This window comes from Pelobates fuscus, chromosome 3 (genome assembly GCF_036172605.1).
Source record: "Pelobates fuscus isolate aPelFus1 chromosome 3, aPelFus1.pri, whole genome shotgun sequence".
Classification (NCBI taxonomy): Eukaryota; Metazoa; Chordata; class Amphibia; order Anura; family Pelobatidae; genus Pelobates; species Pelobates fuscus.
Window position 1 is genome coordinate 402,679,852 of NC_086319.1, and position 72,089 is coordinate 402,751,940.

Consider the following 72,089-nt stretch of genomic DNA (forward strand, 5'->3'; position numbering starts at 1 on the left):
CATATTCTAAACTCGCTACTGGGATTGTATCTAAAACAAGTAGTTGAAGAGCCAACTCGTCAAGAGGCCATACTAGATTTAGTGTTAACAAATGGAGATTTGGTATCCAATATTACTGTAGGTGAAAGTTTAGGATCCAGTGATCATCAGTCAGTGTGGTTTAATATAAGAACAGTGACTGAATCACACCACACAAAAACAAAAGTTTTAGACTTTAGAAAACCAGACTTTTCTAAAATTAGAATATGTGTAAAGGAGTCATTATCAGACTGGAGCAATTTAAATGGAGTCCAAGAGAAATTGGATTATTTAAAAGTTGCACTACTGAAGGCAATAGAAAATTGCATTAGGCTTGTCAGTAAATGCAAAAAATTCAAGAATCCACTGTGGTACTCTGCAGATGTGGCCAAAATAATAAAAAACAAAAAGTTAGCATTTAGTAATTATAAAAAAAACCAGAGTGAGGAAGACAGAATGATCTATAAGATTAGGCAGAAAGAGGCTAAGCAAGTTATAAGAGCTTCCAAATCACACACAGAAGAGAAAATAGCACAGTCAGTAAAAAAAGGGGGACAAAACTTTTTTTAGATACATAAATGAGAAAAGAAAAGTAAAACAAGGATTAGTTAGATTAAAAACAAAAGAAGGAAGGTATGTAGAAGAGGATAAAGGTCTAGCTGACTGCCTCAATGAATATTTTTGTTCGGTATTTACAGATCAAAATGAAGGAAAGGGACCTCAGTTAAGAAAAAGGATAAATGAGTCATTTATTACACGTCAGTTTACAGAGGAAGAGGTTCTATTTCAATTGTCAAAAGTAAAGACAAATAAGTCAATGGGACCTGATGGAGTACACCCAAAGCTATTAAAAGAGCTTAGTGGTGTACTAGCAAAACCATTAACAGATTTATTTAACCAATCATTGATAACAGGAGTAGTCCCAGAAGATTGGAAGTTGGCGAATGTTGTGCCCATTCACAAGAAAGGTAATAGGGAGGAGTCGGGCAACTATAGGCCAGTACGCCTTACTTCAGTAGTGGGGAAAGTGATGGAAACCATGTTAAAGGATAGGATTGTTGAACATCTAAAAACACATGGATTTCAAGATCAGAGACAACATGGGTTTACTTCAGGGAGATCATGCCAAACTAATCTTATTGATTTTTTTGATTGGGTAACTAAAATTATAGATCAGGGTTGTGCAGTAGACATTGCTTACCTAGATTTCAGTAAGGCTTTTGACACTGTTGCACATAGAAGGCTTATCAATAAACTGCAATCTTTAAGTTTGGATTCCAATATTGTTGAATGGGTAAGGCCGTGGCTGAGTGACAGGCAACAGAGGGTTGTAGTCAATGGAGTATATCTGAAGCTTGGGCTTGTCACCAGTGGGGTACCTCAGGGATCTGTACTTGGACCCATTCTCTTTAATATTTTTATTAGTGATATTGCACAAGGTCTTGATGGTAAGGTATGTCTTTTTGCTGATGATACTAAGATATGTAACAGGGTTGATGTTCCAGGAGGGATAAGCCAAATGGCTAATGATTTAGGTAAACTAGAAAAATGGTCAGAGTTGTGGCAACTGACATTTAATGTGGATAAGTGCAAGATAATGCATCTTGGATGTAAAAACCCAAGGGCAGAGTACAGAATATTTGATAGAGTCCTAACCTCAACATCTGAGGAAAGGGATTTATGATAGAAACATCTAAATACATAAAGGGAATCAACACAGTAAAGGAGGAGACTATATTTAAAAGAAGAAAAACTACCACTACAAGAGGACATAGTCTTAAATTAGAGGGACAAAGGTTTAAAAATAATATCTGGAAGTATTACTTTACTGCATGGAATAGCCTTCCAGTTGAAGTGGTAGAGGTTATAAGGCTATCCTAACTATAAGTTAAGGCCAGGGACTAATGAAAGTATTTAGAAAATTGGGCAGACTAGATGGGCCGAATGGTTCTTATCTGCCGTCACATTCTATGTTTCTATGTTTCTATGTTTCTATGAGACAATGGGCAACCTTGCCTAGTACCATTTGAGATGATAAACCTTTCAGACCGAAAGTTTTGACCCGTTACACATGCAGATGGAGATATATATAGAGCAGCTATCGCCTTAGAGGCAAAGTCACCTAAGCCATATTTTGACAGGGTGTGGAACATAAAGTCCCACCCTGTCAAATGCTTTCTCAGTATCCAGTCCCACGAATACTGCGGTTGTTTTTTTATTTTTAACCAGTGAGATTAAATTCAAAAGTTTCCTAATGTTATCTGAGCCCTGTCTCCCCTGGATAAAACCTGTTTGATCAGAATTTTTCAAATTGTGGATATGTTTATTCAGTCTGTCCGCTAAGATTTTGGCATAAATCTTAATATCCATGTTTAGTAGAGAAATAGGTCTAAAGTTCCTACACTCAGGGGATGGGTTGTTTGTTTTAGGGATTGTTATTATTTGAGCTTCTAACATTTCTGTGAGTGCTCGACCAGCCTTCTTAATTTCGTTTAGAGTTTGACACAGATAGCTGGAAATCTCCTCTTGGCAAAGCGACCGCACGAATAAAGAGGGAGTTTACCTATGCGCATCAATGCTGTCAATCATTTGACGCAAGAGGTATGTAACTCCACCCATAGTATCTGTCAGGATCAAGACAGGGATCCAACACGCAGAGTACTAAAACCTATAAAGACGTGTACCGGACCTTAGAGTGGCCGGACTAACGTCAAGTAAACAGAGAATGGTCAGGGGCGAGCCAAGGTCGGGGGAACGAGAAGACAGGTAAGCGAAAGCCAAGCCAAGATCAAGGATAGGAGAGGTAAGCAAAGTCAGGATACAAGCCAAGTCAATAACCGAAGGAACAATCAATAAAACGAGGGAACAGACAAGCTGAAACCACGACAGGGCAATGACTCACTGTAAGTGAGTACCTTTTATACCCTGCTTCTTTAATTAATGACCATGCCCCCAAAACGTCGTACTTTGAGATTTTCGGCGGGTCGTGACGTAATTGACGTCACGACGTCGGCGGCATAGTGCCGCGTCATAAAAGGGGGCGGGGCTATCGCGTCCGGCATCCGAAGTGCCAAAATTGCTGGAGGAGAATGAGGTCTGAGTAACAGATACCATGACAGTACCCCCCCCCCTCTTAGGAACGCTCCTAGCGCGAAAAGAGCCAGGACGAGAGGGAAAGCGGGCATGAAATGCCCGAAGAAGGCGAGGAGCGTGAACATCCGCGTGAGACACCCAGGATCTTTCCTCAGGACCGTATCCCTTCCAGTCAACAAGATACTGTAATTTCCCACGAGAGATGTGGGAATCAAGAATGAACCTAACCTCATATTCCTCCTGACCCTCAACCTGAACAGATGAGGGAGGAGCCGAAGCTGAGGTGTACCTGTTACAAACAAGAGGTTTCAGGAGCGAAACATGAAAACAATCAGGAATGCGCAGACCAGGGGGAAGCGCAAGCTGATAAGCAACTGGGTTGATTTTCCACAAGACTTTGTAAGGTCCAATGTAACGAGGTGCGAATTTCATGGAAGGAACCTTCAAACGAATGTGTCTGGTACTGTAGCGTTACTTACCTTATCCGGGGGCCGGCCGCGGTCCTCTCTTCAAGCCGCGCGCGGTCCTGCGGCTGCACGAGCCGCGCGCGGCTCATCCGACAGGAAGACGGGCAGTGACCGCGAGATGCGGTCACGTGTCCCGCCTGCAGCTAAGAGCGCGCCGCGAGTCTCGGGCGCGCTCTTAAAGAGACAGTGGGAGCCTAAATTGCAAAAAGGCTCCCATTGGCTCCTGTCATGCCAATCACCCCATACACTTACCTTTTGGGGGTGTGGAAGTGACAGGAGCCAATCACATTAGTTTGAAGGCTACTTATACTTACCCTTTTCCCTTAGTTCCTTGCCCTATCGTGGTTTCTGCTACAGTTCCCTTTAGTGCTTGTTGTGTTCAGTTGTGTTTCTCCGTATTTGACCTTGGCTTTGTATTCTGACTTCGTTTCCGCTTTATCCTTGTCTGTTCTGTTTGCCGGCTTGCTGATTCCTGTGTACCAGACCCCGGCTAGTTCTCGTTTACGCTGTCTCTTTGTGCCCTTGACCTCGGATCGTTCCTGACTCTGTACTTCTCCTATTACGTCGAGTCCGGCCACTCTAAGGTCCGGTAGACGTATCTCTCCTCTTGCTGTCTTCTGTTTGGCTGGATCCTGCGTGTAGGGGTATATTCTCATTACAGGTACTTAGCCACACCTTATCCCCCAGGTGAAAAATAAGAGCAGGCCTTCTGCGTTTATCCGCATGCTGTTTAAATAAAGTCGAAGTGTGAACAAGAACCTGGTGAATCTGATCCCACAACTTCCTCAGACTGGCGACATGATCATCAACCATCGGTATACCCTGAGAGGAGGACACCGATGGCAGAATGGTAGGATGAAAGCCACAATTCATGAAGAAGGGGCTATTATGAGTAGACTCGCAAACCAAATTGTTGTGCGCAAACTCCGCCCAAGGAATCAAATTGACCCAATTATCTTAATGTTCAGATACAAAACGGCGCAGATATTGTTCGATCTTTTGGTTGGTACGTTCAGCAGCCCCATTAGACTGGGGATGGTAGGCCGAGGAGAAATTAAATTTGATACCCAACTGGGAACAGAAGGATCTCCAGAAACGAGAGACAAACTGGGGACCTCTATCCGAGACAATATACATAGGAATTCCATGCAAGCGAAAGACTTCCCTTGCAAAAATCTCAGCCAATTCGGGTGCAGAAGGTAGCTTAGGTAAAGGGATAAAATGAGACATTTTAGTAAATCTGTCAACCACCGTGAGAATCACAGTTTCGTTGTTAGAAACCGGTAAATCAACAATAAAATCCATAGCTAGACTGGACCATGGTGTCTTAGGAATTACTAAAGGTTGAAGTAAACCACATGGAAGGGTGTGAAGCTGTTTATTCTTAGGACAAACGACACATGCCATGACATATTCTTTAACATCCTTACGTAAGGTAGGCCACCAAAAATGTTGGGAAATCAGAGTGCGAGTCTTATGAACGCCAGGATGTCCGGCAATTTTACTGTCGTGGAAGCATGAGAGTATTGCATCCTGAAGGTTGGGAGGTACGAAATACTTTCCTTCGGGAGTAAGTACAGGCGCCCTGCTTTGAACCTTTTCAATATCAAGCAGTAGAGGGGAGTGTACTTTAAGACTAGTATTGGCTACAATATACTGTTTGGGGACTATAGACGACATAGGGACCTCCGCGAAAGTGGCAAGTTCATATTGGCGTAAGAGAGCGTCTGCCTTAGTATTCTTGGAGCCCGGTCTGTAGGTAAGTATGTAATTAAAATGGGCAAGGAACAGGGACCAGCGAGCTTGCCTAGCGGACAATCTTTTAACCTCTCCAATGAAAGATAAATTCTTAAGGTCCGTCAAAATAGTAACTGGTTGTAAAGTCCCTTCTAACAGATGCCGCCATTCCTTTAAAGCCAATATCACAGCCAACAGTTCTCTGTCTCCAATGTCATACCTACTCTCTGTGTCAGTCAATTTTTTAGAGAAGAAACCACACGGATGTAGCGGTTTATCCAACCCCTGTCTTTGAGAAAGAACAGCCCCTATACCAGTCTCAGAAGCATCAACTTCCAGTAGGAAAGGTAAAGAAGTGTCAGGGTGAACCAAAATCGGGGCAGAGGCAAAAGTCTCCTTGAGAGTCTCGAAGGCAGCCAAAGCCTCCTTAGTCCAAACCTTGGTATTAGCACCCTTCTTAGTCATGTTAGTAATGGGTGCTATTATAGATGAGAATCCGTTAATGAAGCGCCTATAATAATTGGAGAATCCGACAAACCTCTGTATGGCCTTGAGTCCAGCGGGTAAAGGCCAGTCTAAGATAGACTGAAGTTTAATAGGGTCCATCTTGAAACCTTCATCGGAAATGACATAACCCAGGAAATCTATCTGGGTTTGATCAAAACTACATTTCTCCAATTTGCAGTACAAACCGTGTTGTAAAAGCCTACGCAACACCCTTCTTACTTGTCTGTGGTGAATTTCCTTGTTTCTGGAATGTGTTAGTATATCGTCCAGGTATACTATTATGCATTCCTCTTGAAATTCTCTCAACACCTCATTGATTAGTTCCTGAAAGACAGCTGGAGCATGACCGTAATGGGTATTGAATGCGGTTTTCCACTCATCACCCTGTCGGATTCTAACCAAGTTATAAGCTCCTCGTAAGTCCAACTTGGTAAAAATTTTGGAACCCTTGAGTCTATCTAACAACTCGGTGATCAGAGGGATAGGATACAGGTTTTTAATGGTTATTCTATTCAAACCCCGGTAATCTATGCATGGCCTCAGAGTGCCATCCTTCTTAGTGACAAAGAAAAATCCAGCCCCTGCTGGGGACGTAGACCTTCTGATAAAGCCCTTATCCAAATTTTCCTTTATATATGCTTCTAGTACCAGATTCTCCTTAGTAGATAATGGGTACCAAGTACCCCTGGGAGGCATTGTGCCAGGCAGAAGCTTAATGGTACAGTCAAACGACCTATGAGGAGGTAAGGTGTCGGCTCTCCCTTTATCAAAGACTGTCTTAAGATCTTGGTATTGTGGAGGTATCGGTAAGTCAGAAACCTGGGAATAGTTGGTAGGTATGTCTGCTAAAGGAGCTGGTGTGATCCGTTGCAAGCATCTGCCAGTACAGCCCAAACCCCATGACACTATTTCTCCTAATTCCCAGTCTATGACAGGATTATGTTTTCTTAACCATGGATACCCCAGAACTACAGGAAATGAAGGAGAAGAAATTAACAATAGAGAAATAATTTCCTCGTGTAACACGCCAATAGTAGCTTTGATTGGTATGGTCTCATGAGAAATAATGGGCTCAGATAATGGTCTGCCATCTATGGCCTCAACGGCCAAGGGTGTCTCTCTTGGTTGAGAAGGAAGGAGTTGTTTTTTAGCAAAAGTTAGATCCATAAAGCTTTCTGCTGCTCCAGAAACTATTAAGGCAAAGGTATTAACAGAACTCTTCTCCCAGATCAAAGAGATAGGAATTAGAAGCCTATGGTCTTTTTGTTTATTTATAGAGGACGAGATAGCATCACCCAAGGTTTGTCCTCTGGAGGTACTTAGGTGCGAGCGTTTCCCGGCCTAGTGGGGCAGGTAAGGCGTGACCCCTTTGTCCACAATATAAACAAAGACCCTCCCTTCTCCTGTATTGTCTCTCCTGCTCAGTTAGACGAGTAGTCCCTAATTGCATTGGCTCAGGTAGTGCTAGAGCCATAGAATCGGGATTCTGAAATGAGGGAGCCAATCTGATAGACGGTCTACGGATTCTATCTCTAGTGTTTTGTCTTTTGTCTTATACGTTTGTCTATGCGTGAAATAAACGAGATTAGATCTTCCAAACTTTCAGGAAGTTCTCTAGTGGCTACCTCATCTAGAATTTCCTCGGATAAACCATTTAGAAAAACATCTATGAAGGCTTGTTCATTCCATTTTACCTCTGAAGCCAGAGATCTGAATTCTAAAGCATAATTTACCAGAATGCTATTTCCTTGCTGAGACGTAATAATGCCTTAGCGGCGTTGGCTTTTCTTCCTGGAGGATCGAATGTTCTCCTAAATGCTTCCACAAAAGCATTATAATTATACACTAGCGGGTTATCATTTTCCCATAATGGATTAGCCCATCTAAGTGCCTTGTCTATCAGTAAGGTGATGATAAATCCGACCTTGGCTCTATCAGTAGGATAGGCCCGGGGTTGTAGTTCAAAGTGAATACTAATCTGGTTCAGAAAACCTCGACAAGTATCTGGTGAACCTCCATAGCGTAGTGGTGAAGTAACTCGGGAGGAGGCCCCTACCGTAGCTACCTCTAGTCCTGTGTTTACAGGCACAATAAAGGGAGTACGAACCTCCTCAGACTGCAGATTCGGCCGAGATAATAGTGACTGTAAGGCCATAGCCATTTGGTCCATTCTATGATCCATGGCTTCAAATCTAGAGTCCTGAGAGGGGACCTGGGGACTAGTACCTGCAGGATCCATTGGCCCTGTCGTAATGTCAGGATCAAGACAGGGATCCAACACGCAGAGTACTAAAACCTATAAAGACGTGTACCGGACCTTAGAGTGGCCGGACTAACGTCAAGTAAACAGAGAATGGTCAGGGACGAGCCGAGGTCGGGGGAACGAGAAGACAGGTAAGCGAACAATTTTGAGGGACAGGGTAGCATTATGAGGGACTGCGGCTATTGTGGGGTAAAGGACAGTATTGTGGGGAACAGGGGCTATTGTGGGAGGAGGGGTAGGGGGCAGCATTGTGGGGTACTGGGGGATAGGAACAGTATGGGGGCAGGGGTGGTATTGTGGGGGTAGGCAGGGCCAGACTGGGAATGAAAAGCAGCCGTGGAAAAAAATTCCATACCAGCCCCGTAATGCATCGTGCCAACATAGTGCGCAGATATGGAAGCGGGAAAAAAATGAAAACTGAAAACTATCACTCAAACATGAAAGAAAGCACTCATAGGGCTTCAAAATAAAGCAGAGCAGATTTATTGTAAGCAGACGCAGACGTGCATTTGCATATAATCCATGTGTCATGCCTTAACTATGGTATCCTCTTACTTCCTGGTTCCACGGAGCTTAGCCACACCCCTTTATGACACGGTCTCCTTATTAAATCCGACCGCACCAGCTGAGCGACGCTGGATTATTGAACTACGTTCCGTACTCACGAACCGGTTACAACATCGTTGTGAAAACCCTCTGTTACCGGACCGGACTGGAAGACTTCAAGTTCCCTTCACCTCTCCTCATCCACGACTAAAGCTGAACTCTCTCCTTCCAGGATAACCGCCTCTGAGGAGATCTCGGGAACCAGTGTTCTATGTGCCGGAAGCTAAGTAAAACCTCTGTGATAAGCGTTGCATCTCAAAGCTGTTATTTCCTGTCTTCAAAATCCTTCGATAAAACAAAACCGTTACAGCTAACTTCAACTCATACTTTGTCTCAGTTAGCTGCATCTATATTGCTTCAGTTAAAGTCTATGGAACAGCTATTGTAACTTCTTATCACCTAATTCATTAATACTACTAAGAGACTCTTTCTGATTCAGTGTTTGCTAATTACTACCGTTTACTACTTAAAGCTACAGTGCCTATAATTGTGGACTTCAGTTATCGTTTACTACTCAAAGCTACAGTGCCTATAATTGTGGACTTCAGTTATCGTTTACTACTTAAAGCTACAGTGCCTGTAATTGTGGACTTCAGTTATCGTTTACTACTTAAAGCTACAGTGCCTGTAATTGTGGACTTCAGTTATCGTTTACTACTTAAAGCTACAGTGCCTATAATTGTGGACTTCAGTTATCGTTTACTACTTAAAGCTACAGTGCCTGTAATTGTGGACTTCAGTTATCGTTTACTACTTAAAGCTACAGTGCCTGTAATTGTGGACTTCAGTTATCGTTTACTACTTAAAGCTACAGTGCCTGTAATTGTGGACTTCAGTTATCGTTTACTACTTAAAGCTACAGTGCCTGTAATTGTGGACTTCAGTTATCGTTTACTACTTAAAGCTACAGTGCCTGTAATTGTGGACTTCAGTTATCGTTTACTACTTAAAGCTACAGTGCCTGTAATTGTGGACTTCAGTTATCGTTTATTAATTAAAGCTACAGTACCTGTAATTGGACTTAAAGTCAATACCTTTTACTTTTGATAATAAATATTCAAACTATAAGAAATCTGCAGTTGTGTTCCTTCATAACAAATGCTTAGACGTGACACCATGTTTCAGTCCAACTACCTTGATATATTAAGAAATGTTTGGTCATTTGGATTGAAATTGTGAATGTATTGCACAGCAGTAAAAAAATTATGTTATCTTGCTCATTTTGAAGTAAGGAGTGTGCTCTTCACTTTGGCCGACAACTGGATGATCTCCCATAGGAAAGCATTGGGAGGCTATTGCGTATGTGTGGAAAAACGCTGTGCTTCACCGCACCAATCAGCATCTCCTCATAGAGATACATTGCATCTCTATGGGGAGTGTTCAGGACCTCCATGCAGATGTTATGGATAAAATACTAAAATGTCTTTTTTACTATTATACATTTGTGTCTTATTTGTCACACATTACCTAATATCCTGGTAAGAGGGTCATAATGTCTTACACATGTGTGCTCAGTAACTATTTCCTCTGTAAAATCCTCCTACCTTCCCCCCCCCTTCCCATCGAGCAAGCCTCGTGTAACAAATTCCTCCCCCACTTCCTTTGTGCCAGTTAACAGCTATATGCCACGTGTAACCAAGATGGAGCTGGAATATGGGTGGGAGAACTCTGTAATGATGACATCACATCCTGTAGGGTGGGTTTAGACAAGACCCCTTAGACTGTTAACCAATTGTTGAATGTATACTGTATGTTTAACTGTGACTCTGTACAATGACGTATTTCTGCTTTAAAAAGGAGCTCTCACTCCAGGGAATAAAGCATTCCTCAGATTTTTCACTGATCAGAACCTTTGTCTCCGGTGTGAATTACTTCTAGGGAAAGCGTGCACGCATTAATCAATCAATTTGGAAGGAGTAGATAGACAAATAATCAAAGTTTTCTTTGATCTAAATCACAGAGAGTGTAGATGCTCAACATAGGTGTAGATGCTCAACTAGAACGCATCTCTAGTGGCCGTCTGAGTGACTGTCACTAGAGATGTGCCTAGGCAGCAATGTAAACACTGCCTTTTCTATGAAAAGGTAGCATTTACAGTGCTCAGCCTACGGGGACAGGCTATAGACACCATAACCAATACATTAAACTGTAGTAGTTCTGGTGACTATAGTGTCACTTTAATATCACGTCTTTCTCTCACCAGCCGACTTTGAGTTACAGGGAGAGCAGGAGACACAAGTGAAGTTTGTTTGTCTTTCTCCCCCAATCCCCTTTCACGTGTCTCTCAGTCCCAGCCCCTTTGTCTCTTTCCCAGGCCCCAGCACCTCTATTTGTATCTTTCCCCACAGCTCCTCTGTGTGTCTCATTCTCTCCTTCCCCACTCCCTCTGTGTGTCTCTTGTTCGTCTTCCTCAGCTCCTCTGTGTGTCTCCTGTTCCCCTTTCCCAATCCGTCTGTCTCTATAAAAATATAAATTATCAATAAAATGAGGCTTATATTTATTGGTACCTCCAACAAATACAATACTTACACACACAGACAGACTGCTGAATACACACAAACCGCAAACACACACACAGACTGCTGAATACACACATATAGAGACTGCTGAATATATACACAGGCTGCTGAATACACACATATAGAGACTGCGGAATATACACACAGACTGGTGATTACACACACACAGACTGGTGAACGCGCACAGACTGGTGAATGCACACAGACTGGTGCGCAGACTGGTGAACGCGCACAGACTGGTGAATACACGCACACACACAGTGTGACTGCAGTGAGGGGTGCAGTATGTGTGTTCAGTGTGTGTAGGGGTTCAGTGTGTGGGGAGTGCAGTGTGTTTAGGGGTTCTGTGTGTGGGGGGTGCGGTGTTTATTTGGAGGGGGTGCAGTGTGTGTAGCGGTTTAGTGTGTGTGGGGGGCTACAGTGTGTGTGTGCTGTGATGTGTGTGGAGGGGTGCTGTGTGCATGAAGGGTTTCTGTCAGACCGGGTAGGGGAACAGAAGCTCCCCTACCGCGGTCTGCCTGCTCAGCCACGTTACATTCTGTGACCATCAGGAGGGGAGCGCATCCCCTCCTGCCGGTCACCCTTTAATTGCGGCCCGGGCTGGTGCACACTAGGCGGCCGCGCACTGGCCCCTAGTGTGCCGGCCTACCGGGAAATTTCCCGGTATCCCGGTGGGCCAGTTCAGCCCTGGGGGTAGGGCAGGATTATGGGGGACTGCGGCTATTGTGGAGGTTGGGGAGCAGGGGCAGTATTGTAAGGGGTGAACACACACACTCTTTCTCGCTCTCACTCTTTTCAATCCACCCAGTCTCCTTACCATCTGGAGAGGATCCACAGCCTGGTGTCCAGTAGGCTGCTGCAGTGCTCCTCCGAGGGAGCTCCGATCCAGATATACAGAAAATGTGGATCTGGGTCAGAGCTCCCTCGCACGCCCTCTCCTCCTGCGCCTGGCCACGCTACAGTAAATGACCAACAGGAGAGGAGTGCTGTGCACTTCTCCCCTGCCGGTCAACTGGATATTTGCACCCCCAGGGCCGGAACGCCATAATGTACCGCCTTATGGTAGCCCCGGCCCTGAATATGGTATAAACATATAGCTTTATATAAACTTTGTAATGATTTCTTAAGCCTTATGCTAAATCGCAAACCAAAAATGATTTTCAAGTCTGACTTGTATTACAGTTTTACTTATAATAATTAATAAATACTCACAAACACCGGCATGATTTAATTTTTATTTTCATGCTGAATTGTTTTAGATTTTTCCCCACATTGGAGCTCGAGCCACCATCAGTGGTCAGAGAAATGTGTTGGAGCAGCCATTACTTTGATAACATCTGGTGACGCTTAAACTTTAATATTCAGCACATTCAAACTGGACATCATTGAGAGCGGTGTCATCATCATTTCCTTGTGATGGCTCCACTTTGGTCACCATACCCGAAATGCCTCTTGTGCAGGTACTGCTAGGTGTTCCATAATCTCCCCAATCTAGTCCTTGTCCTTCAAGTGCACTACCATCGGTGCACCAAAATTTTATATTGTTGGCCGCTGTGTCATCATCCTTGCCCTGAGGTATTTCCACTCTTAATTGAAATCTATAAAGAAAGCCATTCCGGCACCATATTGGTACAGTCCATTTTCCCCATCTGTGAAAGAAGACATTGTTTATCCAGAGAACCAAACTTATTTGTTTGTTTGTTTACTTGTTTTTGAGATTTGAAACAGGAGATCAATGCAGAATAATTGTTTTAGCATTTTTAAATGACAAAACTTTATCCTTAGAACTTATAGATCCATTAAGAGATGTACTGTGCTGTCTTTTTTTCTAATTGCAGTTGTGGGAAGTATCATTGAGTATGATCGCTTTGGAACATAATATAACTGTTTATCTTTGTATGTGGAGAGGAACACACTGCTTGTTTGAGTAAATATATATTTTGAGCTGCATCCTCAAGAACCACGAGTAAGCATTATCAGAGAGAGAGAGACCTATCCTGCAACACTGCCTTGCAGGTCCATTCCTAGTGTCCGGTGACAGCTGCCACTCTCTGCCACCCTTCACTACGTCAGTTTGAACTATTACCATGCAATGGTGTCTGGGCCAGTGCTGTATCTATCACAATACTTAAAAGGCATTTGCCTTTCCAGTAAAAATAATGCTTGCTCTTGAGCTCGCCCGTGACATGAGCAAAGGCCTCAACTTGGGCCTGCTGATTCTCTGCCACCAGCTCTCCTATACCGGAGGAATATAGCAAACATTCCTCTGTTTATCCCAGGATTTCATCAGCAAAGCTCCCAACTCATCCTTCCTGAGAAGGCTTCACACTATCTCTGTTTCACAAAAATAGACTGTCTCCAAAACCTAAACGAATCGCTTCTATTGAGTGACTGTTTATTGCTTTTTCTTTTTGAATGATATATATATATTTCTGTTCAAATTAGTTTTATGAACAGGTTTTTATAGAATACAATATTGGGAAAAAATAGACACACAGTCACACGCAGATACAGACACACACTGACACACATGCAGCTACTCAGACACAAATACAGACACACATACAGATACACAGGCTGATACACAATCTTTTTTAATTTGATAATATACATTTTGTGCTGTGTGTATCAAATTTACACATGCTAAGATATTTTCTCCAGGGTTTTGCACCAAGCAACCTATTTGTACTGTTCAAGCAGAGATAATTTTATTTATAGCCAGCGGTGGAACTCTCACTGGTGTGGCAGGTGCAGCTGCATTGGGCTCGCATGATGATGGGGCCCATCAGGTGGCCCATGCACTTAGTGCCACCTCATGAACATGTGTCTTCAGTGGCCTGGTCGTGCGCTGGACCCCTCTAATAATGTATTGCAGTGCTGGAAGGAAGTGTAAGCCACATATTGGGAAAACCAATGCCTAACTCCTACATACTCAGCCAGCAGAGGAGAGCCACTTGCACCCAAAAGGTAGGAAACAGGAGAGTGGCTGCAAAAATGTATACATTTTGACCTGCATGTTTGTTATTGTGTATCAGCCTGTGTATTTGTATGTGCGTCTGTGTATCTGTGTATGTGTCCTTCTATCTGCATGTGTATATCTGTATTTGTGTCAGTGTTTGTATCTGTGTATCTGTATGTGTGTTTGTATCTTTGTATCTGTAAGTGTGTCAGTGTTTGTGTCAGTGTGTCTGTATTTGTGTTTTACTGTTTGTCTTTGTATCTGCATGAGTGTACCTGTGTGTCTGTATATGTGTAAGTGTGTGCATCTGTTTGTCTATGTATCTGCATGTTTGTCAGCGTGTGTAGCTGTGTATTTGTGTTTGGCTATGTGCCTATGTATCTGCAAGTGTGTGTCTGTATATGTGTATCTGTATGTGTGTCAGTATGTGTGTCTGTGTACCAGTGTATCTGTATGTGTGTTTGTATCTGTGCATCTGTATGTATCTCAGTCTTTGTATCTGTGTAGCTGAATGTGTGTCAGTGTGTGTCTATATCTGTATGTGACTGTATGTCTATGTATTTGCATATATGTATATGTGTGTCTGTGTATCTCTATGCATGTCAGTGTGTCTATATGTGTGTCAGTGTGTGCAGCTGTGTGTCTGTGTATCTGCTCATGTGTCAGTGTGTGTATATGTGTATATGACACACATATCGACATCACACCAACACTACACACAAATACACCCCTGCATTCAAACATTTACACTACATACAAACACACCTCTGTATTAAACACTGCTTGAGCTCCCTGTATACCGGCTGGGTACCTCCGCCAAAGGACTGCTTCCTAACTGGAACCGGAAAACGGATAGGGGAACTAGCTCTTAGTCCTTACAAGGACTTTCTCCGCTGGATCCACTGCAAGCTGGAACAGCAGACACAGGGCTTAAATCTCCCTTCCCTCCAGTAACTGGACGCCACACAGTTCTGGAGGTACAAAGTCTCACCATCTTTATTGAAAACAGGCTTCTTTTATGCACAGACCTCCGCAGGGGGTCTCCATTCAGTACAATACAATCCCAGGCAGGAGGGGTCTGGGTTACAGATAGCCATTGCCCATTCTGGGAGATACCAACAGCATTTTAAAACACATTATATATATGGGGTGCACTTAGGGGCTCTGCGCCCTGGGGTTACACATATAAAACAAACACCATTAGATAGCCCCGGATCCCATCTAGGATCCCTGTAACTAGCGGGGCTATCGGATGTACAGAGCCTAAGATATCAGTGTATAAAATCTGGGGCTTGATTTAGTTGCTTGGTTTAGTCCGGTTGATTCAAACTTCGCACCTAAACCATGCAATGCCCAATCAGAAGAAAGGGCACGAAACAGCGTTTGCACTGGCGCTCCTTCTATGATCGGTCACCTGTGCCCCGCAGTGACCAATCAGCGCTGACTAGTGCTGACCAATCAAGAGAATGGCGCAAACCCAGTTTAAATGGGCACTCCTCCCATTGGTCGGCACAGCCTTCCAGGCAGCCAACGGGACCCCTGTGGCTGTGTAGCCGACCCACAGCTCCAGGGAATCCGCTAGAGCTTTACAATTTTATCATGGGGAGATAAACGTTGTGTGGACTGTTCCTTTAGTCCATGACATATGTGTGTCATGGATTGTCCCTTTAACTCATTAAACATGTCTTTATGTTACTTTTGATGGAGCAGAACTAAATTGGGAGAGCAGACCCAAATATAAGGGCTCTTCTGTCAAATGAAGGATAGTTGGGAGCTCTGTATTGGTATTTAATTCCTACTAAGTATTAAATAGATAGAGACACGTAAAACTTAAACAGACAAATGTACAAACTCACGGGCCAACTGTAGATGTGATTGAATGATTCCTGTCTGTGGTTGGACCACTTGTACAATATAGCTCTATTCCATTCAAAGCTGTATCATCTCCCCTTCCTTGGCTTTCCTCCACCTAGCAGAAAACACATCAATCAGATTAAATACATTTACAAATTAAAGCAAGTGTGAAAAATAATGTAAGATACAATGGACTAATCTCCACCAACCATGAACTAAAAGCAGATCTTTCACTTGGGAGGATTGTCAGTGTTATGTTTATTTATCCCCTCTATTTAATAATAAAGTGTTATGTTTCAAAAAGAGGTCTACGGTACTAAAAGTGGAGCAATCACCATGGGAACCAGTGTAGCCAGGTAGCACAGACTCCTCCCATTTTATAGTTTGGCACCACTTTTAGAACAGAGAATTTTGATAAATCTGACCCTATAAGTCATTGTTATAAGATCAGTCCTTTTATGCAAGTTTTCCAACAAGGGTGGCACCCAGGTGGACCTTGTTGGGCACAGGAACACAAAGGGAATAAACCAATAAGAACAGAAATTAACTGTACGACACTCTCATAACACACATACAATCGCTCCCCTCTGCCTGTGAGATAATTGAATGAAGTACTGTATGAAACTCAATTATCTCCAGGCAGAAAAACACACATTTTTATAAAGTCTAATAAGTACCCCAAAACACAACATATCCCCATAAAAGTTACATCCCTGATAACCCTGATCTGGGTGAACAACAGATCCAAAAATCATAAAAAATACAATCTATAATGAAGTAAAACACCTTTTATTTTAAATTGCACACACAGCACGGATTCTTTATGCTTGTATATGATGATATGTGTATCCAGACCCAGTGTATGGTGCTATGAGTCCTCTGCAGTCGGTAACCAGAGAGTAGCTTGCAATCCACACAAATAAAATCAAATCAAATATAAACAAAATGAATACAAAATACAAATAAATAAAAATGACAGTCACTATAATCTTCTCCCAGCCCTACGCGTTTCGTCCTTCAAACGGACCTCCTCAGGGGCATCTAGTAGTGATGTTGCTGGTCTCCGTCGGGATTCTTTTTAAATATCCTATGCGCGCCTTTTCTAGTTGTTTTCCGCCAATCGGAACGGGCGGTTAGATTGAAATCACCTGAAATCCTTTAGCTGACGCTATGCGTCCCAAGCCTCAGTCAGTGTATGATGTCTGTGACATCTGTGACGAAAGCAATTTCGCCACTGGTTTTTGGAAAGGACTAATGGTCAGCCTTTTGCCCAAAGACTATTGGCCCTGCAAAAAGAGATGTTAAAAAGTGACTTCCATGGGAAAATGTGCCTCTTCCCCTCCCCCTTTTTCCTGTCCTATTGTTTCCCCAGCAGGGGGTTGTCCCAGGGACAACGCCAGACCAGTTTAAATTGGCTGCTTTGTCCCTCCTCAATCTCACATCAGCCCTTTCTATTTTCTGATCCCACCCTTATTTGTACTATAGTACACTTTTAACATTGAAAATAGACCGGCCGCATAGCCAAAATCTGTGGAACTATTTTCGGCATGAAAGCAATGCGTGCAGTCAGTCAAAAGAGACTTCCAGAAAACTTTTGAGCCCCGGCTCTGATCTGAGTGATTTTTGGATATGTTGTTCACCCAGATCAGGGCTATCGAGGGATGTATTTCTCTATTTTTTAAAAATCTTTTTTCTTTCTTTTTATCATAAGCTTTCAATCAATCTGAACTTTCCATGCATTTTATGATCTTTATTTATATGTAATTTTCAATACACCTTATAAGAACAGTAACTAGTTTTTTTTTGTTTTCCTTTCCGCCCCCCTTTTCCTTTATACATATCGTTTTATGTGAAAAACAATATTTCTATGGGACTGGTGTATTCACTGACCTTTAACTTCCGGAACGAAGACGTCACAGACATCCAACACTGACTGAGGCTTGGGACACCAAGCGTCAGCTAAAGGATTTCAGGGAAATTCAATCTAACCGACAATTTTGATTGGCGGATAACAGCTAGAGAAGGCGCGCATAGGCTATTTAAAAAGAATCCCGACGGAGACCAGCAACACAACTACTAGATTCCTTTGAGGAATTCCGTTTGAAGGACGAAATGCGTAGGGCTGGGAGAAGAATATAGTGACTGTAATTTTTATTTAATTGTATTTTGTATTTATTTTGTTTAGATTTGATTTTATTTTATTTGTGTGGATTGCAAGCTGCTATCTGGTTACCGACTGCAGAGGACTTCATAACACCGTACCCTGGGTCTGGATACACATATCATCATATACAAGCATAAAGAATCCATGCTGTGTGTGCAATTTAAAATAAAAGGTGTTTTACTTTTTAAAGTGGTGCTGTGATGTAATTCCAGTAAAATACAAGTTTAGCAGGCTAAGATTGCCACAAGGCATATGTATGTATATGTGTTTGTAGTATCAGTTAGTTAATTACACGTAGCTAAGATACTGTCATCACTGTACTGACCAGGTGCAGGAATGTAAGAACTGGAATTACGCGTCCCTCTCCTTTGTATCAGATGAGCCACGTGGTTAGACCGGATGGATGAGTTTAGACTCTATTCATTAAATAGGTTAAGGGTATGTGTGGGTGTAGTTAATTGTGGGAGGAGCTACAGTGCTATATAAGGAATGTACTCTATGTATTCAGGACTCAGACTTTGCTGTATTTTGGTGACGCTAGTCCCTCTGAGTCCCGATCGGTGATCCAATAAAGAATCTCTTCCTTCCTGAAGAAACCTGTGTCCATCTCTCTGTGCTTGGCTTCCGTCAGTTTCTCCGGTATCATTTGGTGCATTGGCCGGGAAGCTCATCGTTCAACGGTAGCTGAGAGGCAGAGGCGTGAGACGGTCTATCTTTGCCCACGTTCTCTACGGCTGCACCCCTGAACTTCTGCGTGGACCTCCCTTCGTCTCGGCGCCACTGGTCTGTTGTCCAGGAGATCATCGGCCTCTACGTGAGAAGTGCTGGGGTGTCCCCGTCGATGAGTGTGAACTCAGGTTCAGGAACGAGGAGGTAAGATAACTGCTGTTTTAGACGGCAGGACCCGCTAGGGGTATACCGATTGTGCGGTAGGCCCAAAGGGGTTTTTGAATCTGTATCTGCCCCCTCTGTCGGAGGGAAGGAGCGAAGGCGCACCGCTCGATCGAACGCTCTTTAGTCAGACCGTTTGATTTGGTTAGTCAGGCGGGGTCCTGGTGTAAATAGCCCTAGCCGGACACCGGTGTCTTGTCTAGACTAGCGTTCTAGGGTGTATATTACGTTCGCTAGGTCGGAGGGACCGGGAGACTAAGCGGCGCCTGTGTAAATTCGGTTCGCTAGTTCTCATCCTATCTGGGCTAAGTGGGAAGGCGTGTAAATTTGGAACCCACTAGACTTTTGATAGTACGACTAAGAGGCGCCTGTGTAAATTCGGTTCTCTAGCTCGTTGTATAGTGCGACTAAGAGGCGTCTGTGTAAATTCGGTTCTCTAGCTCGCTATATATGTGGTGATTGGGCAGTGTGGCTAACCAAAACGGGTGTATATAGTTTTAGGTAGTCCATTCAAGGTACTGGCCAATAGTTTAGTTGGGAATTGTAAATGTGTTAACGATTGTTTTAGTAAAGTGTATATCTTGTTAGATAGCGCGAGCTCAGCCGTCTAGCGAGAGTGTTAATAGTGTGTTGCTGTATTATAGTGCACGGTACCATAACCCTGTATATTTACTGACATTATATAATAAGTACTAATCATTGTCGTCCATTGCATGTTTAACACCATAACCACTAATAATTGTATTGTGACCTTAACTTGTGCTTTGACCTATGCTAACCGTACTGTAACCGCTATTTGTAAAAGACGATGTTACTGGGGTGTGTTATAGACGGGTAATTCGTATATAGAGAATTATAGCGTGGGTGACTGTGTAGTTACGCCAAAGGGCATAATATTGATTATATAGTGACTGGTGTAGCAGCTGTGTGTGTACGGGAATTCCCTGAGTGTTTATTGTTATTGTGTACGTTTCACTTGGTAACCGTACCACGTGGTGCTGTTGCCAGAGGAAACGGGTGTGACTGTTGAATAGTACGCGTGTATAGTAATCGTTGTCGACGACGTTCCACTGTTAAATATGGGTGCGTCGCAGTCAACGATTCCGGATCCCTTAGGATGTATGGTTAAGAATTTTAAAAAGGGATTCAAAGTTTGTGATTTTGGGGTTAAGATGTCCCCTGTACGTTTGGTCACTTTGTGCACTAGGGAGTGGCCTACTTTGGTTGCGGCATGGCCGCCACGTGGCAGTTTGGATCCAACTCTGGTACAGCGCTTACACGTGGCTGTATCAGGTAGGCCTGAACTTTACGGCCAGTTTCCTTATATTGATTGTTGGAGACAGGCCGTAAATGACTCGCCAAAATGGCTCCGGACATGCCACGAGGAACAGTGTCGCCTCATGGTAGCTAGGACTTGTTCGTCCACTAGGGCTGGTGTTAGGCCCATTTTGGACACGCCCCCTGAGTCCGAGATCCCTTTGCCGCCCCCTTACTTTCCGGTAAGAGGAAGTGACGCAAATACAGGAAGTCCTGTAACCCTTCCCTCATTACCCTCATCCACTTCCGCTTCCTCCTCCAGTACAGGATCCACCCCCCCTCGTACTAAATCTCCCCTTCCGGAACCAGAACCCACCCCCATTAGAAACGAATATCCTGATTTGGCGCCACTTCAGACTTCCGGTCAAGCTTCATCTAGCTCGGCCCGAAGTGTTCTATTCACTACCTTTTCCCAAAACCAACCTCCCACATCCCCATACCCTATATCTCCCCGACCGGAACCCATGACTGACGCTTCCCTACGTAGCCCCATCCAAACCCGACAGTTGACTGGTGCCCAACAATTAAAGCACTATCAGATGCCTCTTCGCTTAAATCCCGGGTCAGCTTATATCGATGCCGCAGGTCAAATGGCACACGCTGACCCTGTCTTCGTATATGTCCCTTTCACCACTACCGACCTTTTAAACTGGAAGACCCATAATTCCTCGTATACTGAGAAACCACAAGCCATGACTGATCTGTTCACCTCAATAGTACAGACACATAATCCGACATGGGCTGATTGCCAGCAGTTATTAATGACTTTATTTAACAATGAGGAAAGGACAAGAATAAATCAAGCAGCCATTAAAGCATTAGAGGATAGAGCCCGTGCTTTGAACCAAGCTAATCCAGCAGCATGGGCCGCAACACATTATCCCAACACTGATCCCGATTGGAACGTAAATGGTGCTGATATGGTTCAACTCAGAGCCTATAGAGACGCTATAATTGCTGGCATGAAAGCCGGAGGAAAGAAAGCCATTAACATGTCGAAGACAGTTGAGGTGATCCAGAAAAGCGATGAAGCGCCCAGTGTCTTTTATGACCGATTATTGGAGGCGTACCGCTTGTACACCCCCTTTAATCCGGAAGACGCAGACAATTCCCGAATGGTTAACTCCGCCTTTGTCAGCCAAGCTTACGGAGATATTAAGCGCAAGCTACAAAAGTTAGAAGGGTTTGCAGGTATGTCAATCTCCCAACTAATGGAGGTAGCTAATAAGGTCTATATGAATAGGGAAACAGAAAGCAAGAAAGAGGAGGAGCGCAAGATGCGTAAAAAGGCTGATATGCTAGCGGTAGCGATCGCAGGCGTAGATAAACGGGGCCCAGATAGAGGCAATAATAGATGGAGTAGGGAGCCTTTGAGTAGGGATCAGTGTGCGTATTGCAAGGAAGAAGGGCATTGGAGGAACGAATGTCCGCAAAGAGAGCAGTACGAGAGAGACCAACCCAGGGCAGGCTACGGAAACTTTAGAGGCAGAGCGAGAGGTAGAGGAGGTCCCGGAGGGAGTAATGGTTATAGAGGGAGTAATGGGAACAGAGGAAGTGTTAGGGAAGACAGGTATATTCCAGCAGCGCAAAGGTCTCGCGATAGAGAAGGTAGGGACTTTGTAGGATTGGCTGACACGGTCATGGAGGACTATTGATACCGACCGGGCTCCATCCCCCTTGGTCGAGCGGAGCCTATGGTCGATGTATCAATAGGGGGGAAAAGGAGTGCGTTCATGATCGACACTGGTGCTGAACATTCAGTGGTGACTAATCTAGTTGCTCCTCCATCTGGAAGGACTATTACTGTGATAGGAGCAACTGGAAGAAGTGCTGAAAGACCGGTTCTTAAAAGTCGACTCTGTACATTGGGAGGCCACGTAGTAAAACACCAATTCCTTTATATGCCTGAATGTCCAGTCCAATTGCTGGGACGTGATATGCTATCCAAATTACAAGCGCAGATTACGTTCCTACCAGATGGAACAACATCTTTAAAGTTTAATGGACCTTCAGGTATTATGACTTTATCCGTACCAAAGGAAGAAGAGTGGCGACTTTATACAGTGTTGACTAGCCAAAACCCTAGGAGTGATGAGACATTGTTTAACATACCAGGAGTTTGGGCAGAGAACAACCCACCAGGACTGGCCCGCAATATTCCACCAATAAAAATTGAACTGAAACATGGGGTTTATCCAGTGAGCCTAAGACAATATCACATTCCGCAGAAGGCTAAGAAGAACATCCAATCCTATCTGGATAAGTTCATACGGTATGGTATCCTAAAATTCTGTACTTCCCCCTGGAACACCCCATTGCTGCCTGTTCAAAAGCCCGGCACAGATGAGTATCGACCTGTGCAGGACTTAAGAGCAGTCAATGATGCGGTTGTTAGCATACATCCAGTTGTACCCAATCCATATAACCTGCTTGCTTTAATTCCGGGCGGGGCTACTTACTTCACAGTCTTAGATCTCAAAGATGCCTTCTTTTGCCTCCGAACTGCCGCAGAAAGTCAATGTATTTTCGCTTTCCAATGGGAGAACGCTGTAACGGGCTCAAAACGCCAAATGACTTGGACAAGACTGCCCCAAGGGTTTAAAAATTCACCTACCCTATTTGGTTCAGCCCTAAGTCAAGATCTATTGGATTTCGAGTCCATCCCAGGAGAGTGTGTATTGTTACAATATGTAGATGACTTGTTGATAGCAGCAGTTACAAAAGAAATCTGTCAGCAAGCAACGCACGATCTACTACACATTCTCTGGAAGGCAGGATACAAGGTGTCTAGAAAGAAGGCTCAGTTGTGTTTGCCAACTGTCAAGTATCTAGGATTCCATATCTCTGAAGGTCAAAGAATTATGGGGCCAGAGAGAAAAGAAGCTGTCTGACAAATACCAATACCCAAGAATAGAAGACAAGTGCGAGAATTCTTGGGGGCAGCAGGCTTCTGTAGGATATGGATTCCCAGCTATGCGATACTAGCAAAACCTCTGTACGCAGCTATCAAAGGTACAGAGCACGACCCCTTCTTATGGACCCAAGAACAGCAAACGGCATTTGAAGATGTGAAGAAGGCTTTGATGAGTGCCCCAGCATTAGGTCTACCTGATCACACACGACCATTCTACTTATATGTACACGAGCAAAGAAGAATGGCTGTGGGAGTATTGACACAGTACTTGGGATCATGGCAAAGACCTGTTGCCTACATGTCTAAGCAATTGGATGCAGTGGCCAGCGGACTTCCACCTTGTCTAAGAGCCGTAGCTGCAGCCGCCCTGCTAGTAGCTGAAGCCGATAAACTCACTCTGGGTCAAGAACTTTATGTACGAGTCCCACATGCAGTACAGACGTTGTTGGATTACAAAGGAAATCATTGGTTTAGTAATAGCCGTATGACCAAGTATCAAGCAATGTTGTGTGAAAACCCAAGAGTGCATTTAGAGACTGTAAACACCTTAAATCCAGCTACCCTTTTGCCACAACCTACTGAAAGTCAACATGATTGTTTGGAAGTAATGGATGAAGTATTCTCAAGTAGACCAGATCTTCGTGATTTTCCCATCCAGAACCCCGATGTTCAATATTACACCGACGGCAGTAGTTATGTGAAAGAAGGGATCCGCTATGCAGGATATGCAGTGACAACAATAGACAAGGTGATAGAAGCTCGGCCACTGGCGAAAGGAACATCAGCACAAAAGGCAGAATTAATAGCACTAACACGAGCGTTACAATTGGCTGAAGGTTTAAGAGTAAATATCTATACGGACTCTAAGTATGCGTTTTTAACCACTCATGCCCACGGAGCTTTGTATAAAGAAAGAGGACTACTGAATTCAGAAGGCAAAGAAATCAAGTACGCAGCTGAAATCCTACAACTATTGGAAGCAGTGTGGGAGCCGAAAGAAGTCGGTATCATACATTGTCGAGCGCATCTGAGAGGAGATGGTGATGTAACCAAGGGAAATCGGATGGCAGATAGTGCAGCTAAGCGTGCTGCTGAATCAGGAAGACAGGAGTATGTAGGGCATATAGCTGCTCTTATACCAACTCCACTGTCCCAATGGACTCCAGTTTATACAGCTCAAGAAGAGGAGTGGTTAAAGACTGAACCGGGAAAGTATCTGGAGAACAAGTGGTATCAGCTAGAAGATGGAAGAATAGTTATACCAGCATCGCTAGCGGTAGAAATTGTCCAAAATTATCACAACGGGACACATTCTGGGAGAGACAGTACTGAAGAATCTCTTAGAAAACATTTCTACATACCAAGATTGTCCAACTTGACTCAGGCCATTGTACGCAGATGTGTAACGTGTGCTAAGAATAATGCAAGACAAGGACCAGTAAAGCCACCAGGAGTCCAGTTTATGGGGGGACTCCCCATGTCCGATCTACAAATAGACTTTACAGTGATGCCTAAATCGGGTGGACATCGTTACCTGCTGGTAATTGTGTGCACCTATTCAGGCTGGGTAGAAGCATGTCCTACTCGTACAGAGAAAGCAGGAGAAGTTGTGAGATTCCTGCTACGAGAAATAATACCCCGATATGGACTACCCTGTTCTATAGGATCGGACAATGGTCCAGCTTTTGTTCACCAGTGCCTACAACAACTGACTCATATGCTTGGTATAAAGTGGAGGCTTCATACTGCATATAGACCCCAGAGTTCTGGTAAGGTAGAGAGAATGAATAGAACTATAAAGAACCAGTTGGCTAAAATGTGTCAGGAAACCCAACTTAAGTGGAACGTTCTCTTACCTATAGCCTTATTGCGAATCCGCAGTACCCCTACCAGAAGGATGGGCCTCTCTCCTTTTGAAATCATGTATGGGCGACCACCTCCCGTACTTGGTAACTTAAGGGGGGACTTGAGTCAGTTGGGAGAAGGAATTACCCGGCAGCAGGTTGTAGAGTTGGGTAAGACTATGGAGGAGGTACAGAAATGGGTACAAGATAGATTACCTGTGAATATTTATCCCCCTGTTCATAGTTATCATCCAGGAGATCAAGTGTGGATTAAAGAGTGGAATACTGTACCGTTAGGGCCCAAGTGGAGAGGTCCTTATGTTGTTCTTTTGTCTACCCCTACAGCAATAAAAGTAGCAGAAGTGACTCCGTGGATACATCACTCCAGGGTTAAACCAGCAGCAGTCGATTCTTGGCAAGTTACAGCAGATCCAGAGAATCCCTGCAAGATCCGGTTAAAACGCACTACTCAGTCGGAGTAACGAGGAATTATTGTGGATTACAAATTTTATTGTTACAGGTGTGAGTGAGAAGGCCATAATAAAGCCTGTCCGCTTACCATCACATAGTGTATAAGCCAGGAAAGTCTCGAAGGGACACCTGTGAAGACGAGCAGAACTCCATTCCCTGCAGCCCCTCACATCCTGGAAGCTGAGGCGCCATCGCACGGACGAAGACTGAGGATGACGGCGAAAGATGTGCTTTTGATAGTGTTTATTTATATGTGTTTTTATATTCAGGAAGGTAGAGGTACCGACACTCCTAGCTGTGAGGTATGCATTAAGACTACGAGAACAGGTAACCATATTTCCCAAACCCTAATTTGGCATTCACAATACGAATGTAAAGGAGATGTATCGAGATGTAGATACTTAAATATAGATTATAGTGTGTGCCATTTAGGAGTAGGAGAACCTAAGTGCTTCAGTCCGGAGTATCAGCCTCGTACAATTTGGTTGACTCTCAGGAATGGAGATCCTCAGGGGACCCTAATTAATAAAACGGTGTTAGAATCCGTACATTCTTCGGGTGTTCTGCTATTTGATGCGTGTAAAGCGATATCGAGTGGTAGAAAGCCGTGGAATGTATGTGGGGATCTTAGATGGGAGAGGACGTATGGGTCTAACGATAAATATATTTGTCCCAGTAGCAAAAATAAATATGTAAGTCCTAGATGCCCAAATAGAGATTATAACTTTTGCCCATATTGGTCTTGTGTGGGGTGGGCAACTTGGGGACAGACAGTAGACAAAGACATGATAGTGACTAAGTTGCCGACTAGCCCTTATTGTAAGTCTATGGAATGCAACCCAGTCCATATACTCATTAATAACCCCGACAAGTTCTTAGATAAGTATGGAAATTTATTTGGGTTTCAAATATACGGGACGGGTTTAGATCCTGGGACATTATTGTTTATAGGAATAGAGACTGATACGGTATCCTCCCAGACTCATCAAGTATACCATTCCTTTTACGAAGAGATGAGTATAGATAATAAGATCCCCCATAATGCTAAAAACCTGTTCATCGATTTAGCTGAAAGTATTGCCGGTAGTCTTAATGTTACCAACTGCTATGTGTGTGGAGGTACTAACATGGGAGACCAATGGCCTTGGGAAGCAAAGGAGGTAATGTCCGGTTCTGAGGCAGTTGACCAATTAATATCTACACAAGCCGATTATCATATGAGTGTTAGAGGTAAATCTGAGTGGAGATTAAAGACCTCCATCATAGGTTATGTTTGCATAGCAAGGAAAGGAATAATGTATAATACTTCTGTAGGAGAATTAACTTGTCTAGGGCAAAAAGCTTATGATGATGATACAAAGAATACAACTTGGTGGTCGGCTTCAAATGTCTCAGAACCATCTAACCCGTTTGCTAGATATGCCAATTTAAAGGATGTGTGGTTTGATCTATCCATCACATCTACTTGGAGAGCCCCAGCAAATTTGTACTGGATCTGTGGTAAGAAAGCCTATTCGGAGCTGCCACAGGACTGGGAAGGGGCATGTGTGTTGGGTATGCTCAAACCATCCTTCTTCTTGTTACCGATTGAAACAGGTGAGACTTTAGGTGTTAAAGTGTATGATGTGAATCATAGGAAGAAAAGGGGACCCATAGAGATAGGCGCCTGGGAAGATGATGAATGGCCTCCCCAGCGTATTATAGATTACTATGGGCCAGCCACGTGGGCTGAGGATGGTACCTTTGGTTATAGAACCCCTATTTATATGCTCAACCGTATTATAAGATTACAGGCGGTGGTTGAGATTATCACAAATGAGACATCACAAGCGCTCAATCTTCTAGCGAAGCATAACACCAGGATGAGGACAGCAGTCTACCAAAATAGATTAGCCTTGGATTACCTTTTGGCAGTAGAGGGAGGTGTATGTGGGAAGTTTAACCTAAGTAATTGCTGTCTTCAAATAGATGACGAAGGGCAAGCAATAGCTGAGCTTACTAGCCATATGGTTAAACTAGCGCATGTGCCTACTCAGGTATGGAAAGGGTACAATCCAAGTAGTTGGTTTGGTAGCTGGTATGAGTGGTTTGGAGGGCTTAAGGCAGTGGTAGGTGGAGTCCTACTGATTTTACTGTTGTGTCTACTCCTACCGTGTCTTATACCCTTAGTAGTTAGGTCTGTGCAAAGCCTGATAGGAAGTATAGCAGAGAGGAAGGCTGCTGCACAGATAATGGCAATATATAAGTATAAGGCTCTAGATCAGGGAGAACCAATGCAAGAAGATGAATGTTGAAGATTCACATCATAAGATAAGTCTGGTCTGGTTCATGGTAACCTGAGGTATATGCAAACCAAGGTTAAGTGATGCCTCAAGTAATTGTGAAATATCAGAGGCATCAAAGGGGGGAATGTGATGTAATTCCAGTAAAATACAAGTTTAGCAGGCTAAGATTGCCACAAGGCATATGTATGTATATGTGTTTGTAGTATCAGTTAGTTAATTACACGTAGCTAAGATACTGTCATCACTGTACTGACCAGGTGCAGGAATGTAAGAACTGGAATTACGCGTCCCTCTCCTTTGTATCAGATGAGCCACGTGGTTAGACCGGATGGATGAGTTTAGACTCTATTCATTAAATAGGTTAAGGGTATGTGTGGGTGTAGTTAATTGTGGGAGGAGCTACAGTGCTATATAAGGAATGTACTCTATGTATTCAGGACTCAGACTTTGCTGTATTTTGGTGACGCTAGTCCCTCTGAGTCCCGATCGGTGATCCAATAAAGAATCTCTTCCTTCCTGAAGAAACCTGTGTCCATCTCTCTGTGCTTGGCTTCCGTCAGTTTCTCCGGTATCAGTGCACTATGTTTGCTTTTCTCCCTTTTTCCCCCTATATGGTCAATGGAATAAAAGAAAAGGACAAAAGGTTAACGTCCTATAAAGATACCTTTACGTGCCTGCTACAAGCATATTTTTTGTGAGTGTAACATCAAGTCACCCACGTCCCATTATATTTTCTATCACGCTATTCACGTTTTTTCCTTCATTATAGATTGTATTTTTTATGTATATGTGAAGAAGATACAAGGAATCTTCTTACAATCTAAACAGTTATATAAGGGTATTCTTCACGTGTTATTTTGTTATATATCACATTTCTATTTCCAAAAATCACCCAGATCAGATCAGGGGTTAAAAGGGTTAAAAGGAAAAAGAACAAGGTCAATTATTATAATTATTTCATTCCAACTGACAATGAAACGGAAGGTATGGGATTGAGAGATAAACAGATGAGAAAGAACCAGATTGAAGGATGCAATAAAGTACAAGTATTGCAGGCTAAATAGACAAAGGAGTACAGTAGTCTATATGATTGTGATATATATGCCTAAGGTAAACTTGGTATACTGACATACTGACATGTGAATATAAAGGATAAGTCTGAAAAATGTGACCTAACTACGACCAGATTAATATGGCGAGTAAAAAAAGGGAAGAGCGAGAACGAAAAAGGCGCCTTTAATTGTTGTTTAATTGTTCAGCAATGGAAGTTGCAACCATTACTGAAACTGACCCAGGAACTACACATAAAGAACCGGGTATACTAGGGTCACAGCCTGCAACGCATGAAGAGCTTCCAAACAACTAGAATTTAAAAAAGAAATAAAAATCAACTGAAAAGTGAGAAAGAGAAATGACAAAAAAGTTGAAAATCTAGATAATAGAGGACACGGACGGCACGCAATTAGGTAACTTTATGCATTTTAATATTAGACAAGGAAACTTTGAAATGAAGGCTGATCTTAAACACAAAAATATTGGGAGTGACGCAAAATAGTGACGGTACACACCTGCAAAATAAAGTATGGACCATACGCAACTGCAAAATAAAGAATGGACAGTACACACTTGCAAAATAAAGGATGGACCGTACGCAACTACAAAATAAAGGATAGACAGTACACACTTGCAAAATGAAGGATGGACCGTACGCAACTACAAAATAAAGGATAGACAGTACACACTTGCAAAATGAAGGATGGACCGTACGCAACTACAAAATAAAGGATAGACAGTACACACTTGCAAAATGAAGGATGGACCGTACGCAACTGCAAAATTAAGGATGGGCCACAGGCACCTGCAAAATAAAGGATGGACCGTATGCGCCTGCAAAATAAAGGATGGGCAATAGGTTCCTGGAAAATAAAGGATGGGCAATAGGCTCCTGGAAAATAAAGGATGGACCGTACGCAACTGCAAAATAAAGCATGGGCAGCAGGCACCTGGAAAATAAAGGATGGGCAATAGGCTCCTGGAAAATAAAAGATGGGCCACAGGCCATGCAAAATAGAATAAATAAGGGAAGGGAAAGCAAAGGAGAATTTGTTTTAAGAATGGGAAAAGAAAGCAGATGAAAAGAAGGAATGGGCGAAGAGAGAAGATTGGAAAGGAAGAAAGGAAAGAAAGAGAGAAAAAAGGAAAAATGCAAAATGATAGAGTGAAGGACACACATGTATTAACATAATTGGTTTGCATCTTTGAAAGCGAAAAGAAGGAAGAATGATAATGAAGAAAGAGGTCATATGGTTTCTCTTACTGGATTGATATTGAACAGAAAGATTGGAACCGATGCATGATGTTTATTTATTTCTACCACTTCCTTCTGCCACATAAAATAGATCATACTAGTAGGATAACATTATTATTATTATTATTATTATTCATTTATAAAGCGCCAACAAATTTCGCATCGCTGTGCATTGGGTGGACTAACAGACATAGACGTAGATAATTCTGTTTAACAAAACCAGGAACCACTTAGGTAGGTTTAGGTTTAAACTACAGAGATTGTTTAAATTAAGTAGTTGCATCAAAGTTGTCTTTCGAGGGTAAGACACCTTGTCCCTGTTAGTAGGAGGGATACTTCTACAGGGTCAGGTAGTGTTGGTTCAACTGTTGAACCAAAGTTTTTGTTGTATGTTTTGTATTATTTAGACAAGCCCTTCTTGTTCTACGTGGTCTGAAAAGGAAGGTAAATAAAAATAATGGTTACACTCAAGAAATTCAACACACAAGATCTTAATTCTCCTCATAAAAGGTCAGCCTTGGCCAATCTGTTAAAGACAGATAAAGAGGACGTATGTTTACTGCAGGAAACTCGCTTGTTAAAATTGGATAAAAAATATTATTTAGATAAACAAATAAATAAAGTTATACCTGCCTCTTTAACCAACAATAAAAAAAAAAAAAACTAAGTGGGTCGTTATTGTAATGAAAAAAAGATTAGAAATAGAGATATTGTTTCAAGAATGCAAGATATGTTATATTAATATGTGAAATAGGTAGGAATTAAATATTATACTTTAGTTAATATATATGCTCCAAATCTACATATGGTATACTTCCTAAAGAAATTATTTAATAAAGTGGAAAAGTTACACTTATCGTAGCCTGAGATTTCAATTGTGTGATAGATACGGCTAAAGATAAGAATTTAAAAAGAGGTGAGAAACTAGATAATAGAATTCTAAGAACAGCTACAGCTTTGCCAGGATTAAACTTTATGATTTATGGAAGATTTTTTACCCTAAACAGGAAGATTATACATCATTTCTTTCGGGCTCACTGTTCGTATGCGAGAATTGACCTGATACTGGAAGATGTTTCCCTTATACTAAATGGGAGAAATTGCTTAACAAAAACAATTAAAACAAAAAAGGCATTATGGAAAAAACAAAAAAGAGGCAGCCGATGGAGTAGGACGCTGGCAGTGTGAGCTCCTAGGCCCCAACTCGCCAAAGCCCGTGTAAATAGCGCAGTTATACCCGATTGAATGGGTAAACCGAGGAGGGGGACCACCCCGGGCCCGCAACACACCGACATGTCTCAGCAGTCGGGGCCGATGGATGAATTCTTCTCAACCCCGCACTGCATGACTGGCGCACGAGGCCCAGACAAAATGGCGCCCGGGTCGCCGGGATCAAGCAACAGAACATGCTCCACACAGGACTCCCCAAAGAGAGATGCCCTCTCCCAGATGTCCGCAGAACTAGCGGCAATCTCCACAAACATGCTCACCAGGCAAGACAAGAAGGACCTGGTGGCAGAACTCCGCTCCGCAATCCGGGAGGAGATAGCTGCGGTCAGACAGGACCTCTCTGCTCTGGAACACCGGGTGGATGACCTGGAGGTCCGACGGCTGCAGGCAGATCAGCGTCAACAGGCTACAGACCTCGCTACTACACGGCAAGGCAACATCATCCTGGAACTCAGACGCCAGGTAGAGGACCTGGAGAACCGCAGCCGACGCAATAACATCCGCGTCAGAGGTATGCAGGAGTCAGAAGGGGAAACACCCAAAGAACTGCTGGAGGGCCTGTTCACACACTTACTGGGGGAAGAGGCTCCACTGGACTTCGGATTGGAGCGAGCCCACCGGGCGCTCCGACCACCAAGGAGAGATGGCCTCCCCAGGGATTTAGTCTGCTGTTTTCAATCGTTCCAGCTGAAGGAGGCCGTTATGAGGGCAGCTAGGGCACTGCGCAATATCACGTACATGGATTCCCATATATCTTTATTCCACGACCTGTCTGCCCTCACCCTTGACGCCAGATGAGCGTTGAAGCCGCTCACAGGCCTCCTGCAACAGAAGAGGATCCCGTATAAATGGGGATTTCCATTCAGCCTGCAAGCTAGAGTGGACAACCGCTGGCTGACGATTCGGTGGCCTAACGATGTGCCCAGATTCCTGTGAGCTGCAGGCCTTCCGGAGATACCAGTCCCCAATTGGATCCTGGACCACCCACCAAGCAGACCCACAGGCCCAACAGTCCCGGCAGAGAACTTGGTGGCCGGCCCCCCGCCGAGCCCCTGGATGCAGCGAGGCGGACCCAATACCTCGGAGGAATAGAGTGCTGGAATACCCCCGGAGACAGGCTAGATACACCAAGACCCCCACGATTACCACTCCAGATTGAATACCAGCATATCCTGCAGCAGACACGGGAGTGTAGAGACGCTGAAACTGAACTCGTGGGGTATGTACTTTGCTTTCCCTTAGGTCCATGTTCCCCCGGGGTACCCTGTAAATCCCATCTCCCCAGGGAAACAGCACTTGGGTGGGGTACGGGGGGGCGGGAGAGGACTGGGTGGACCAACTGCCAATACCCCGCATAGCTCTGGAGAGAACTGAGCAGGTTTGGGTGGGGGGTCTGGGCAAACGAACACGCTATCAGGACCACAGGGGATTTGACTGTGCCCACTTCTACTACCGAGATCATATACCCTGGCTCATGCGGCCGGTCATGCCTGGGGGGGGGGAAAGCCTCATTTGGAGAGGGGGGAGGAGGAGCCCGGGAGAAAGTGTCTGGGAAACCCGGGGAAGGATGAGAGGAAGGGGAGGCCTCCCCACGGGGGCGAGAGAAGCGGGAAGGTGTTTGACCGGCCTACAGGTGGGGAGGTGGAAGAGCGGGGATGGCCTGGCCCCGGAGGGGTCACAGACGGGTGGGGGATAAAGGGGGCTCCAACGAGCGTACTCGGCCGGGCTACAGGTAGTGCACGAGAAAGGTGGACTCAGGTGCCTGATCCCATTTGGAAGCCAGAAGGGTGGGAGAGAAACTGGCAGCACGCTCGGTATCCCCCCACACGGCCTGACGGCCACCCATCTTCAACCAGACCCCCGCTAGGGAGTGCGCTGGAAAGGGGGGTGTACGACCGTGCGCCAGAGCGCTTTAGGGGGGTCCCCGAAGCAAGCATGCAGGGGCACAGTTACTGTTAAAATGTTTATTGTTAGTTGAATATTGTTATCTTTAAGCTGCAAGGGGACTGAGCGAGCCAAAAGTCTGCAAGGGGAATGGAGGTTGACAACCGGACAGGGCTGGACGGGACCGAAAGAGGAGATTGGGCGACCAGGGGTAACTGGCCGAGGGAACGGTTCATTCACACTCCATGAACGGGGGGAACAAGGAGCAGACTAGGGACGATAGACTGGAAAGACGGGACAGAGGGCACACACGGCTTAAAAAGGATATACACAGGGAGAAGAGGGGACGAGGACACAACCCGGGAAAACTGGTCCTCCATCCTCGGACACGCCACGAGACGGGGACGACTTTTTACGATGTGACGGGCGGGTTGGGAGCACCTGGAGACAGCCACAATCACGACACATACAATAGTGTGACAGGCACCGTAGGCGACCTTTCTCGCACCCCACGCAACTGACCCACAGTGTACATACTAGTCGGTGTTTGGTAGGACTGCGGACGAGCAGCTTCCAAACGTCTCCAACCGACCGAGGTTCATAGTTGCTACCCAGCAACTTTCCCCCCTTCCCTTCTTTTTTTTTTTTTTTTCTCTTCTCTCCCTCTTTCTTCTCCTCTCCCTCACCTCACCCTCCCCTGAATCCCCTACGTATGGACGTCTGGGCTATGCCTTCAGCACTGCGACCAGGCGGGAGAAGCCCAATCCGCAGGGACGGGGCGAGCCTCGCCCCCGCACACCTCAAGGTGTGGTCTAATAATGTGAGAGGCCTAAACCTCCCGGAGAAACGCTCCCAACTCTTGCGCCAGCTCTGGGCGGAAAAGGTCTCTATTGCGCTCCTGCAAGAAACGCACTTTAAGGGCCAGGACTCCATGAAAGTGGAGAACAGCCGCTATCCACAGGGGTATTATGCCAACCACCCGGAGTCTAAGAAGACAGGGGTGGCGATTCTGATCTCCCGAACAGTCCCGTTTCAACACATAGACACGATGGCGGACCCTGACGGGAGATTTATCTTTCTGAAGGGCACCATCGCCCATCACACCTACACATTTGCAAGCATCTATAGCCCCAACCGCAGGCAACACATCTTCCTGACCAAAACCCTAGCCAAACTAGAAAAATTCAAGGCCGGTCTGCTGATAGTTGCGGGTGACCTCAACGTTCCCTTAGACCCACGGATGGACACCACCAGGGGGGCCAGCACTGTCCCGGAACACAGCCTGCGCATGATGAGGCGCACGCTTACCGGGATAGGGCTGGTGGACTGCTGGCGGGTAGCCCATCCAGACGATAAAGACTTCTCCTACTACTCGTCAGTATACAAGCAATATAGTCGGATTGACAATATATTCCTACCCCAGGAGAGCCTAGCGCTCCTCCGAGAAGCAACCATAGGGATCATCAACCAGTCCGACCATGCCGTAATTACGGTAGTGATGAACTCGCCACTATTTAAACCGGCCGAATGCCAATGGAAACTAAACGAAACCTTGTTAACAGAGCTAGAGACACGCACCAAGGCATCACAGACGCTCACACAATACTTTGAAATTAACGACACTCCCGATATGCCCCCACTGACGCTCTGGGAAGCCCATAAATGTGTTGTTAGGGGCCTCTTTATATCCATCAGCACACAACGTAAGAAAGATAGAGCTCGCCAAATATTAGACCTAACGACACAGATAACAGACCTGGAGGATACCCACAAGCAGACCTTAGATGACGACACGTACCTGCGACTCACAGAGGCACGCAGGACACTCAGAGACCACCTTTCTCAGGGTCTACTACACACAATACGGAAGTCAGCTAGGCACTTCTATGAACATTCAAATAAGAGCGGTAGACTACTAGCACAAATGCTCAGGGAGAAGCGTAAAGCCCAACATATCCACCAGATACACAACAGACACGGTCAGACCACCAGAATGTCTGAAGGCATTATGGAAGCATTTCGGGCCTATTACATGGACCTTTACAACCAAGCAAGGCCCACGCAAGGGACAGTAGCCCAAGAACACCGCAAGAAAGTCACAGACTACTTGACACTACATGTGACGCGCAAACTCACTCCGGAATTAACGGAGGAAATAGATGCGCCCCTGACCCTAGAGGAACTGGCCGCGGCCTTGAAAGGCTCCAAACCGCACAGGGCCCCGGGCCCAGATGGCTTCCCCCTAACATACATAAGAACATTCCAAGACACCCTACTTCCTCGCCTTCTAGCGGGCCTGAACTCCATACAAGAGGGGGGGCGGTTTCCCACGGACTCCCTGGCAGCGACAGTCACGGTCATCCCTAAAGAGGGAAAAGACCCGTGAAACTGCTCGAGCTATAGACCGATATCACTATTAAATGCCGACCTGAAGTTGTTCACCAAAGCCATCTCCCTGAGGGTCTCACGGATCCTGCCGGATCTTATACACCCAGATCAGGTGGGCTTCATCCCGGGTCGAGAAGCTAGGGACGATACGATACGAGCCCTGAATGTCATACACTGCGCGCGGACCTCGGGCAGGGACACAGTTCTACTCTCCACGGACGCCGAAAAGGCGTTCGACAGGGTGGACTGGGTCTATCTGGACGAAACCCTACGACATATGGGGTTCGGACCAATAATGCGATCATGGGTGTCGGCGCTGTACTCCTCCCCGACGGCCAGGATCCGTATCAACGGAGCTTTAACGCAGTCCTTCCCAATATGTAACGGGACCCGCCAGGGCTGTCCCCTGTCCCCTCTCCTGTTTGCCCTCTCTCTTGAGCCATTTCTGGAGGCGGTCAGACAGGACGGGGGCATAACGGGGGTGAGGGTGGGCGCGGAGGAGCACAGAGTGGCAGCCTATGCGGACGACATGCTCTTCTTCCTGGAGCAGCCCAGGATTTCTATGCCCAACCTGCTACAGGCGTTTCGCACCTACCATCAGGTGTCCAATTTGAAACTCAACATAGAAAAATCTGAAGCAATGCCGATAATGCAGGGAGAGGAGCAGGTCCGCCAGCTCAGCTCACAGTTCGCCTTCTCATGGTGTGCAATAAAACTACGGTACCTGGGCACCTGGCTACCAGCGGACTTGACGCAGGTATACAGGCTGAACTTCCTTCCCATCCTCTCAGCTATACAACAAGACCTCCAGCGGTGGACGCAGAAGTACATATCGTGGTTTGGCCGCATTAGTGCGGTCAAAATGAATATACTCCCCAGGTTGCTGTACCTCTTTGCGACACTCCCCACCAGGATCCCCCAGATGTTTTTCAACTCGGTAACAACAGCTATTCGTAGGTTTGTATGGAATCACAGGCAGACGCGCATCCGCAGATCGATCCTAGAGAGACCAAAGACAGCAGGAGGTATGGGACTACCGTCAGTGATAGCATACTATAGAGCGACGCATCTCCACAGAATAGTAGACTGGCATGCACGCCCCAGCACTAAACGCTGGGTATCCATGGAACTACAACAGACACGGGGAATTGTTCCATCACAGCTCTGGCTCGGGGGGTCCACTTTCACTGACCTACACACGAAGAACCCGATGATTGACGCCACCCTCAGGGTATGGTGTGGACAACGGTATGCCCACCAACTTACCACCTCCCCAAGCCCGCTTACGCCCATCACACACAATCCGGGGGTGGCAGGAGGCCTCCACCCGGCCGCCCTAAGCAATTTCCAGAGGACAGATTGGTTCTTTATACGCCAGTGGAGTCCGGGGGGAACGCTACAACCGCTGGACAACTTAATAACAGACAGACAACCTACCCTGCTTGACAAATTCCATTACCACCAAATTAGGTCCTACTACGCCAAACTCCCAGGGAAACCCCACCTCCACCGTACACTTACAGAATTCGAACGATTATGCACAGAAAGACGACATATAGACCATGGGGTCTCCTGTCTATATGCTATGCTCCAGAGGACAGGAGACAGCTGCCCATTAGGCTACACGAGCAGATGGGAGGGGGAGACGGGCACACAGCTGACAGCTCACGAATGGGACAAAATATTCATCCTTACCCATAAATGTTCAATAAGCTCTAAGTTCCAGGAAACAGGCTACAAATTATTAACACGGTGGTACAGAACACCAGACACACTTAGACACATACATGCAACGGAATTAGGCGATTGTTGGAGATGTGGCTTGGAGAGAGGCACGAACCTACACATCTGGTGGTCATGCCCACATATCACACCATACTGGCAGATGATCAGGGCAAAGATCAAAGAGATCACGGGGGATGATATCCCCATGCAACCCCTGACGATGCTCCTGCACCATACCACCAGCCCCACGCAAGCATACAAAAATTCGCTGACAATCCACCTACTAAACGCAGCAAAAGCTCTTATCCCCCTGCACTGGAAGAGTCCGTCAGTCCCCACTCTTAGACAATGGATAGACAAAGTAGAGACCATTTACGATATGGAGATTCTGACGGCCTCCTTGCGAGAGCGCTCAGATAAGTGCGCCCTGACATGGTACCCCTGGAGGCGATATGTCTCAGGGGGAGTAGCATAAATCACCAGAGCCCTGGAACTAACCGGAACGACGGGGCTGCAGTGGTCGAGACCCATTAACCCCCCCCTTTTTTTTTTTTTTTTCTTTTCCCCTCTTTCTCTTCTACTATCTCTTCCCCCACGTTTCCTTTTTCTTCTGTACTTATACGTAGTACGACGACTCGACAATAGACCGGCTCCGACCGGACCACTTATAGACTGCAGCTCTACCTAGCAGCACACAGCCGACGCGTTTGACGCGGACAGACCACACTTACACAACTAAAGAGGTCACCCTCCTAGGTGACACCATCGGATGTACGGCTGCCCTCAATATGACGGAGGCCTGCCGGCACCAATATCCTGCCCATAAAAACTGACAAGGACACACACTGACACTGGGTACGACGATAGACAACGCTCACTGTCTAGGACGGCTAGAAAAGAGCCGACTTTCCACAAGACACACATGAGAAGGGCTATATCAGCACCTAAGCAATCATTAGATCTTGAGAGCGGAAAAGACCTGACTTTGTAAAGCTGTCCATAAATGTATTGTACCATATACTGTTTTATTGGCCGTATGCTTACGGAATTCACAAAAATTTCTTCAATAAATATGAGTGACACAAAAAAAAAAAGGCATTATGCCAACTACAGGACAGATAAAGCCCTTACACAAAAACTAAAAAAAGAAACAAGCCTATAATCGTATAATCAAAATAATGGACAGAGACTATATACATGTCCCCTGATAAAATCAGAACCATATTTAGAAAATACTATGTCTCATAACATTACCTACAGAAACACCTATAGAGAAAATCAAGGAACATATAGAGAGTCTTCCATTCCAAAGATTGACTTCGAGATGAACAACTTATTAAATAGTTTGATTCTTATAACCGATGTTGGAGAGGCCATTGGAGGCTAAAAAACACAAATCACCTGGACTTAGTGGACTTGAAGGCATGTTCCATAAAATGGTTAAAAAGAATATTTCCGAGTATTTAACTGCAATCTGTAATGAGTTCTGTGTACACGAGATATAATCTGATGTATTTTTTCAAAGCAAATACCAATTTATAGGCATGGGAAAGATTCAATCAAAATTGTTAATTATAGACCCTTTTCTTTACTTAAAATAGACTCTAAATTATTTGCCTCAATTCTTTCAAGTAGACTGAAACAAGGTATTTCTAATGTAATCCATTCTGACCAAAATCAGTTTTGTTATGTTAAGGTCTTCCAACAATAGCATAAGAAGTATTATAGAAACAATATATTATAAATATAATAAGTAGAAAAAGAAGTAAGACCTGCATTTATTATTTCTGAAGACGCAGAAAAGACTGTCATGCCCCCCGTCGGCGCTGCTCTTGTCAGAGGGCAGCATGAGTCCCGGCGGGCGCATATTGCTATGGCGGTATTCCCACAAACTAAGGGGGAATACTGTCAAACACTCACCAGAGGTGACCTCTCCTCTCTCAGCAGCCGGCTCTGTATCATTAAGGACGCCGCCCGCTCAGTGCCCTGTCGTGGTTTCCAGTTGGTTATCCGAGTGTGTGTTCCTTGTATTGATTTGACTCATAACTCTCTGATTGGTTACTTTTAATCAACCAATCAAAGTGTTGTTATGAATCAAATTACACAGCCTGGGAAAATTCAAAAGAATTTCCCATTCTGTGTAAAATGACACAGAGCATTCTGATTGGTTGGATTTCAAGCTAACCAACCAGAGTGCTGTGACAGGTAAATGTAGGGACTTACCTGTCAGTCTCTTCATTTACCTGTCAGAGCACTCTGATTGGATGGCTTAAACCAACCAAGCAGAGTGCTCTGAGCCTAATTGTAGGGCGGGGCAAGGCTTTATAAGAAAAAAGAAGACATCAAATAGTAAGTTATATATATTTTTTTTTAAGGGACTTAGTCATTGTTAGTCACTGTTTTTAGGGTGAGGGGGGTAGGTAGGGATTTCTAAAAAGTTTTTGGGAGGGAATGACTAGGGGTTTGGGGACCCCTAGTCACCTGGGGGGGACATTTTTATTAAGGGCTCCCACCCGCCGCTCAGGGGTGGGGGCCGGGAGGGAGGACAATAGGTCCCTCACCCTTATTGGTATTTAGGGCCCGCACCCCCTGCTCAGGGGTGGCGGCCAGGGGAGAGGACAATATTCTAATTTAGGGCCCCCACCCGCCTCTCAGGAGTGGGGGCCGTGAGGGAGGACAATATTATTAATATTATGAAATACTAATGAAATTCCAACACAATCCAAACATATCATAAGTAAGAACTGCTTTGTCTTATTCAGACATCCCAAGTCTCCTGGTAGTCTCGAGAGACTCTTGCATTTTGCATGTGGCTCCCTGACACCCTCATATCATGTTCAATATCCCGGAAATCACACACACAATATGACATACAATATATATCAGATTGTGTATGTTGGTTACCAGGATAGCCTACCCAAATAGGACATGGGTGCATGATGACCAGCTGTGAAAATTCCAAGTTGGAAAACTGGAATGCACACCCTCCAAATAAGGTATTTTAGCCCCCAGAGATCCTGACACACCTATACATGGGGGGTATCACTGTACTCAGAAGATGTTGCTGAACACATATTGGGGTGTTCTTTGGCAGTAACCCTTAAAGTTCTCAGTACATGTATTCTTAAATTGCTATGTGTGTCAAATAAATTTGGCATAGATTGGTGGTAAAATGGTTGCATAAAAAGAGCACGAAAAGCACGAAGAGCACGAAAAGAGTCAAAATACCCCAAGTTTTATACCTTAGGTTGTCTTCTTTAAAATAATATATATACATGTGAAGGGTTATTCTGGGATTCCTGACAGATACCAGTGTTACAATGTAACTTGCGTTCATTTTGAAAAAAATGGTTTGGAAAGTGCTACTTGTACTAATAGCCCTATAACCTTCCAAAAAAACCTAACAACATGTTAACATTGGGTATTTATAAACTCAGGACAAATTTTAGAAACTATTTAGCATGGGTGTTTTTTGGCGGTTGTAGATGCGTAACAGATTTTGGGGGTCAAAGTTCGAAAAAGTGTTTTTTTTATTTTTTCATCATAATTAAAAAAAAAATTATAGTATATTATATGGTATGATGAAAGACCATTCAATGGTGAGAAAATTGGTATATAATGTGTGTGGGTACAGTAACTAAGTAAGAGAGAAATTACAGCTAAACACAAACACCGCAGAAATGTAAAAAGTCCTTAACGGTAAGAAAATCGAAAAACGATCTGGTCACTAAGGGGTTAAAGACACATTACTGTACTATTGCTGTGTTGCTCTTTTAGACTAGCAATATGTAGGGCCTAGAAAATAGGGACATTAAGATTTAAAAGAGGGACACAGTGATTTGGGTCTAAATAGGGACACTTGGGAGGTATGGTATATGGCTGAAGGATTCTGTCATATACTAAGATAGGGAATGTGGTTTTCTAAAAAAAAAAAAATACATATACTTTATTAAAAAAATAAAAAATCTAGTTTCTTTCAAAACTTCATAAAAGGATTATTGAATTAAAAATTATTTTAAGATGACAGTTGTCTAGGGACACTATAGGCACCCAGACTACTTTAGCTCATTGAAGTGGTCTGGGTGCAGTGTACCTATTGCATTTGTTAAACATGGTAGTTCCAGATAAACTGTAATGTTTATATTCCAGCTCTAACTTTACCCACAGTGATTGTCTACCAGACAGCCACTAGAGGACTTCCTGAATGCATATTCGGTCTGGTATCTGACGCTTGACATCCTCATGCTCTGCATTATTCAATGTTTTCTTATGGGGAGTGTAATGCGAACACAGTATTTGCTAAGGGACATCGGTGCTGGGATAAGGTTACTTAACCCTTTATTTACCGTGGAGGGGGGAAGCAGGGGGAGCGATAGTGCTAGAGTATCCCTAGAGTATCCCTTTAAGTCCTGCTATAAAAAAAAATAGCTTGAAACAAATATTTATATCCTACTCCTCTTATACAGGATTTTCCATTTCCGTATTGTCAATTACAACAATTTATGATTGTTCGGTAACATGAGATAAACCTTCCATTCTCAGCATATTATTCTCCTGATGGTAACAGAAAGGCTGAGGTTTGTAATGAGGAGGATATCAATAATTAAAGGGACACTATAGGTATCAAATAATGAAGCAGTTTTGGTGTATAGATCATGCCCCTGCAGTCTCACTGCTCAATTCTCTTCCATTCTCTTCACAGCATTTCTAAACATTTCCTGTAAAGAGAGATATAATGTTGATACTTGCTTTACTGCACATTCTGTTTAATTCAGAGTTTCTTACCTCCTGCTGTGTTAATAGCCTACTAGAACCCACAGGAGCTTCCTGTGTGCTTAAAGTTTATTTTACCGAGCAGGAGATAACAAATGTCCAAAGCAAGTTCACATCTGATTGAAAATGAAACCATTTATTTTTATGCAGGCGGTGTCAGTCACAGACAATTTAGCTAGAGCTGCATCAACAGAAACAAATGTGATTTAACTCCTAAATGGCAGCGAATTAAAGAGTGAGGCTGCAGAGGTAGGATCTATGCCAGGACTAGGCAACCTTCGGCACTCCAGATGTTTTGGACTACACCTCCCATGATGATTTGCCAGCATTATTGGTGTAAGAGCATTATGGGACATGTAGTCCACAACATCAGGAGTGCCAAAGGTTGCCTATACCTGATCTATGCACTAACACGGCTTCATTAAGCTAAAGCAGTTTTTTTATGCCTATAGTATCCCTTTAGCCACACTGGCCGATGAAACTTACCTTCAATCTGAAACCACTGGCCTTGAGTCCTGGTGGGCATGTCTGCAAAGTACCCCAGTTTCCCCATGGTCCCCCATTCCAGACCCCAATTTCACACCCATGGGACTGTTGAATCTGAAGCAAACAGAGCAAAGCGAAGGCTACCACAAGCATGATGTCTTCTAGAAGATCACGCAGCTCTATAAAATCGTAGTAACTGCTACAAAGCAGTCCTGAATATTTATAGACAGATACTGATATCACACCAAAACAACCTGATTTGTTACGTTGTTTCGGTGTCAGTTCCAATAAGAAATCATTAACTATGTATTTAATCTTTACGAACAGTTAAACATCACTATCTTTAGGTCACTTGGATCCTGGGTCAGTCTGACCCTTTAATCATGATATCGTGATCCTGAGGTGTTGTCACTAAACCAGAAATTTCTGAGATTTAAAAAGGGAATTGCAAATTTAGGGCAACATTGTATGACAGAATAATAACTAAATACCCGCAAAAAAAAAAACATACTAAAAGAGGAAAAATGGAAATTAAAAAGTGATAAGGAAAGTTTATTCAAAATTGGACAAAGACTTTATTTAAATCAGAAGTATTCGAGGCCTCAAATCAATAAAAAATAATAATAAACCCATCAATCAACAAAAGAAAATATATACATATGGAGTCTCCTAATTAGATCTCAGTCTTAAACATAGCAAGGACATATGTTTAAAATCCCACAAAGATAAATAACCCGGCAATATAAACCACAATTGAGCCTTAGAAAAATAACAAAGAGGACGGTTACAAAAAAATGCTACTTAATTAGTGTAGTTACTCACCGGGAGTCAAAATGTTCATCTGCCTTGATATAATGATACTTGAGGTAAGTAGGCTGAACTTGATGGACGCAAGTCTCTTTTCAGCTATGTAACTATGTAATAAGTACGTATCAATCAATCGAGTCTCTGTAACACTAACAGTAGTAGTGATTAGGAGGTATAAAGCATTTGACTACGTAAACCCAGGAGATTTAGGGGGAGAAGGAAAAACAGACCAAAACAAAACACGCATACGTATATACTTTTGTATATAGATATATATATATTATTTCATTCTACATGTATTTTGATATCAATATATATATATACATTTTAAAATACAGTTAGAACGAAATTACACACATATATATTTTTTATTTATTTTTTATTTTTTAATTACATTTTTTAACGTATTTACATTTTTATTTATTTTATATTATATATAAATATATATATAATGATAATTATATATATATTTAATCAATATCATTGTACATGTATTTTGATATTAATATATATATATATATATATATATTAATATTAAAATATACTTAGACTATGTAAGTGTATATATGTGTATGTGTGTATATGTGTATATATATATATACTTAGATCATATATATAATAAATATATATATGATCTGAGTATATCTTATTTAATTTTACACTGTTTTAAAAGTTTATAAATTTTTTACAGGCAGCAGGGGGAGTACCTGTCATTGCAGGCACCCACCCTGCTGGCAATGTCATGTGATCGTGAGGTCCTCGCAAGGAGGTCCCCAGATTATTCCTATGTTTTAATCACCTTGTGCCCATTATTGGTAAAGGGTGAGTAATGTAACAAGTGTCCACCCCTTTCCTTGTTGTTTTCCCAGAAGGGCGTTGTCCCATTTTTCCAGAGATCTCATCTGCTGTATTATTATTATTATTATTATTATCGCCATTTATATAGCGCCAACAGATTCCGTAGCGCTTTACAATATTATAAGAGGGGGGATGTAACTATAAATAGGACAATTACAAGAAAACTTACAGGAACGATAGGCTGAAGAGGACCCTGCTCAAACAAGCTTACATTCTATAGGAGGTGGGGTATTAGAAACATTAGGACAGGAAATACCAATCAAATAAGGTGGGAGTGAAGCAGATCTGGAGGAGAGAGCAAAGCACTGCCCTATAGGAGAGAGCAAGAGACAGGTATGTAAGGTAGAGGTTACTCTGGGAGGTCAGTGCCCTGTCGTGGTTTCCCTTGCGGTTGTCCGAGAGCGTGTTATTGATTCTGGTTATTCTGGTTATTTGACTTTGGCATTGTTTTTGATATAGATATATATATGTGTTCGGGTTTTCTTGTACTATGGGCGTGTCTGTGTGTAAAATAGGTAAAACAGAAGGGAAGATAATTAGTTCATTATGCCATAGTTATTGTGCTGTGGATCTTGGTGTCGGGTAGGTAATTCAGTTATGGACTCTTGACCTAATTCTGTCCTAGACACCAAGACTCCAAGAAGTGACTTGTATTGTTTTCTTTTTTGACCCTCTGTTGTGATTAGTCCTATATAAACCTGTGCTTCACTCAATAAAACCAGTTCTACTTCACCCTTCACTAAGTCTCAGCTAGTGTTTGGGTGAGACTGTTATATCACTGTATACTGTTCCAAGGTGGGAAAGCTCCAGAAAGACCCCAGTCAGGCTGTGGTGACTGGGCCAGAAGTGATCTAGTTTCCCCTGTGGCTGCTAGGGAGCAGGCTTGGCAGAGGTACAAGGAGTTCCGTTACACAGCTTATCTATCCACGGTAAAGCAACCACCGTTCTGCCCACCAGTGCAGCCTTAATCTCCTTCCATAATTTATTTATGACATTATTGGACCATTCAACTATCGACATATGAGTAGCTAGGTAGTAAAGTCAGAAGTTAGGCAGTGAATCTCAGGATCAAAGTGCGTAATGATGTGAAGACTGCATTGTGGATAGTGATTTGTAGAGTCTAAAAGAGATACAGTATGTGTGGTAGGAGGTTCATTTTGACAACCCCCATCCTTCCAATCCAGGAGAGGTGCAGCCACGACCAGTCGTCCGAGCCCCTCCTCACTCAGATAAGAATCGGCTGGAAGTTAGTTTGGCAAAGCAGGTTAGTTAAAGTGTGTAACGGATCGCCTGGCACCCCGACTGGGTACCTCCGTTAATGGATGCTCCTAGCGTTTCCTGAGGACTCCAAGCACTCTGGCAGACACCACAATCACCGAACCGATGCAGCATATGAACCTTCTCAAGCATAGGAATGCTGTAGACCGTTGAATAGGACCCATACGAATAGGCTTGCACTCCTAGCAGTCAACTGGAACAGCATGCAATAAATCCTTTCCCCCAATAATGAGACGACACATCACTTTGAGGGTAAAACAGGAACTCTCGACTGGCTCATCCAGCCTGGCTTTTATTACACTTGTACACTTACAGGCCACACCCAGGGGGAGGCATAAAATAACCAATCAGATACATGGTACAACCCACACATCCCCTCCCCTCAGATAACCAGTTAACATAATTATACAGCCAGGAAAACTACAGTTTTTATACATGTGCTATAACTTTAAATCCATACATACAATCTTCCCAAAAACCACATATTTGGAATCAGCACACTTTAAACATAAACCCTTCCAAAAATCAGACAAATCCATCCAGTGGATCAAAAGTTAGCTGGAGGTCCCTTTATGACCGACCGCAAGCACATTTTCCTGCCCAAAACAGTTCCATAGATTTGGGCTGTGCGGCCGGTCAATTTCGAACGGGACTTAGTCTCTGGAGCTGCAAGTTCAGTATGGAAGAAGGTAAGGGTCAGCAGTGTTCGGCAAAATGTGTAGCCGATTTTAGTTCCACAGAATCTTTAGCATATACCGCTGACCGCGTTCGACTGAACAAAGATGGCCGCCGCCACGTGCAATTAACCTGCAGTAACCTCACAGCCCGGGAGGTAAATTGCCTGCACACTTTAACTTCTGGGTGGTCCGCCTGTGTGGTACTTGGTTCAGTAAGCCCTATTTACTGAACCAAGAGGGAGAAAGCCTGGGGCAAGTTATTTTACAGGTCTGGGGACATAGTCTTAAAGGGGCATTGTTACCCGAAGTTACAAGATGTCCCCAGACGGTTCTTAAAGGGCCATATACACCCAATAAAAGTCCATTCCTTTTCAGGGGCCATAGTCTTAAAGGGTATTGTTACCCGAAGTCTCAATATGTCCCCAGACAGTTCTTAAAGGGCCAGCAGCAGTACAATAAAATACCATTTACTGTACTTAAAGGGCCAGCAGTCGCACAATAAAATACAATATGCCCCAAATAATCCAGGGGCCATAGTCAGCAGGTAGGAGGCGGGCAAACAGGCTTCTCCAGGGTCCAGTGGCGAGGTTGGTTTCGCCACAAAGTGGCACTGTTATTATTTTTTTAGCCCCCTTTCTGACTCCTCCACCTTTGACTGGTCCCCTAGTCAACACCAAATGTCTCTATATCCCCTATACCACCTTTTTTCTGCTTTATTTCTTCTCCATATCTATGTCCTAATCGCTGTCATTTTAGTGTTCCCGGATGATGTGTTCTGCATGGCCTTCATCTGCCTACACTAGCTCGCATTTTGAAATTCCTGTGCATGCCCAGTTCCAGACATGGGCATTCGCTTTTGTCCATTTTTCGGACAGGATATTTGTTAATTCGTCAGACAAATGCATGAACAGAAATTTAAAATAATGAAAGGCTGAATTGCAATTTGGTCTTTGTTTGTTTAGATTATTACAAGGAAGAAGCTAGAGGCTTGAGGCTCTCTCCTTGTAAAATATGAAAAGCACTTCACTCTCTGGGGGTCAATATGACCCCCATATTTGCATAAGGAAGGTTAAAATCTCCCCCCTGCCCTTATTCACTGTGCCATAGTGTGTGTCCCCAGCTCCCACCCATTAGCGGTGGTTGGGCCCCAAAATGATAAAGGCGGTGATGACCTTAAGTAATAGAAAGGGGAAATCTATTGTTCTCCCTTGTCCCACCCATTAGTGGGAGTCCTAAGTGATAATGGGGGGTCTTGTTGATACTCAGCCCCTACCCATTATCAGCAGTCACATCTTTTTTCAGCCCCAAAAAGAGCCAAATAGAAATCCATAAAGTCCGTCGAACTAATAAAATAGAAAAAGACCCGATTGCAAAAAAAAAAAAAAATGCTGAAAAAAGATATATCTTACTATAAAAAAAAAAATCCATCTTCACCCAGCGAAGGCTCCGCACTATGGCGTTATTAACCTTTCATGGGCTTGCAGCTCCTGGAAAAAATAAACAAACGTACTCTTTGGCGCTGGCGAATCACTCTTCCGCATCGCCGGTGTCCCACTGCTGCACTCTGCTGGTTGAATGCTCCCCGCTCTGAGGACGTGTTCTTCTATAGGATTGCTGTATGACATCATTCCCCCTCTTCAAGGGACCACAACATCTAGGCGACCCTATGCTGGTTGAAGTCACAGAGATGACGTGGACCAATCAGAAAACAGGTAAGGCTATTTAAGGCTTGTTTAGGCCCTTATTCTTTGCCCTATCATGGTTTCTGTATAGATCCTCGCTTTCTGATCCTAGTGATTCCCTTGTATATATCCTGTGTTTGACCCCGGCTTCGTAGTTGACTTGTGATTGTCTGGTATCCTGACCCGGCTTCATATGTATTTATTTTTTACATTCTTTATTTGTGCAGTGCCGGTTAATAGATATAGATAAGCTTGAAATGCCACGACCACAGCGACAAGCATGCAATATCAGACATATTGTTACATAAACATGGCATGAAAACAATTTGCACTATTTTTATGTTAAAGGGAAACAAAAAAGATACTGATGGTCGGTCACCTCATGCAATAAATGTTTCCCTACCGCATAAGTAAAAGAGAATAACCAAATTAAACAAAAGGTTGGAGAGCATTTTTGAGCCTACGTGATGCCTAACCTTGAATTAGGATCTGTGCCTAGGTGTGCTGTTAAATGAGTCATGCAAGTCAGGGGGACCTCACTGGGCAATTAAGAACCGCACAGGTGTGGGGTGTAAAGCATGAGACAGTGGGATGTTGCCTGGGAGTAAGCAATTTGTTTAGCTAGATAAAAAGCAAGGCTCTCAACCTTTTTATGAAGAAAAGAAAAAGGAAAATAGAAATGAAATAATCAAACTGTGTAGAAACATAGAACGTGACGGCAGATAAGAACCATTCGGCCCATCTAATGTGCCCAGTTTTCTAAATACTTTCATTAGTCCCTGGCCTTATCTCATAGTTAGGATAGCCTTATGCCTATCCCACGCATGCTTAAACTCCTTTACTGTGTTAACCTCTACCACTTCAGCTGGAAGGCTATTCCATGCATCCATTACCCTCTCAGTAAAGTAATACTTCCTGATATTATTTTTAAACCTTTGTCCCTCTAATTTAAGACTATGTCCTCTTGTTGTGGTAGTTTTTCTTCTTTTAAATATAGTCTCCTCCTTTACTGTGTTGATTCCCTTTATGCATTTAAATGTTTGTATCATATCCCCCTTGTCTTGTCTTTCCTCCAAGCTATATATGTTAAGATCCTTTAACCTTTCCTGGTAAGTTTTATCCTGCAACCCATGAACCAGTTTAGTAGCCCTTCTTTGAACTCTCTCTAAGGTATCAATATCCTTCTCAAGATATGGTCTCCAGTACTGTGTACAGTACTCCAAGTGAGGTCTCACCAGTGTTCTGTACAATGGCATGAGCACTTCCCTCTTTCTACTGCTAATACCTCTCCCTATACAACCAAGCATTCTTCTAGCATTTCCTGCTGCTTTATTACACTGTTTTCCTAACATTTAAGTCATCAGAAATAATCACCCCTAAATTCCTTTCCTCAGATGTTGAGGTTAGGACTCTATCAAATATTCTGTACTCTGCCCTTGGGTTTTTACGTCCAAGATGCATTATCTTGCACTTATCCACATTAAATGTCAGTTGCCACAACTCTGACCACTTTTCTAGTTTACCTAAATCATTTGCCATTTGGCTTATCCCTCCTGGAACAGATCCCTGAGGTACCCCACTGGTGACAAGCCCAAGCTTTGAATATACTCCATTGACTACAACCCTCTGTTGCCTGTCACTCAGCCACTGCCTTACCCATTCAATAATAGGGGAATCCAAACTTAAAAATTGCAGTTTATTGATAAGCCTTCTATGTGCAACAGTGTCAAAAGCCTTACTGAAATCTAGGTAAGCAATGTCTACTGCACCACCCTGATCTATAATTTTAGTTACCCAATCAAAAAAATCAATAAGATTAGTTTGGCATGATCTCCCTGAAGTAAACCCATGTTGTCTCTGATCTTGAAATCCATGTGTTTTTAGATGTTCAACAATCCTATCTTTTAACATGGTTTCCATCACTTTCCCCACTACTGAAGTAAGGCTTACTGGCCTATAGTTGCCCGACTCCTCCCTATTACCTTTCTTGTGAATGGGCACAACATTCGCTAACTTCCAATCTTCTGGGACTACTCCTGTTAACAATGATTGGTTAAATAAATCTGTTAATGGTTTTGCTAGTACACCACTAAGCTCTTTTAATAGCTTTGGGTGTATTCCATCAGGTTCCATTGACTTATTTGTCTTTACTTTTGACAGTTGAAATAGAACCTCTTCCTCTGTAAACTCATGTGTAATTACTCATTTATCCTTTTTCTTAACTGAGGTCCCTTTCCTTCATTTTGATCTGTAAATACCGAACAAAAATATTCATTGAGGCAGTCAGCTAGACCTGACATCTACATACCTTCCTTATTATTATTATTATTATTATTATTTTATCATTTATATAGCGTCAACAAATTCCGTAGCGCTGTACAATGCCTTATTTTGTTTTTAATCTAGCTAATCCTTGTTTTACTTTTCTTTTCTCATTTATGTATCTAAAAAAAGTTTTCTCCTCCTTTTTTACTGACTGTGCTATTTTCTCTTCTGTGTGTGATTTGGAAGCTCTTATAACTTGCTTAGCCTCTTTCTGCCTAATCTTATAGGTCATTCTGTCTTCCTCACTCTGGTTTTTTTTTTATAATTACTAAATGCTAACTTTTTGTTTTTTACTATTTTGGCCACATCTGCGGAGTACCACAGAGGTTTCTTGAATTTTCTGCTTTTACTGACAAGCCTAATGCAATTTTCTGTTGCCTTCCCATTTCTCTTGGACTCCATTTAAATTGATCCAGTCTGATAATGACTCCTTTACACATATTCTAATTTTAGAAAAGTCTGTTTTTCTAAAGTCTAAAACTTTTGTTTTTGTGTGGTGTGACTCAGTCACTGTTCTTATATTAAACCACACTGACTGATGATCACTGGATCCTAAACTTTCACCTACAGTAATATCTGATACCAAATCTCCATTTGTTAACACTAAATCTAGTATGGCCTCTTTACGAGTTGGCTCCTCATGACTTGTTTTAGAGACAATCCCAGTAGGGAGTTTAGAATATGTTTGCTCCTGGCACAAGTAGCTATTTTTGTTTTCCAATTCACATCAGGAAGATTAAAGTCACCCATGATGATAACTTCCCCCTTCATTGTCATTTTAGCTATTTCCTCAACTAGTAGATTATCTAACTCTTCAATTTGTCCTGGGGGCCTATAAATCACACCTACACGAGTTACTGTGTGATTACCAAATTCTAACGTAACCCAAACGGACTCTATGTTCGCCTCACTAACCTTTATTAGGCTAGATTTTATGCTATCCTTCACATACAGGGCCACCCCTCCCGCTTTCTTGCCTTCCCTGTCTTTTCTATATAAAGAGTACCCTGGTATTGCTATGTCCCAGTCATTTTTCTCATTATACCATGTCTCAGTAACAGCGACTAAATCTACACTATCAGTTGCCATTATTGCCACAAGTTCATGGATCTTATTCCCTAAACTGCGAGCATTTGTAGACATGACTCTAAGCTTATCATTTTTTAACACACTTGCTACAGGCACCTTCTGTCCTTGTTTTGGGGGACAATTGGATTGATGTTTTATCACCCTTTTGCCCCCCCTCCTAGTTTAAATACATCCTAGCAAAACCTCTGAACTGCTCACTGAGAACATTTGTTCCCTTTTGAGAAAGATGCAAACCATCTTTTTTGTATAGTTTATTCCCATTCCAAACAGAGCTACCATGAGAAATAAAGCCAAATCCTTGCTCCCGACACCATTCACCAAGCCACAAGTTAAAGTCCCTAATACGCATCCGCCTGTCATTCTGAGTGTTATGCACAGGCAGAACTTCAGAGAATGACAGTGTGGAAGCAACCTGCCGTATATCATTAGCAAAAACACTAAAAACTTCCTTAACCTCTGAAACCTCATTGCAAGCCAAGTCATTTGTCCCTAAATGGACAAGTACATCCAATTCCCCTTCCTGCTTTGCTTGCTTAACAATATTACAGATACGTCTCTGTGAGCAGTAGCTCCGGGAAAACACCTCACAAGACCACCATTGTTCATCTCCACACCTGTTATGATGGAATCCCCCAACAACAACTGCTTTCTATTAGGCCTCATCATAGTCTTCAAGCCTCTCTGCACAACACCACTAGCTTCAGTGCCTCTCTGCACAACACCACTAGCCTCAGTGCCTCTCTGCACAACACCACTAGCCTCAGTGCCTCTCTGCACAACACCACTAGCCTCAGTCCCTCTCTGCACAACACCACTAGCCTCAGTGCCTCTCTGCACAACACCACTAGCCTCAGTGCCTTTCTGCACAACACCACTAGCCTCAGTGCCTCTCTGCACAACACCACTAGCCTCAGTGCCTCTCTCCACAACACCACTACCCTCAGTGCCTGTCTCCATGACACCATTACACTCTGAAAGTGCAGAAAATGAATTATGTAGAGCAACAGACTGTGCAATATGCCTTTTATCCACAACTCTAAGTCTACCAGATCCTACAGTGATCCATCTGCCATTCCTAGTATGTCTCTGCGGCAGTGGCTTTGTAGCAGTTCCAGCATGAGTTTGTTTACCAGATAATTTACAAATCTCAGACTTCAAAAATACAATCTCCTGCCGCAAGATAGAGAACTGTCTACAGATTAGACAGCATCCAAATCTCCAAAACGTGGAACGTGAAACAAATGCATAGCAACTATTACACTGAACTAAGTCTGCCATTCCAATTAGGTAAATAATTGAAGATTATGCTAGCTTTAGTGTACTAATAATCTTAATTTTAATAAAGACAGGAGGTGAGTATTTTGCATATCTCTCTTTACTAAACTCCATAGCAGTAAAGAAAGGGATAGTAAGAACCAATCAAAAAACAGTAGGAGAAGAGGCTGGCCCAGAGCGTACATACCGGGTCGCAGGAGCGGCCGGGCCCCCTTGTGGGCCGGGCCCGGTCGCAGCCGCGACCCCTGCGACCCTGGTATGTACGCCACTGATTTTGCATATCTCTCTTTACTAAAACTCCATAGCAGTAAAGAAAGTGATAACAAGAACCAATCAAAAAACAGTAGGAGGTATAGTATTCCCAGTGAACAGGCTCCTCCTCCTCTTTCAACTAGCGACATCGCAGACGGGCAAAGTTCAAAGAATGCTGAGTCGAAACCAGTCTTGGGTCTGTAACAGGAGAATCAATCCAAGCGAGTTAGGACAATCCATGTGGAGTGTAGGAGAAAACTCGGGAGAATCAATCCAAACCAATTAGGATAAACTTGGGATAATCCACATAGAGATAACTGTAGGTCCACGTTGATTTACGCTGAAACGAGAATGTGGAATAGGTTAGGTACTAGTCGAAGACCTTAAAAAACATGGGAGTCATTCATACAGCATATTTATGTAAGACTATAGTATTATAATAGCAATATACTAGTAATACATACTCTTCTCCCTAAGTTACAACAAGGTATAATAGTCATGGCATAAGATATACACAGAATACGTTGAACAATCGGGATGATGAAGGGATAGTAGAGACTTAGTTCCCTATAGAAGGATAGAGGAATTTGAAGAAGGAACAGCATAGAAATACTTGAAGACCGAAAGGGTTAGTATGGGCGGGAAAATACTCGCCTCCTGTCTTTATTAAAATTAAGATTATTAGTACACTAAAGCTAGCATAATCTTCAATTTTATTACATGACAGGAGGCTTCGTATTTTGCATTTTTAACGCTGATGTAACAAGGAAAACGCCGCGCAGGAGTTCGGTCTAAAGTAGATTTGCGGGACCAGTCAGCCGTGCGTAGGACATCTGATAGTGATGCTCCGGCTGCGTATGCCGAAGAAGCAGCCGCACCTCTCACCGAATGAGCCCCGAAAGTGGTGTCCACTCCTGCCAGTGACAAGATCCAGCGTACCTATCTAGCGAGAGTGGTAGAGGAAACTGGATTGTGAGGTTTGACATAGGAAATCAGGAGTTGACCAGAGGGAGTCGGGCAGAGAGAGGCGGTAGCCGTCATGTAGCTGCGTAAGGTTGCGACCACGCATAATTGAGGCTCCGCGACGGAAAAGTGGTAAAAAATGGCGGTAGAGTTAGATTTGGTGCGTCGGGAGACATGGAAGGTTACCCCTTCAGGATCTATAGAAAAGGCATTGACTTCGAAGGCTCTAACGTCCGAAACCCGACGAAAGGAAACTAGGCAAAGTAACATCATCATTTTGGCTGAAAGTTGGCGGAGCGAGAGTCTGTCGTTAGGCGGACATCCTCTTAAGAAGTTGAGGACGAGGTCCACATCCCATAGGTGAGTGTATTTGGGGACGGTGGACGTTTGAGCCGCATGGCCCTCAGTAGTCGACATACCATAGGATCCTTACCCGCCGGAATCCCTTGAATAGTGATATGGGCCGCTGAGATCGCTGATCGAACTACGTTAATAGTTCTATAAGATTTCCCTGTTGCAAAAAGCGACGACAGGAAGTTCAGGATGGTGGGAATAGGTGCCGTAAGTGGATCGAGGTCCCGTTCCAAGCACCAAGAGGACCAGGAGGTCCAAGCAGAGAGGTAGCATAGTCTCGTCCCCGGTGGCCATGAATCCCATAAGAGGTCCCTAGCAGTCTGCGATAGTTCGCTGACTCGCCAGGTGCCCCGAAAAGAGTCCAAGCCACCAGTGAGAGTCTCTCTTCCATTATTAGCGGGTGAAGGTTCCCCTTCGGATCCATGAGGAGAGTCGGATGGGACGGCAGTAAGAGCGGGTCTGCGTAAGATAGTGCCAGAAGGTTCGGGAACCACGGTTGACTCTGCCATAGGGGGGTAATCAGGAGTAGGGAGATCTGGTGTACCTTCAGATAGTGGAGAGTCCTCGCTATCATAGCGAATGGGGGAAATGCGTAGGCGCCGAAGGGCGGCCAGGCCTGTAGGAAAGCGTCCACTGCTTTGCATTCTGGATCTGGGAGCCAGCTGAAGAAGTCTGGTGTTTGTCTGTTGTTGTGGGATGCAAAGAGGTCTAGATGGAAGGGTCCTCTCCTTTGCGAGAGGGCATTGAATATCTCTGGATCCAGCATCCAATCGCTGCCGTCTCTCCAATGGCAAGAGAACTAGTCGGCTGTGAAATTCGTCTCCCCTGGGAGGTATTCCGCCTTGAGGGAAATGTTGCATGGGAGACAGAAGGCGAACACCTCTTTCGTGAGTTCGGATAGGAGTCGTGAGCGGGCTCCGCCTAGGCGGTTGATATAGCGGACGGCGGAGATGTTGTCCATCCTGAGGAGAATGCAACAATCTGATTTGTCCTTTGCCAGGCTGCGTATGGCGAAGGAGCCCGCCAGTAGTTCGAGACAGTTGATATGTAGGTTGAGTTCCTGTGGAGTCCAGGTTCCCCCTGTCGATACTCCCTCGCTCATGGCGCCCCAGCCCCAAAGGCTGGCGTCCGATTCCAGCACGAAATCTGGAGTTTCGCCGAATATAGCTCGGCCGTTCCAGGCCTGCATGCTGTCCAGCCACCATTGTAGTTCCTCCCTGACCTCTGCCGTAATCGGTACTGGTTGATCATAAGTGGGGTTTCGGCAGAGGAAGGATGCCTTGAGACGTTGCATCGCCCTGTAGTGGAGTGGACCCAGGAAGATGGCTTGGATGGATGCCGATAGGAGGCCCACAATCCGAGCTAGATTGCATAGGGGAACCAATTGGCATCGGATCGTCTTGCGGATTTCCTTCCGAATAGCTGCGATCTTGGTTGTCGGCAGACGGAGCATGCTGGAGACTGAGTCAATTTCGAAGCCCAGGAACTGTATGGTTTGGGACGAAGTTGTAGCCGATTTCTGATGGTTTATGGTAACCCTTAGGGATTCTAGGAGTTCCACGGCAAAACGTGTGTGTAGTCTGAGTCTTGATTTGACGGAGCAGAAGATTAGGAGGTCGTCCAGGTATATAATGCAGCGAATTCCTCTTGCGCGCAGATGAGTAACTACCGGCTTCAACAGTTTGGTGAAACACCATGGGGCCGAACTGAGGCCGAAAGGGAGGCAAGTGAATTGCCATGGTTGGTCGTTCCACATGAAGCGGAGGAAACGTTTGCTGTCGATGTGAACCGGTACTGAAAGGTAGGCGTCTTTGAGGTCCAATCTTGTGAACCAATCGCCGTCTTGTTGGAGATCCCGTAATAGGTGAATTCCCTCCATTTTGAAGTGGCGGTAGACCACGTGGGCATTGAGAGTACGTAGGTTTATGACCGGTCGGAGGTCTCCTGTTTTCTTTTTTACTAAGAAAATGTTGCTGAAGAATCCTCCGGAGTCCGGGGTGGGCTCTATCGCCCCCTTGTTGCAGAGTTCCCAAAGATCGGCTTGGATGAGTTTGGAGTCCTCTGTCAAACGGTTGAGCGGTCGTGGTGGGGACTCTTGATAGGGTGTGCTGACGAAATCTATGATGTATCCCTGTACTGTCTGGAGTATCCAAGCGTCTGATGAAATGGTCGTCCAGTTCTGAAAGAAAAGAGAGAGACGGCCTGCATGCAAGATGGTCGTAGGTAGATGGTAGCTTACCTGGTGTGAAGTGGGATCTGCCACGTCCACGCGTACTGCGTCCCCTGTCCGATCCTCTTGAGAAGGTGAAAGGTTGACGGTATCCCGTTTCTGGGTCGAAGGGTTGCGGTCTTGAGGATCCGGGGCCTGATGGCCAGAAACGGCTGGCAGCATGGCTCCTGTGGCGGCCAGCCCGTCCAAAAACACCCCTAGGGGGGTATTGTCTGAAGACCCTCCTCATTGAGGTTTGGACTTTACTTAATGAGGTAAAGACATTGACATGGCGATTCTATTCCTTTAGGAAAGGGTCTCCAAATAACTTGCCCTGTGCCAGAGGTCCGAGTTCTTTGGTGCCCAACTCCACCAACTTCCCGTCTATGCAGAGAAATGCTGCCTTACGCCTCTCAGGTGAGAGGGCCACATTTGCGTTTCGGAGGAAACAAAAACCGCGTTGAGCCCATTCGCGGATATCGTGAGCCCATTCCCTGACCATGTCGGCATCGAATTGGTCTGCCCGTTGGAAGGCATCGTCTGCCAGGTACATGATGCGTGAGAGGGGTCCGGCGGTATCTAGAAGCTTGTCTTGGACTCCTTTGAATCCCCTCTCCACCCCGCGGCAGGGGTTGTGACCACCTCTACTCATGAAGGTAGTGATTACTTGGTCAAATTCAGGTGTCATGGCTACTTGATCTGGTAGGGAAGGGCGGGGGCATTCCGACCTCAGTCGGTTGCGAACTACCTTGTCCATAGGTTTACTCATCCATAGGTGCATAAACTTAGCCAGGTGTTCCGGAGGTGTCCAGTCAAGCGGGGGTATCTGATGTTACGTGGGTCAAAGAGCGTCTGGCCCATGGGGTCCAGAATAGCCTCGTCCTGTGGCAGGGTGTTGTCCACTGTCCATTGCCATTCAGCAGCGAGTGAATCTGAATCCCCAGTATGAAAGGGTTTAGATTTTGAGTCCCAGGCGTCGTCGTCGGATTGAGACGTGTTAGCTTGCCATTCATCCAAGATGGCCATAGTGTCATCGATGTCTTCCTTCTCCTCTGAGGATAGTACTTGGGGAGGAGCAATGGTGACGGCTGTCGTCGTTTTGCTCTTCTTAGTGGGCTGTTTGCCTTTGCTCGGTTTGGGGTCCGTTTCCCCTTTCCAATGGCGTTTACTAACCCGGGTGTCGTCCTTAGACTGGGTTTCAGATTCCTCAGACTCAGTGTCTTGGCGTGTGCGGTGTGGCTTGGAGCTTTCCGGTTGAATGGTCATCATGTGGGATAGGGCCTTTTCCATAGAAGCGGCCACTGCTGCATTAACCATGGACTCCACTGGAGTAGGTTGTGAGTCTTTCATGATGTTTGGAAAGGACTTGGTACTGGTAAGAGGGCAGTTAAGGCAGGGGTCAATGGTAGGAGAGTATCCTACAGTAGTTATGGTACCAGCAGTACCAGATATAACCCCAGCAGGGTAATGTTCTGAGAATAGTATAAAAATACTAGGGCCCCAGCAGGGTAGAATAGCTCAGGAACAATAAGTACCAGCAGTACTGAAAATATATATTTATATCACCCCAGCAGGGTGTATTGGGCTTTAAGTCTGGGCAGCACCCAGTATACACAGGTTACAACAGTAGAACTCTGATAGGCAGTCTGGGCAGCACCCAGTATACAGAGGTTACAACAGTAGAGCTCTGATAGGCAGTCTGGGCAGCACCCAGTATACAGAGGTTACAACAGTAGAGCTCTGATAGGCAGCACCTTTAGGCAGCTTCACCCCAGGGAGCACAGGGTATTGAGCCCTATAGTGCACATATACCACAGGAGTAACAGAGACTTTCTGTGGGGACCCCTGCCTGGATGAGAGTAATGTGTGTTGATAGAAATCTGAAATAGTAAGGGAATATGAGTGACCAACTGGTTGTGACAACAGATGGATTAACATAAACATATGTAAATAATGAAATGAATAAAACAATGCTTACCTTGGAGATTCAGAGCAGATGCAGATCTCAGCAGAGGCACACCGAGTGGGTTTGAGGCTCCAAGATGGCGGCCGCGGGTCTCGTGATCTGCGAGATCCAAAATGGCCGCCGTCACACTGAAAGTTTGGGAAAATAGATCCGGCCGGCGGCCGGAGCGTTAAAACGCGCAGTTAGGCGGCCGGGAGTGTAAAGGGCTCTGCAGGCTAGGTTCCCAATGGTGGAAGGGGGAAAGAAAAACGGCGAAATCGCCCGGTGTAAACAGAACCGGGGGGGATAAGCAGAGTGCCCAGAGTGTCAAAAGACAAAGGTAGATAAAAGAGCCCCAGAAAAAAACTTGAATAGAATTAGGTAATGAGACAGAATGGAAGTGACAGTTAGACAATAAGGTTTAAGCAGTGCTATACAGTAAATAACAAGGAATATAGGTTATAATAAATATCCAAACAATGAATAAATATGAGGAGCTCAATATTCTGACCTGTCTGCTGATGGAGCAGTAAAGAAAGAGGAGGGAATACTATACCTCCTACTGTTTTTTGATTGGTTCTTACTATCCCTTTCTTTATTGCTATGGAGTTTAGTAAAGAGAGATATGCAAAATACTCGCCTCCTGTCATGTAATAAAATTTAAATCAAACAAATCTTAACTTTTTATTTATCCTCCTGAATACCTCAGATTACCTCCAGTTTCTTTCCAGAATATCTCCAACCACACACACACTTAGAAGCAACACTTAGAAGAAGCAACCAAGCTCTATTAGCCAAGCTAATGACAACAGCCCTTATATACTCCTAAAATCACCTCCCACTAGGAATGTTTAACACCTGGGTAGGCCTCTGCTTATTAGCAAACAATAGCTAATTTAAATAGCAATCAATAGCAAGTAGCTACCTAATCCAATCAAATGCCTTATAATTACCAACAGGAAATCAAACCTTGTGCAATCAGTAACCTTTTCCTACAGATTAATCTTACCTGTAACAGTAAAAAAGAAAACTCTTAGCACAACTCTTAGACAGTTGAAGCTTCTGTAAAACTCTCCAGAATAGCTCCAACCACACACACTTAGATGAAGCAACCAAGCTATGAGGTGTACCTCATTGACTAAGTGCAAGCTTTAATATTTGTCATGCATGAGTAATCATGGGCAGGTAGAAAGCCTGCAGAATGTTGTGGTACATTGTGACACTACTCTTGTATAACTACTAGAACACTGTGTGGATTTGAAATGAATCGCTGAAACTATGTGTGTGCTTGTAAGACCCCTAACCTAAGGGGGTTGTTGGGGGAGAGGGGTAGGTGCGAGTAAAATCCTACATCTATCGCTGTGAGCATCGCTGGGCCTCAGAAGGAGTGCCTAACAGATCTATCTTTAATTTCAAGAGACTGTACTAGGTAACACAAGCAATTAAGTAAATATATTCAAAAGAACAACAAGTAAAACATGGTTAATTGAACAAAATTTCTGCAACTAATTTTTGTCCTCATCAGCACCATTCCAAGTCTCAGTCAGATCACAGTGTGAGAGTTTGGATAGTTTCTTGGTGTAAAGGGGACTACATTGGTCAGGTCCCAGGTGTGAGTTCCTTGATGGCTACTAGAGTCAGGTGTTGGCACATGCAGTCCCAGTGCCCTGAGCAAAGTCGGTGCTTCCTCAGCCTTGGACAATCAAAGTGTGGACCCATTATGGGTAACTGGAAGGGATCATGGCTAGGTCCAGTGGTATGCCACGCCTGCCAATCTCAGCTGACTTGTCAAAGGATTTAGTGATGTCCACCATTGTAGAGTAAACCGTGAGAGGTCCTGGAAGAATGTGAGGTTAGCGTCTTCAAAGGAATATGGCAACTTGCTTTGAAGTGTTGCCAAGAGGGATCTTTTGTCACCCAAGAGGGAGCAGTGTACTATGATGTCTCATATGACAGATGGTGGTGCTCTGGGTGACTTAGGTAGGCAAAAGAGTCCATCAAAGGTTATCTTTATAATCTGTTATTGAGAACGCCGTTGCTTCCACGTGTGACCACACAGAAAGTTGAACTTCAAGAGAATTAAAGGGCGCGTGCTGACACAGAGCCTTTTAAAAGTACTGAAGGTGGAGACCAGGGTGGAACCTTAATTAAGAAGACCACCCACTGCGAACTTGGTCCATTGTCTTTGTAATGGAGCTCCAGTACTCCGACCGGGTACACCCGCCTAGTCTGCTTCCTCGTAGCTATCAGGGACCATGGAGCACTTCAGACCCAGTCGCCGAGGCTTGACTGGGATCACTTAGGGCCTTTTCCACCCTGGCTATCTACTCCTGGAACTAGAAATATATGGTCTTAAGTGTCTGTAACGGATCACCTGGCACCCCGACTTGGTACCTCCGTTAATGGATGCTCCTAGTGCTTCCTGAGGACTCCAAACACTCTGGCAGACACCATAATCACCGAATCCGAGAAACCTTTAAATTCTCCCAAGCGTATGAATGCTGTAGACCATTGAATAGGAACCATACGAATAGGCTTGTACTCCTAGCAGTCAACTGGAACAGCATACAATAAATCCTTCCCCCAATAATGAGACGACACATCACTTTGAGGGTAAAACAGGAACTCTGGACTGGCTCATCCAGCCTGGCTTTTATTTCCAACTCACACATACAGGCCACACCCAGGGGGAGGCATAAAAGAACCAATGACATAGATGTTACCTCCCACACATCCCCTCCCCTTAGTGTGACACATAATCCCATTATGCATACAGTGTAAAATATACTTTTACACAACTTTCATAACTTTAAAACCATACATCACATTCACATAAAAATACATATCCACAATCAATCCATTCAGGGGAACAACATATTAAAAAATGGCATGAATCCGACCAGGGGTTAAAAAGTTACTAAAAGTATATTTTGTTCCTTTCTGGCTGGCAGAAAAACATCCCCACAATGCACCCTGGTTTCCTCCCTTCTGCCCTGGAGTTAATTGGAGAAGTAATCCAATTACCCAGGACTAAAGGCAGACTCCATTAACCACATGGTTGCAAAACAACATAAAACACTTTAAAATACATAAAGTCACATTTACACATAACACACAGACATTTCACCTATCCCCAGATAGCTGGGATCTGCATGCACAAAACTACCGAAGAGCGCGCAGATCCTACTCACACAGTACAATTGCCATGGAGCTAAAGTCTTTCCCATAGTCTTTCATTATATGAATAGGCTCCATGGTATGGCTATCTGGGGTATCACATTCCCATAAAGTCTGGTCCATAGTCCAAAGGCAAGAGGCGGGCAATCAGCCCCCTCCAAGGACACGTGGCGAGGTCGGTTTCGCCACAGTGTCGTTTTAAGCATTAAGCATTTCCTGAGTCCAAATTAGCCAATTTTAATATAGGATATCTAATATGACACCTATAAACTTGAACCTTGGAATCAAAGTAAATTCTTTCACAGTATTGATGTCCATTTGGCTTGAAACCCAACCAATCAGAGTGCTCTGTACCATTTTACAACGCGCGGGAAAATTCCAAATACATTTTCCACGCTGTGTAAAATAGCACAGCACTCTGGTTCAATTTCAAATTGAAAGCAATCAGAGTGCTCTGTGTCATTTTAAACAGCGTGGAGAGTTCTTACCTGTCTCTTATCAGTTTCTTCATTTACCTGTCAGAGCACTCTGCTTGGTTGACTTAAACCAACCAATCAGAGCGCTCTGAGCATAATTGCAGGGTGTGGGAAGGCTTTATAAGCCTTTCTCCACCCTGCGGAGCTCAGTCTACGCCGTGCCTTCCATGGGTGAAGATGGATTATTTTTTTTGGCGTCGGGTTTTTCTTTTTTTCCGTCTGATTTTATTTTTTTGGCGCTCAGGTTTTTTATTTATTTTTTGACAAGTTCAACGGGTATTATGGATTTTTATTTGCCCTTTTTGGGGGCTGAAAAATGAAGATTTTAGAAAAAAGTAGACATCAAAGTTTTTTGTTATTTTTACAGGTACTTAGTTCTTTTATTCCTCCCTCACTATTTTTAGGGTGAGGGGGGTAGGTAGGGGTTTATGCATTTATTTTTTGGGCTGGGGTTGTAACAATTTAATTTAGGACCCCCACCCGCCGCTCAGGGGTGGGTGCCGTAGGGGGAGGACAATAGGTCCCCCCCGCCACATTCTCATTTAGGGTCCCCACCCGCCGCTCGGGAGTGGGGGAGGGGGGAGGACAATAGGTTCCCCCCTCATTGTCATTTAGGGCCCCAACCCGCCGCTCAGGGATGGGGGCTGTGGGGGCGACTTGCGCGGCACGGGTGGGGGCTTTGGGAGGGGGGATACTATGTTTGTTTTTTTTAACAGTGAGCAGTCACTGTTTAGTAGACATGCCCCTACTCAAAGTATAGCGAGAAGGGGCAGAATTTACTAATACTAAGTAATCTTTACTTAGCATTAGTAAATTTAGCTGAAAGACCAATTTAGGTCTTTCAGCCTTTTGGTAGATAGCTCCCTAATACCGTGGGAATTAGGGAGTTATCTACTAAGCAGCTGCAAGATGCAGCCGTGGCACGAATATGATCGGAGTTTCATTCATTCGAATGAAATTCCAATCCGAACAAAGTCCCGAATTGCGTCCTAACATGAATGGGGAAACTGTTCTCATTCTGTTAGGACGCAATTTGGTAGTTTTGCCGGTGTCCTTTCTAAATGACAGGACGTTCGGGAAAAGTGAAAGGAGGCTTCGTGGGAACATGGAGGAAAGGTTAAATTTGTGGGAAAATTGCTCTAACCACCTGAAATGAAGCACAGTTTGTTAATCCGCTGGTCACAGATGGTCAGACGTAGGAAACCTACTTTGTCTTATGTTTTTAATAAAACTAGATCAGACAGGAAGAAATTAAGAACAGATCCTGAGAGAGGGAGAGAAGAGTAATCGATTAAGAGAAAGGTAAGTTCGGCATGACAGTGCCGCTTTAATATATACACTGCCCCACCTCCCTCCCCCAATTTAATACACTGCTCCTCCTCCCTCCCCCAATTGAATACACTGCCCCACCTCCCTCCCCCAATTTAATACACTGCCTCCTCTTTCCCCCCAATTTAATACGCTGCTCCACCGCCCTCCCCCAATTTCATACACTGCCCCACCTCCCTCTCCCAATTTAATACACTGCTCCACCTCCCTGCCCGCCATTTCAATGCACTGCCCCAACTCCCACCCCCCCCATTTAATACACTGCTCCACCTCCCTCCCCACCAATTTACTGCACTGTCCCACCTCCCTCCCCCATTTTAATGCACTGCTCCACCTCCCTCCCCAATTTAATACACTGCCCCACCTCCCTCCCCCAAAGTTTTTACACTGCTCTCACCAGATCTCCGTATGTACATCTTGTATTTCCGTTGCACTTGTGACAGATGTCTGTAACTCCTACACCTAACAATTGATTGAGAAAGCGATCAAAATACAATCTGAATTAACAGAGAAAGCCCGACCACTTGATAAGATGTCAGTAACACATTAGTCTTATTAGTGCACAGTGCACTTTAAATAACAATCACATGATCATGTGACAGCAAACTTCTAAGTTACTATATAGTGAAAGCTCCAACTATATGTAAAATGTAATATGAATGACATCCATAAATACACATATACAATAACAGAAGATAAAGTATTAAAAAGAACTATTCCTTAAAGGGGAAATGTCACTACTTTGGATAACATGTTAAATAATGTAAATATACAACTGATCAATTTTGATGTTCGTTTTTACAATTTACTCCATCAGGGTTATTCACTAAGGGGAGAATTCACAGCAAATTTCGAATGTAAGGCCAAAATAGCCACGTTGTAAAAATCAGTCAGCTATGCTTTCAGTTCAGCTAATTTGGTCTAAAATGTGCAATTCACCGCAAATTCACTTTGAATTCTCGGTTTGTTAGATAACCCTCATACTGACATATTGCAGGTTTTGGGTGATAGAAGAGTAGAACAGATTGGTGTGGTCTCAGAATTTACATTATCTTCCTCAACCTTTTAAGCATGTCCCCTTGGCATCTCCCCCTAGCTTCCTGTAGGTGTTAGTGATCTAACGGATTTTCGTTGTAGCTAGGTGTGAGACCTGCCGTGTTCCAAATCCTGTGATCATTCAAAGCATTATTGGTTGATTTATTTTCATAATTTACTAATTGTCGGTTTGTCCACTAGCTGATAGTACCTCTGTCTCAAGTGCTTTTATCATCTGTTACCACATTAAACTTTCAATTCGTATCTTTCCCAGAACAATAATTCTCTGGTTATTCTTCCAGTAGTTATAACCATGTATTAGAAGCTACCAGTTAGACTTGATGTTATCCAAAGACATTCTAGACTAGTGAAGAAACCAAGTATTGGTGATCACCCAGCTGGCTCTCTTGGTAGCAATCAGGTGGTCATCTATCAAGCCAGAGGTGGTTAATAGTATCATTAAAGAAGACACGACCCAGCAATAATATTGATGTGGTGTTCAGGTCACCCTTGGTCTTTGAAGCATTTACATGAGAAGCACAGAGGAGCCACTGTTAGTACACCCATGTCACAGTCGGGGCCTTGCCCTTTAACACATTCAGGCATCTTTTTCCATAATGAACCATGGGCACCTCACAGGCTGGCTAGCATGGCACCACAGGATTTGTAGGATTCACACAATAAACTCCAGGCTTCAACTCGACAACCTCATGTATAATGTATATCTAATGTCGTTTTTCAAGACTATCACCCTCTATATGTTTCCTGTCATACACATCACTATTCTATATAATGCCTGTATAATATTTAAAAAAATATCTGTGGTCCCTTCCGATGAGAATATCTTTAGTCCTCCTTGGGTGCTTCCATGTTTTGTAATAGAATTAAAATGGATTTTATTGGGAATTTTACTATTTGTTTTATACATCACACGAACGTACATAAAAACAGATATTTATCCAAATCCTTACTCAAAAGACGCTTGCCCTAATACTTGATTTGATTGCCAATATATCATACTGTACTCCTTGTAACTGATGAGGGCAGGGCCGTAGATACATTTCCTGGAGTTTTAGCCCGTGTCAAAGTATGATAGCCCCTTACTCAACGTTGACTCGAAGACCTATCTCCAATGCCATACTATGACCCATGCAGTCCTATACCCCTCATTCCCAATCCTTTCATATTCCCCTGTATCCCTTCACTCTCTTTTATTTCCTAAAAACTATTTTGTCTCTCTCCCCACCTCTTATAAAACTCTTTGTGACTCTATCCACCCAAGGCATTCTACCATAGTGTGGGGAATGTGCCGAATCTGAGTTGCGCTACTTTGATTAGCTGCCAAGTAGTATAAAATGATAAAAGCACTAATCTCATGCCACCAAAACAGATCTGTGCTAAAAACACACATGGAATTTTAAAGTGATCCCCTAACAATACCCGTGAGTAGGGGTTCGGTTTAGAGTCATGCTCCACTTTTATTCTTTCTGTGACAGTGATGGGATAAAGATCTGTGAATTCAGTGGTCAGTTCACAACCCAAAACAGATCATTCAAACTTAAATATACTGAGAAAAGAGTACACATGAAACGTGCTTTGCAAGAGAATATTTTACTTTAAGTGATTTTGTAATTCATGGAAAGGTATGACTTGTTTAAATCATGGATCAACAAACCCCAAATTTACATAGCGTACTGACACCCCATTTTCAGGAGGGACCTTGTTACAGTGAGTTGAGCCTTTGTATTTAGTCGGACATCTTAAAAATGATGGGTATTTGGAGTATTGGGAGGTGTTAAGTGTGGGATACAAAGAGTGCCAGGGAAGGTTAAAATATATATTTATTTAGAATTCTAAAATGTAGAATTAGGAGTTCCGTGTATTAGGTTAATAGTTTGCGGCTGTGGATAATCATTAAATATGAATCAATGAAGATGCTGCATTTAATTTGAAAGCATAGTCTTCACACTGCACTGCTCATAGAAGTTTTATTTATTGTTTTGAACCTTGTTTCGCACTGAGAACAGTGATCAGTGTCCCTTAGCATGTGCATGTGGTGTTGGTTGCTTATCACAGCAGGTAAATCTCACATCATTGAGGGCCGTGTCATCTCCCACAGTTTGGGATACTTCTACTTTTGCCTCCATCCCACAAATTCCCATGGTGCAGTTGCTGCTCCAGTCTCCATAAGTCCCCCAGCTGAGGCCATTTCCTTCGAGAATGTTACCATCGGAGCATTTAAATTTGATGTTGTTTGCCGCAGTGTCATCATTCGTTCCTTGAGGGCCCTCTACCCTCAGTGAGAATGACATTAGATAGCCAATCGGACACCAGAAAGTTGAGCCCCAGGTTCCCCAGCTGAAAGAAAAAGTGTTTAGTACTACGGATGACTATATCAGAGAGAGAGAAGGATAGATAAGACGGACGGAAGGACAGACAGATGGACAGCTATACAGATAGGTAGACAGACATACAAGCAGACAAATAGATGACAGACAGATAGATAGATGACAGATCGATAAATAGATAGACATATATATATATATATAGTTAATATATGCTAAACACAAATACACACACCAGTCAAGACTTGCTTTTCTTACAGAAATCTCACTTTAAAAGTGCTCTCACTACTGCAAGGAATTCTGGGTACGCACATGAAAATGAAATCAACAAAGAACCACATACAGCAGACACGTACTCCAAGGAATCTATGTATAAAGTGGTATTATGAGGCAAAAATGTGGTTCTTTGTTGAGCTCATTTGCATACGCCTACCCAGAATCCCTTGCAGTAGTGAGAGCACTGTTAAAGTGAGATTTCTGTGGGAAAAGGAAGTCTTATGGATTGACTGGTGTGTGTATTTGTGTTTAACAATGTATTAACTATCCACTTACTTCAGGTGGAAGAGGCTTTCATCCACACTGTTTTTCTACTTTACTTTACACTTAAGTCAAGCCTCCATAGCAAGCCAATAACCAACCTCATGCTGATGCATTAACAACGAAACAGATGTCCATGAGTGGTTCACTGGCTTTGCTCCTCTTCCTGAATTGTGTTTTAATGCTGTTTTATACAGCAGACACATACTCCAAGGAATCCATGTATAAAGTTGAATAATGAGGCAAAAATACGGTTCTTTGTTGAGCTCATTTGCATATACCTACCCAGACTCCCTTGCAGTAGTGAGAACACTAACACACGTCAGATACTAGGGAACCAGGGCAATCTGACAACTAGTGGGCTACTGGAACAAATCATTCCTGGACACGGAGCGAGAACCTAGATCTGCTTGAATGCCACTACAACAGCAGACCCAACGAGAGAGGCTACATGAAACATATGTGGGAGCTATGGATGAACAAGAGACCATTATCTACCCTAACACCAAAACAACTGGTTACACAACGTTTGAACATCTTCAGGAGAAAACTAGTGTCACAACTGGAATTAAACAGACTACAGAAGAAATCAATCATGCACCATGATGAGGAAGAAATTCCCATACCCACATTCTTACCTGCACCAGAGAATTGCCAACCTGAATCCGTACCCCAAGATGGCATAACAACAGAAATAAGGGAAATGATAGATAAACTAGCAGTCGTTGACCAGTGGACAAGACTACCAAAGATCACTGGAAAGCTACCACCAGACAGCATGCTAGCTGCAGTTAATGAAGCATTGTCCACAATCCCAACCTGCACCATCACAGAAGCCAAGATAAAGACAACATGGAAGGAAGTTAGTAAGCTGGATCAACTTAACAGAGGTGGAAAGATCAAAGATAGATCCTGGCTTCTGCGGAAGTACAAGGATATGCCCATACCAGAGGTGCTGGAAACAGCTAAGCAAAGACTGACTGCACTGAGAACCAGACTGAACCAGAGAAGCAGAGGCTAAGAGAATCAATGCCTTCTTTACCAAAGAACCATCCAAGGTGTATGCACAGCTACAGGGTAACCACCACATCTCCTAGCAAGACCCACCTAGAGCTCAATAATATGAGAGCAACATGAATAACAATAGTTAAATTAGAGAGGCAAAGGTTTAAAAATAATATCAGGAAGTATTACTTTACTGAGAGGGTAGTGAATGCATGGAATAGCCTTCCAGCTAAAGTGGTAGAGGTTAACACAGTGAGAGAGTTTAAGCATGCCAGGGATAGGCATAAGGCTATTGTGGTGGAACCAACCTCGCCACTATGTTCTGGAGAAGCCTGGTTGCTCACCTGCTGCCTCTGGACTATGGTCCCATGTAAAAAGCTTGTATTTTCCCCTGCAGAAAGGCTTGTTCGTGCCTTTCTGCCTGGGTGTTCGGTAGATCGAATCTACCGAACCAACTCACGAATGAACGGACCACCTGGGTAAGGAGTGTGCCAGTGATTTACCTCCCAGAAGCTGCGGTTAACCGCAGCTTAATGGATGAACGCTGGGTGGCCGCTGTTCGTATAGCCGAACATGTGGCAGCGGCCATCTTAAACTCCGAACGCCGGTCCATTCGGTATTTTAATGTGTGAACAGTGTTACCCCAGATAGCTATGCCATGGAGCCTATTCGTATACCGAAAGATTATGTGAAAGACTTTGGCTCCATGGCGATTGAATGAGTGGGACATTGATACACTGATCCACCTAACTAGGATATACAGCAAGGACATCGGAATGTCATTCGGACTAGAGAAGTGTGGGCAGATGATAGCAAAAAGAGGGAAGATGATCAGGACAGAAGGAGTTGAAGTTCCAGAAGGCCAAATAGAAGATGAAAAGAACAGCTACAAGAACCTGAGGGTACCACAAACACATGGCAACCATGAGGAAGAGGCAAGAAGGATAGAGTCAGACAGGTCCTGAAGTCCCAGCTCAATGGAAAGAACAAGATCCAAGCCATCAACACATATGCCTTACCAGTCATCAGGTACCCAGCTGGAATAATAACCTGACCAAGCGAAGAACTGGTCACCATGGATGTCAAGACCAGGAAACTACTCACTATGAATGGAGGATTCCACCCGAAATGCAGCACCCAGAGACTCTACACCTGCCGGAATGAAGGAGGTCGGTGCCTGATGAGTGTCAACGCCACAGTCCTGGATGAAACATAGAGCATTCACAAGTACATCACGAAGATGGCTCCCAAAGATGAACTGCTAAGGGAATGCCTGAGACTTCAACAGATAGAGGATGCAGAAAAAGGAGGAGGTTCCATGGCTCACATGACAAAATCCTACAAGTGGTTGGAAAAGGCAGTACTGAAAGACAGCACTGAGGCACTAATCCTAGCAGTACAGGAACAGGCACTAAGCACCAGATCAATAGAAGCTGGAGTCTACCACACCAGGCAAGACCCAAGGTGCTGACTGTGCAAAGAGGCCTTTGAGACAATCCAGCACCTAGTAGCCGGATGCAAGATGTTAGCAGGAACAGCATACACGGAGAGACACCACCAAGTTGCTGGGATTGTGTAACAAAATATCTGCACAGAATATGGATTGGACCTGCCTAAGTTCAGATGGGCGATACCAGAAAGGGTAGTCGAGAATGACAGGGCTAAGATCCTGATGGACTTCAAGATCCAGAAAGACAAGCAAGTGCTGGCCATCCAACCTGACATCGTGGTGGTAGACAAGGAACGGAAGACTGCAGTCATGTTGGATGTGGCAATACCCAGTGACTATAACATCAGGAAGAAGAAACATGAGAAGATGGAGACATACCAAGTACTGAAAGAAGAACTAGAAAGTATGTGGAAAGTGAAGGCAGTGGTAGTCACAGTTGTGATAGTGGCACTCGGGGCTCTGACTCCCAAGTAGGGGGAGTGTCTTCAACAGATTCCAGGTGGGACATCTGAGATCGCTGTCCAGAAGAGTGCAGTTCTAGGAACAGCTAAGATACTGCGCAGAACCCTCAAACTCCCAGGTCTCTGGTAGAGGACCCGAGAATGAGGAATATACATACCACCCAGGAGGGGTGAGAAAATCTATTTTTTTTTATTTATATATATATATATATATATATATATATATATATATATATATATATATATATAAATATATATATATATATGTATATATAATGACTGGTATGATTCTAAAGCCAACTTTATAATTAAATATAATTCCCTTTCATATAAGCACAGTTGCCTCCTAGTGCTTTTATGTGTGATTGCAAAATTGAAAACAACTGCTGGTATTACTAGCTTAATTTCAAAATTCTTTAAGTCAAATCAGCTCAGGAAGCAAAAGACTCCCTACATGATATCTCCTCTCCTCCATGACAGAGCCAGGAATACACAGGAGAGACACAGAGGTACTCACTTTGCAACGGTAGAATTGATTGTCATCTCATTGTGCGGAAACTGGCATCTCACACAGTGCAGGCGAATTCCATTCAAAGCTGTGTCATCGTTTCGGCCTTGTACACTCTCCACCTGCAAAATGCAATTTTACTATCATTATGATGGATATGGTACTGTGCTGTGAGACTGTAGCACTGAAGTGTGGTTATGGTCTGTTCTTTTCACTGGTCTTGTTTGTTTAATACCTTTCAATCAGGGGAAATTGTGAAGAACCTGTTCCAAAAAAATGTTCTTAACTGTCTCTGTTGTCATGTCTATTGGGTCTTGGAGACCTTACTCTGGCATTGAATATGGTGCTTATATAGCATTAGTCAAAATTCAGATAATGGAATGTCCTACTCATTTCACGTTAGCAGTGCGCTGTAGACTAGAATGACCTACTCATTTCATGCTAACTGGGCTCTGTATGATTAATTAAAAGAATGTGCTTTGCAGAATGGAATGTTCTGCTCAGTTAGTGTTAGTGAGGCTTTATAGAATGGAAGACCCACCTCAATTAGTGTTTGCCAAGCTCTACACAATAGAATGACCTACTCATTTAGCATTAGCCGCACTCTATAGAATGGAATGTTCTACTCATTTAGCATTCTCTGTTCCCTTTCCATAACACAATTATGGGTCTGGGATGTGGAAATGAAAAAAAAAACAGTTTCTCCATATCACCACCAGTAGAAAAAATAAATAAAAAATGAGAGTGTGGTAACTGCAGTATGAAATATATATATATATATATATATATATATATATAAAAACACACTATTGCATCACTAATGAAAATACTGCTCTCTCCTGGTGCTCCTCCTACCTCTCCCAGCGCTCTTTCAGTGTTTCACTTTCTTAAACTCAACCTGTCCAAAACAGAACTTCTAGTTTTTCCTCCCTCAAGTGCTGCTACTCCTGTGTCTGTCTCCATCCAAGTCAACGGTGCTACTATCACCTCTACCTCGCAGGCTCGCTGCCTAGGGGTTCTTTTTGATTCTGACCTCTCTTTTACTCCCCATGTCCAATCGATAGTCAAATCCTGTCGCTTTCAACTTAAGAACATAGCGCGCATCCGCCCATATCTAACGTCGGACGCGGCTAAGATACTGGTTCATGCTGTTGTTCTCTCTCACCTCGACTACTGCAATCCCCTTCTCACCGGTCTTACGTGTTCCCAGCTTGCACCACTGCAATCTATAATGAATGCGGCTGCGAGGCTTATTTTCCTGTCCGGTCGCACCTCCCACGCCTCCACGCTCTGTCAGTCCCTGCATTGGCTTCCAGTTAGATATAGGGCCCAATTCAAAATTCTGGCGC

The 72,089-nt window shown here is 43.9% G+C and overlaps 2 protein-coding genes across 2 annotated transcripts in view; both read right to left on the reverse strand.

The window, feature by feature from the left end:
* Window positions 1-12,471: 12,471 nt before the first annotated feature.
* Window positions 12,472-54,907, reverse strand: LOC134601934 (vitelline membrane outer layer protein 1 homolog). Its single transcript, XM_063446440.1, has 4 exons — window positions 54,808-54,907; window positions 42,704-42,915; window positions 16,026-16,138; window positions 12,472-12,859 (listed from the first exon to the last, which is right to left on the reverse strand). The coding sequence occupies exons 1-4, from the start codon at window positions 54,905-54,907 to the stop codon at window positions 12,565-12,567; spliced, it is 720 nt and encodes a 239-aa protein (XP_063302510.1). The 3' UTR covers window positions 12,472-12,564.
* Window positions 54,908-66,312: 11,405 nt separating this feature from the next.
* Window positions 66,313-72,089, reverse strand: part of LOC134603604 (vitelline membrane outer layer protein 1-like) — a 7,828-nt gene continuing 2,051 nt past the window's right edge. The window contains exons 2-3 of the mRNA XM_063449728.1: window positions 70,750-70,862; window positions 66,313-66,792 (exon numbers count right to left, since the gene is read on the reverse strand). Of these exons, the coding sequence (XP_063305798.1) occupies window positions 66,465-66,792; window positions 70,750-70,862 (441 nt within the window). The 3' untranslated portion in view covers window positions 66,313-66,464. The remainder of the gene's footprint in view (window positions 66,793-70,749; window positions 70,863-72,089) is intronic.

Bases quoted from the DNA above. Each gene is read 5' to 3' on its own strand.
- LOC134601934 (XM_063446440.1), bottom strand. From the start codon at position 54,907: ATGCAAAGCAGTGGACGCTTTCCTACAGGCCTGGCCGCCCTTCGGCGC. The intron at 42,916-54,807 runs GTACACCAGATC...ATAAATATTCAG, and splicing joins GGACTCTCCACTATCTGAAG to GACTGCTTTGTAGCAGTTAC. The intron at 12,860-16,025 runs GTGAGTTTGTAC...CTTCTTTCACAG, and splicing joins ATCACATCTACAGTTGGCCC to ATGGGGAAAATGGACTGTAC.